General features: G+C 48.4%; 2 protein-coding genes and 2 pseudogenes across 2 annotated transcripts; 3 read left to right on the forward strand and 1 right to left on the reverse strand.

Annotated features, from left to right (window-relative positions):
• Window positions 1-1,749: 1,749 nt before the first annotated feature.
• Window positions 1,750-14,166, reverse strand: LOC136536805 (cell number regulator 4-like). Its single transcript, XM_066528977.1, has 6 exons — window positions 14,091-14,166; window positions 13,851-13,863; window positions 13,549-13,619; window positions 13,221-13,445; window positions 8,863-8,891; window positions 1,750-2,096 (listed from the first exon to the last, which is right to left on the reverse strand). Exons 1-6 carry the CDS (start codon window positions 14,164-14,166, stop codon window positions 2,061-2,063), a joined length of 450 nt encoding a protein of 149 aa, XP_066385074.1. The 3' UTR covers window positions 1,750-2,060.
• Window positions 5,650-6,405, forward strand: LOC136513466 (uncharacterized). The gene is made up of 3 exons (XM_066507473.1): window positions 5,650-5,807; window positions 5,899-6,100; window positions 6,196-6,405. The coding sequence occupies exons 1-3, from the start codon at window positions 5,797-5,799 to the stop codon at window positions 6,403-6,405; spliced, it is 423 nt and encodes a 140-aa protein (XP_066363570.1). The 5' UTR covers window positions 5,650-5,796.
• A 10,909-nt stretch (window positions 14,167-25,075) lies between the features above and the next one.
• Window positions 25,076-32,805, forward strand: LOC136539231 (uncharacterized; annotated as a pseudogene).
• Window positions 32,806-56,139: 23,334 nt separating this feature from the next.
• Window positions 56,140-57,551, forward strand: LOC136539232 (GDSL esterase/lipase At2g42990-like; annotated as a pseudogene).
• The last annotated feature ends 14,301 nt before the right edge of the window (window positions 57,552-71,852 follow it).

The following is a 71,852-nucleotide window of genomic DNA, read 5'->3' on the forward strand; positions in this document are numbered from 1 at the left end:
CCAATAGTGAACTTAGCTAGTATATGGGTTAATAAATGAAATGTCATATTAGTTTCATATCTTACTTGTATCTTATGGTCAATGATGTAACTTGTTAAATTCTTTAATGTATATGATGATTGTGTTATGTGAAATGCTTGATGATTGGTTCGTGAGATGTACTTCTGCTTAAAGATCCTAGAAGAGGAGGTGCGGATAACACTCTCCTAGGGATCTTCATTGTCAATTTAGGCTAAAGCGGGTCGGTCAAGCGGATGACACCTGGTTTAGTTGAATTGACGTGGCGAACCACCACATCAGCGTAGCAGATCAGGTGCTTCTAGGGGGAGGACCCCCTGCAATGGAGGTGCCGCTGGTCCGACTACCGCTAGGGAAGGATACAGGGTTCCCTCTAGTCAAGTGCCCATGGTGCAAAAGTGCAAGGAGATTCTATGAAAGTACGAATCAAATACAAACCCTAGCCAAAACACTAGCCAAGATCCACAGGCAAACCCACGCGGGAAATGAGGTTGTGAGATGAGGGCGCATTGGCATACCTTGTATCTGGCGCTGGACACGGGTTTAGCGATGGAGGAAGAAATCAATGACGGCAGCTAGCGGCTTGGGGCATGGGACAACGATGTGAAGGAGGCCTCCATGCTCCACCGAATGGATTGGGCACGAGAGAGAGAGAGACAAGGACCGTGCCGGTTTGTGTTGCTGAGGGTAGGGGCAGCCTCATCTTTGAGCAAGCCACCTCCATGCTGGCATCGTGACCTAGCACACCACACAAGCAAAAAAAGCCTGTTTTTGGCAAACTTGTAAGATTTCTTCTCTCCGGTGGTAAATTTGTAAGAAATTTTGGGAGGGTGCTATTTGAATGTGTGCCATCTGAGAGACTAGCAAAAAAATATAAAAGCCCATGGTGTGGCCCCCTAGCAGCGGTCCCTCATGGGCGCGGTTGTTGCCCCAGGGGGTGGCCCCCTCCTCGTCCCTTGCGGCGGCCCCTTGGGCATGGGCTGCGTGACACCGTACCTCGGAGGCGGCATGGGTGCGACCAATAGTTATGGTGGTGCCACATGGCTATCGTCCCACCACACTAGTGGAGCGCCCGCGTCCACGGCAGCTGGCTCTACTCCATGACAGTGAGCTCAGGGAGCACCAAGGGTGGTGGCAGATCTAGTCAGCAGCAGCAGCAGCAGCTTTCAAGGGCAGCATCGTGGTGTAGTGGGCGTAACAAGCAGCAGCATGAATGGCAGCACAATCAATAGGCGTGGCAGCATCACAAGCATATTTTTTAAAAATTTTAATCGATTATCACCACTGGTTTGCAGACCTGATTTTCATTGTCAGCAAGAATGGCACCAACATGATTTTCATTGTCCACTTTCACCGTCGCCCTGCAAAACCTGAAGGGGGTTTTAGCTTAGTGGTAATGGGATTTCTAGAATACTGAAAGGATCATCGGCGGTAACTCATTTACGTTTCTGTATATTATGCATTCCTTGGTGTGTGTGTGCGCGCGCGCTTTACGTTTTTAGTTCAGCTTGCTAGCTTAGTGGATATGGTTGGAATACAGGGTGCAAAACTCTTTTTGTGGTATGCGCTAGTTAGAACAACCTAGTGCATATCAAGATAGATCTTGTGTAGGTTTTATAAGTGGTTTTGGACCTTAGTAGGGGTTTTTTTTTTGGTAGGCGGGGCAGACCCGCGCATGCTACATAGCAACCACACGCCTATGACTTGGAGAAATTTACAAAAATATGCATGATCATAATTTATAATTTTACTACAAGCTAGTTTTACAGTTTTTATATACCTATATATATTTATTATTACAGACAATTCGTTATGGGATCCGAATTAAACATTCATGGACCCTATTATTTACATATTTTAGCAATACATATAAAACATTATTCACTTATTACTACGACGCGATCGAGCTATATATATAGTCAGGTGACATGGACAAGGCTACTTTGTACATAAAACACGTAGACGTAGTACTGGTTGCTGATATCAATCCGGCTGGCTTTCCACAGCGTGCGTGATTTATTAGGAGAAGAGTTGCTCTCTCGTCAGCGCGTCATATCTTTCATTGGTACAGGAGCCGTAGTCACTACTGGAAACGCGTACTTTGCTGAGGGCCTGAGGTTTTGCCGAGGGCCAAATATCGGGCACTCGGCAAAGAGACTCTTTGCCGAGGGCTAGACAAAGGAGCCCTCGGCAAATAACGGCCCTCGGCAAAGAGGCCTTTGCTGAGGGTACGACCCTCGGCAAAGACAGGCCCACGGCAAATCAAATCTTTGCCGAGGGCCTCGGCCCTCGGCAAAGATACCCTCGGCAAAGTAGGTCCGTTGGGTCACGGCGGCCATTTCCCGTCAAACTTTGCCGAGGGCCACCCGTTAGGCCATCGGCAAAGGTTCAGCAAATTTTTTTTAAGTCTTTGCCGAGGGCCCCAGACCAGGCCCTCGGCAAAGATTTTTTAAAAACCAGTTTTCGGCCAAATTTTTTTTTATAAATCGGCTTTGCCGAGGGCCCGAGGCTAGGCCCTCGGCAAAGAGGACCTTTGCCGAGGGCCAGGATAGGCCCTCGGCAAAGATTTTTTATTTTTAATTTTAAAATTCTTTGCCGAGGGCCACAGGTTAGGCCCTCGGCAAAGAGCCCTCGGCAATTTTTTTTTTTGGTTTTTTTAGCCCAGTTTTTTTGTGGTGCTACAATACATTGTTTTGAACTCAATTTTAAAATTCAGGCCAATTTTGATTTTGTTTTGTATATTTCCTTAATTTATTTCGATTCTTCGATTTTTTTTTAATATGTCAAATTTGAACTGCAGGTGCATGGAATATTGCAATGTAGTGTTTCGAAAAATGTTATTCATGTTAATTGGTGCATGTTGAGTCCCTATCCACGAGCTCGCATCAAATTTTCACGCATCTTGTTCGCGTAACATGGCGACCGACTTGCCGGGAAAGTGTTTTAAAATTATATAAAATCCATACGAAGTCCGAAAATCACGAAACTTGGCGAGATGTCATGTTATCGCATGTGTAGGCTGTGGTAAAAAATTGAGAATGGTTCGAGCGAGTTGCGACGTCGGATGCCTGAAACCTGGGTTTCAGGCATCCGACGTCGCAACTCGCTCGAACCATTCTCAATTTTTTACCACAGCCTACACATGCGATAACATGACATCTCGCCAAGTTTCGTGATTTTCGGACTTCGTATGGATTTTATATAATTTTAAAACACTTTCCCGGCAAGTCGGTCGCCATGTTACGCGAACAAGATGCGTGAAAATTTGATGCGAGCTCGTGGATAGGGACTCAACATGCACCAATTAACATGAATAACATTTTTCGAAACACTACATTGCAATATTCCATGCACCTGCAGTTCAAATTTGACATATTCAAAAAAAATCGAAGAATCGAAATAAATTAAGGAAATATACAAAACAAAATCAAAATTGGCCTGAATTTTAAAATTGAGTTCAAAACAATGTATTGTAGCACCACAAAAAAACTGGGCTAAAAAAACCAAAAAAAAAATTGCCGAGGGCTCTTTGCCGAGGGCCTAACCTGTGGCCCTCGGCAAAGAATTTTAAAATTAAAAATAAAAAATCTTTGCCGAGGGCCGTGGATCTGGGCCCTCGGCAAAGGACCGAACACAAAAAATTGCTGAGGGCTCTTTGCCGAGGGCCTTCCCCGTGGCCCTCGGCAAAGAATTTTAAAAATAAAAATAAAAAATCTTTGCCGAGGGCCGTGCATCTGGGCCCTCGGCAAAGGACCGAACCCTAAATCGGGACGCAGCCCAAATTCCCGATCGAAATTTTTTAAAAAAAAACGTCGACCGTCGTCGCCCTCCCCACGCGCCCGCCCGCTAGAGCCCGGCCCCGCGCGTCCACCGCCGCCGCGTCCGCACCCCCCCCGCCGCCGCGCGCCCCCTGCTGGCGTCGCCGCCCCGCCCTCCCTGGGCCCCCACCCTCACCCTCCCCCTCCTCCAGAACCCGCGCCGAGCCCCCGCCGCGCCAGTGAGCCCCTCGCGCCCGCCGACGCAGGGCGCGGCTGCCCCCCGAGAACGGCAGCCCGTGGCGACCCACGCCGCGCGTGCACGCGGGTCGCCCGCGCCGACACCACCCCCCGCAGCGCCCGCTGCACGCCCTCGCGCGCGCGCCCGACGCGCCCGCGCGCCCGGCCCCGCGCGCCGCTGCCGCCCGCGCCCCCGCCAGCCCTCGCTCGCCGCCTAGCGCGCCCCGGCGACCCACCAGCGCCCCCGCGCTCCTCCACCACCGCCCGCCCCGCCGCCCCGCCCTCGGACGCCACCGCGCCCCGCCGCCCACACCACGCCGCAGCCGGCCGGTCGCACCCTGCCTCCGTTTCTCGTATCCGTCGAGCAAGGGGAGGTCGACCGCCCCGGCCGGCCCTCCGGTGGCTCCCCCTCACCGGCCTTCCCGCCCCGACCCCAGCCCCCAGGCCGCCTCTGTCGCGGGCTGCTGTTGGAGGGGAGGAGGCAGAGGGTGAAGTTGGAGGAAGAAGAGAAGGAGAAGAGGAGAAGGAGGAAGGGGAAGAAAAGGAGAAGAAGAGGAGAAGGAGGAAGGGGAAGAGAAGGAGAAGAAGGGGAAAAGGAGAGAAGAAAGGGAAGAGGGGGAGAGGAGTACTCTGACGCCGCTCGACCTCGCCGGAGAAGAAAGTGACCTCCGCACCGCGACGCCCGACTCCACCGCAACCCTAGGTAAAACTCTCGTTGTCGGCCTTCGTGTCGTATGTGGTTGTGTGGGCCTTCGTGCCGTAAGTTGTTATGAGGGCCTTCGTGCCGTTGTGGTTGTCGGCCTTCGTGCCGTTTTGGTTGTGTGGGCCTTTGTGCCGTAAGTTGATATGAGGGCCTTCGTGCCGTTGTGAATGTCGGCCATCGTGTCGTTTTTTTGCAGGTTTTGGAAATCTCCCCGTGCAGGGGAGGTGCTGCCGAAATTTTGAACAAAAAATAACCTATTGTCTTTTTATGCAGGAGAAGAGTACGTCGGAGGGGACCCGGAGGACCCCGATCGTCTTCGTCGACGTCGCGGTTCTGCCGTCACTACGTCGATTCGCCACTGCCCCGCTAGCCTTACTTCACCGACACCCTAGGTATAAATAACCTCTTTTTGCGCATGTCTGTCGTAGCCCGCGCGTAACCCGGTTAGGCGTCTCCCGTCCGAAAGAGATACGGTCGTAGGTATGCGGATCTTTGCGTATCTACGACCGTATCTGTTTCGGATTGTCCACGTTTTTTGGACAGCCCGTGGATGCGTTGATGGGTTAGTTTCCATGGTCCACTCCGGTCTGGGAAGGAGTTTCGGCAACACCTCCCTGTTGTTCTCCGGATACACACTCTCCCTTGCAGGACGTGTATCGGGAGAACAGCGGGGAGGTGCTGCCAAAATTCTGTGACACGCCCACGGTTTACGGGAGAGACCGCCCTCTCCTTCGAGGTGAGGGGTCGTCGTCCGGGGTAGCGTCCGCAGGAGGTGACGAGAGGAGGACCAGGGGCAGCCGCCGCAGGAGGCAGCGGTCTCCTCCCACGACACGTGACGAGGTGCTAGAGGAGGAGCACGTGACGGCCACGGCCTCGTCCTCGTCGGAGGACGAGAGGGGTCAGCAGACGGGCAAGGGAGACGAGGCGCTCGAGGGCGAGGGAGGCGAGGCGCTCGAGGGCGAGGGAGGCGAGGCGCTCGAGGGCGAGGGAGAGGGTACCGCTACCCGGACTCTCTACGAGCGAGGTCCCGCGAGCCTCCCTCCGGTTCCGCTTCCTCACAACCGCTCAGTGATACGGCCTATGGCAAAGAGGTAAGTAACTATGGATGTTATCACAACTACTTCATAAGATATGTTGGAAATCTTAAGAGAAACTGATAAATTTTCTTAATCACTTGTGCAGGGCGTGGTTGGTTTTGTCGGGTACTCCAGCACGCACCCCCGCAAGCATCCTTGGTGTTTTGTGCAGGAAATGGTACCCCGGCATTGTGCAACTGTCCGAAGAGCCGGTGGTGCGGGAGCCGGCCTCCAACTGGGACAGGTACGCGCTGGTCACGGATGACACTTACCGCAACAAGCAGGAGCGAGTATTGGCGGAGTTTTGGGTAAGTCTCTCTCGCACAATATTGCTTAATACATCGCATTTATTGGTTAAATCTTTTATTGAAATAATGAATGGATACATTGGTTTTGTATGCAGAAATATTTCAAGGCCGAAGAAGGACTTGAGGCCCAGGCGGATCGGGCGGCTGCCGCAGCTTGTAGGAAGTATGTCACCGAGATGCACCACCATGGGCGCGTCCAGGCCCACATAGACTACTACAGGTCAGTACTTAGGCAGTTCCTCCCCAAGCCTCAAGCAAGACGGATTACGCTGACCCGGGACCAGTACCTTGAGGTAGGCGAATAATATTCATAATGATTCGTTCTGATATTAAGTAGGTTCAATTTCTTCTTATATGTCAAATACTCGATGACTTGTAGGTGATTCCCTGGTGGTGCCGATCGTATCCTGAGTGCTGGGCCATGATCGTGGACAAGTGGTTATCACAGGACTTTATTGACACGCACGAGAGGCAGCGGGAACAGCGTCTGATGAGGCAAGGTCCAACTCACCATCAAGGCAGTCGTAGCCTCCCCGGATACAAACAAGCATACGTAAGTGATTTCTTTCATTTATTTTGACGCTCAATTCTATTTGATTTCTCACCATCTTCCCGTCTTTCTCGCAGGAGGCTGCGCACCTGGGCGAGGAGATCTCGGAGTTCTCTGCGTGGGCTATGTCTCACATGGGCAGGGCGTCGTCCTCTGTCTCCTTCGACCCGGCTGCCCCGCCCCAGATGTACTCCGACCCGAACGCGTACACTAAAGTCCAAGAGTACACGTCAACGGTAAGGAGGATCTATGGGGAAGATTATAATGTGCGCACTGAGCCCATTGATGCAGAGGCGATCATGAGGCTCGGAGGAGGCAAGAAGCACGGGCGGCTGTGGATTGCAGACGGCGCCATCGACTCCACCACTGTTCCCTCCCTCGACGCTATCCGAGCACGGAGCACGAGCTCCAGCCAGCCCATACGTCCACGGCCGTCTCCAGCACTGCAGCAGGTCCAAGCACTCCAGGTAATTCATGTTTTACTCATCGTACGTACATATTTAAACACCTAAATTAGATTTGCATTACTGATACATTGGAGTGAAATATTGCAGGCCGAGCTGCAAGAAACAAAAAGGCAAAGTCAAGAGCAGAACGCGGAGCTGACCGCACAGCTGCAGGCCCAGAAGGTCGCGTTCGAGGCCGCGCAGAAGCAGATGGCGGAGATGATGGTGATCATGCAAAGTCTTGGGCAAGCATCGGGTGTACCTGTGCAGTTTTCAGCTCCTCCACCTCCTACTCCTGCAGCTACTCCTGTAAGTATGAAAGTTCACTTTTCGCTTGTGCTTTGCATGTATGTCGGCCTTCGTGCCGTTGTGGATGTCGGCGTTCGTGCCGTTATGGATGTCGGCGTTCGTGCCGTCGTTTCTTGCAGGTTTTGGAAACCTCCCCGTGCAGGGGAGGTGCTGCCGAAATTTTCAATTTAGTCTAATCTTTTTGTATTCCTACAATACTAGATGCAATCTCTAAGTTTCAAAACTGTTTTCCCGGATTACTCACACATGCAATCTCTGCTCCTTTGTGCAGCTTCAGTCCGCGGGTTCCAATCAACCCGCTAGTGCGTCACCGGGTGATCCTGCTTTTCCTTCACCATCGTCTCATAGGCTAGCTTGATGAGGACTCGTGCTAGGTGATGTGGTTGGACTTTAGCGTGATTTGTGATTTATGGTTGTGACTTGTGCTTGGATTTTATTAACTTGTCGTAATAAACATGTGAATGATGATGAACATGTGACTTGTCGTTGTAATATATTGTGATTTGTGGTTCACAATTATGGTTGTCATATATTGTGAGAAAATGGGTTCTGTGTGATATATATATGTATATATATGAAATGCTTGTGTCGATGGAATGCAAAAAACAAAAAAAAATTTAAATTTCTGCCTCTTTGCCGAGGGCAATGACCAAGGCCCTCGGCAAAGAAGTGCCCTTTGCCGAGGGCCCAAGCAATAGCCCTCGGCAAAGATTTTCTGGAAAAAAATCCTGTCAATTTCTTTGCCGAGGGCCAGGGAGTAGGCCCTCGGCAAAGGGTTAAAAAAATTCAAAAAACCATTTCTTTGCTGAGGGCCGGCCCTCGGCAAAGAATTTTTAAAAAATCCTGCCAATTTCTTTGCCGAGGGCCAGGGAGTAGGCCCTCGGCAAAGGGTTAAAAAATTCAAAAAACCATTTCTTTGCCGAGGGCCGGCCCTCGGCAAAGAATTTTTAAAAAATCCTGAAAATTTCTTTGCCGAGGGCCAGGGAGTAGGCCCTCGGCAAAGGGTTAAAAATTCAAAAAAACCATTTCTTTGCCGAGGGCCGGCCCTCGGCAAAGAATTTTAAAAAATCCTGAATATTTCTTTGCCGAGGGCCATAGAGGAGGCCCTTGGCAAAGATTTAAAAAATAAATAAAAACTTTTATTTGCCGAGGGTCGGCCCTCGGGAAACAAATTCAAAAAAAAAACCATTTCTTTGCCGAGGGTCGGCCCTCGGCAAAGAAACCGCCTACGGTGCCGGCATCTGACGGCGTCTTTTCTTTGCCGAGGGTGATCCTGGCCCTCGGCAAAGGCTTTGCCGAGTGCCCGATAAAGGGCCCTCGGCAAAGACCCCTTCGCCGTCTAAAAATTCCCCGAGGGGTCTTTGCCGAGGGCAGCCCTCGGCAAAGCCTTTGCCGAGGGTTTCTAGTCCTTTGCCGAGGGCTAGAGGCCCTCGGCAAAGCATGCGCCTCCAGTAGTGAGTCATCTTCTGCGAGAGCGCTTCCCATCCTTGAAAACATGAAAACAAAATCATTCAGAAGAAGTAGAAAAAACATAATAATTTGGAAGGAAGAAGTTACAAAGTTGCCAGGGCTTGTCTATTAGCTAGTCTCCTCCGTCCCGGTGTACATCTCCTCCATCTCGACATCCCTCTCGGCTTGTCTATTAGCTAGTCTCCTCGCCCCAAACCTTGTCAGGGCGGTGCATATAAGCCAGCGTTGGTCTGCCGGCCAGCGGGGAGTATTCGATCATCTGCTTCCGCATATATGCAGGCGTTCTCTTCTACTAGCTAGTTTCCAGTGCATAGGATAGGATCCACTGGCATGGACGGTGCCAGAGTGCTGTACGTGGAAGGCAAACCCACCACCACGAGGCGTTCTAGCTAGTTTCTGTAGGCATAACCTTCGATCGGGACCATATGCATGCATGATGAGTGCGCGGCGCCTTTTATATTAGGACCAAACTAGAGTCAGAAACAATGGATCCACCACCAGCTGCTGATTGGCTGCGTCTACAGCAAACAAGTCTGGTGGTTGGTGCACCGAGCCACCGATCGATCCGGTCTCTGGGATGGGAAACGATCTCACACAAGTATCCATGTTGGGCTTGTCGATGGCATGCAAGGGTTTCAGAAAATGTTTCGATCGATTCCTTGGTCCCGTCCTTCTCGTCTCTTGGCTTTTTGGAAAGAAAGAAACAACCACAAACCCTGTCCGTGTCTTCCAAAGGAATTCCACTACTGTGCCACCAGCTCTATGGGAGTCATCCTCCAAGAGGCTTACGGATTACTGGATTGCAGCGGGTTACATTACGGTTTTCTACGAACCTAGTGAAATTAATAAAGTTTGACCAGCACGAATCTTGCATTGATAATTTTTTAGTGACAAAGAGAGCAATAATCTTTGGTGAATATCTGAGTCAAAGTTAAGTATATTTGACTCGTCCGTATCAAAGAAACTAACCGAGAGAGTACTGCGTCTCCATGTCAAAAGCATGGTCGCTAATTTTTTTTTATGGAACAACTTATTATTGTATAATTATGGACAAGGAGGCCTAGCTAGGACCAGGTAGGAGTTGACAAGTTTGTCGAGAGAATATATCTGAGTGGGAATAGAGACAGGTACGATGGTCAGGCCCGCGATGGAACTAAAGCAGCAACAGGAGAGGGAACATACATATATAGTGCGCTCTTTGCCCCGGCCATCGGCATCGGCCGCGCGCCCTTATTCCCAGTCCCATCTCCACCAAAACAATCCACCGATCACTGCCTCCTAGCTAGTGCTCCTTGTCCCCTCTCTGATCTGGAGTGACGGCAGGATATACACCTCAACTTTTTATATTTGTTGCTCCTAGCCTCGTACATACATGTAACTAGCAATCATGCATGTGTAAGACTACGTGTAAGTGTAATCATGCATGTATGATGTATCTAAAGGTCAGTTAACATTATATTATGTTATTACCCCGTTTGCTGTAAATTAATTTGTTTGACCAAATTTATATAAAACTATATTAAAATATATTTAATATCAAATCAAATTAACATATATCATATTGTATATTTCTACTGAATTTGGTTTGATGTTGTAGGTGTTTATGTATTTTTCTATAAACTTGATCAAAACTAGAGAAGTCTAACTTAGATCGAAGTTTACAACAAGCTAATTAAGATATACTCTCTCAAATACAGTGCATTGTGTCTTTTAAAATTTGTACTGAAATATAACGCATTATATATAGTGTTCATGCTCGGGGGAAAAGGTACAAATACAGATATTTTTCATAACATACACGTTGCGTGCAGTTACAGTTATAATCATAAGCAATTAATGAGCACATATTTGTGTGCTCTTATAAACTAATCTCCACTATAAGTCTATATCGACAAGCAAGCCATCCATATCAAACTCACTAACTATCCACATCACCTCCCATTAATAGGCATATCATCACACTAACTTTGTACCTCTTAATTGCAAGCTATCTACATCATCTCCTATAAATTTTAATCATAATTCTTCACAATACCACAGCAACAGACGGGGTATCTTCTACTATCCTATATGTACAACTACCTTCAAAACGCAGTGCAGACAAATTAATTGAGGAATATGACTTGCTATCCACATGCAGAGGAACATGGCCTACCGTTAAAAAACAGCACCATTTCATCATCTAAACTCGACCTGCGGGGGGTAAGCCACCTCGGGCACTGTTGTTTCATCATCTAATTAAGGAATTCCAGAAAAATAAAAGCATATGTGCCCAATCTTGTACTTAACCCTCGGCACATGTTCCAGCGAACAAGGAACTTAACCATTAGTGGATCCATGTTTTGTTTAGGTGTACAGTCAGGGGTGGACTCACCGTCCGGACACCCTGGCCAGCCGCTCGGGCTCCTTGATGAATTCGTAATGAAGTTGTCATGTTATTTGAAGGATTGAAATTTTTCTATGGCAAATACTCATCATACTAAGATTTAACCGAGCTCTAAAGCTTTCCTAGGTCCGCTACTGCATAGAGTATATGTATATTATGGTGCATAAGAAGCCAACAATTATATAGTTTGAGGAACAATAATGTCACAGATACGTCTTATTACAAAGCCCTAACCTCATGTTTTATTTGTGACATGGCACTAGACTCATGTTATCATTTTTTTTAAATGAAACATTTCTTTCCTTCACAAGGATATGAAGCCATAGAACAATGACAATATATCGTAATCCCTCTATTCTAAATTATAAGTTATTTTATTTTTTAAAGGTGCATAGTTTTTTAATGTGTATGTAGACATAACATATATATAGATACATAACAAAAATTATGTACCTAAAAAACAAAATAACTTACAATCATGGTATAGGTTGCCTCACAGCCTCCAAAGAACTTTGGTATTTATATTTTGTGATTTTAGTAAAGAAAAAAAGAAAACATATCTATCCAAAGCATGTTTTAATACAATGATGTGCGTGTCATTTATTTTATCTTAAGCTAGTCTTGGTGGTAGTTTCATCCGCATTTAATAATGTGTCACATGTATAGGTATTCTTTATGACAACACTGTTTGTTTCGTTGAAATTTGGTTTATGCTGATGCTTATGCTAATTTGTTATCAGAGGATAACCATGTTCGTTCGCTGAAAAGTACTGCTGAAGTAGTGTTGCAGAACAGGGCGAATATTTTTTTAGAAGAGAGAGAAAATGAGTTTCATGTAGACGGAACTCATTTGGCTTGGTTTCTATGAGTCATGGAATTGAATGTTATGAAGAGGCTATCAAAAAAATTATACATTAAGAGTAGTTGTTTTTCAAATTTACTGCATTAATTCTAGCTGATGTGGTAATTTGAAACAGCGCCATAAAATGTTTCACGAGGGGTAGCTGATGTGACCAATGCACCTCGTAAGGGCACTCTCAATATACAGACCATCATAGTTTCTATAGATATTAATTGTACTGTCATCTAAGCATTTTGCTGATGTGGCAAGATAGTTATTGAAGAGAGAGCAAAAATCATAGAAGCCGGGTCTAAGTTAGAAACCATGTCTACACGTGAACCAAGACATGAAGGGATGTGATTGGTAGAGAATGGAGAGAGAATGTATGTGATTGGATAAAACATTATTCTGTAGAAACCGTCTATTAAGACCATTGTTTCTACATGTAGTGTCTATGAAAATTAATAAGTATAGAAACTACGCGTAGTTTCTAGCATTAGGACCGCCCTAATGCCATCTTGTAGTCATAAACTCACAATCTAGATGAATTGATTTCGAAAGTACTCTCTCTATCCCTAAATAACTGTTGTTTTTTTCGTACCGTAAATTTGACTGGATTTATAGAAAATGTATGCAACATTTGTATCTCTAAATAAATTTATTATAAAAATAGAAAAATAGTTTTTATATATATTTAGTCAAAGTTATTTCTCGAGAAACGAAAACCACAGTTATTTAGGAACAGAAGGAGTACCGGGTACAAGTACGTACTACTCCCTCGAGCCTCCATAAAAAAGACGCAAAAGTCAAACTAGTTTAACTTTAATTAATTTGTACTCCCTCTGTCCCTAAATGTCTGTCGTTTTCGCTTCTCGAGAAACAACTTTGACTAAATATATATTAAAAAATATTAATATTTATGATACATAATTAGTATCATTGGAATGATATTTAAATCTAGTTTTTAATAAATTTATTTAGAGATAAAAATTGTTGCACGTATTTTCTATAAATCAAATCAAAATTATCGACACGTAAATCGTGACGACTAACATTTATGGATTGGGGGAGTAGTGAATAAATGAATATAACTGATGAGACAAGGCGTCCTTGCTTACCATCAGCCGGGTCGGCGCCCCGGTTCTTGAGCTCTCGGTACATCTGGGAGAGCGCGCATGGGCCGCACCAGAAGTGGACGCAGCAGTCGCCGCACGGCTCCGGCGGCAGGCCGTACGCCGCCCGGAGCTTGCGACGGTAGGTGCAGGTGTAGAGGCAGTGGCACGGGAGCAGCAGCACCCCGGCATGCAGCAGCAAGCAGTAGATCAGGCCGGCCAGACCACAGGCTGATGATGCACACAACGTACGACGACGTACACATGTTAATCATCAAGTTGTTCTTCGTTCCACTTCAGTTCAATTTGAACAGAAACAGAGATCGTATCTTACATGTGACGCCCTTGTCTAAGACCTCTGCCACCTGTCCCAAAGGGATACACGGGCAGAAGAACGACAGCAACCTGCGGCACCACCGTCCGTCCGTTAGTACCTAGCAGTAGCTGATGGCTAGCTAGCTGCTGGTGAAGTCGTCGTGTTTAAGAATTTACATATGTATACGTTTAATCATCAATATTATGATGTATTATTGGAGAGTATATTCAGTAGCCAGCTACAAAATAAGTTATTCTGTAGCCACCTTCATTTACGATAATTTTATATACTAATTTACGATAATAGCAATACATATTTACGATAGCTGGGCTACTATAACATATGAGGATATTTACCATAACGTTATAGTAAAATACTTAATAATAAGTTACTATAATCTCATAAATTAACATAGTAGTTATCGTAACTCAAAGTGGCTATAGAATAAGTTATTTTGTAGCCAGCTACAGGGTAGTAGTTCTATATATATATATATATATAATCGATTCGTGTTAAATAAGGCTTTTAGTTGTTTCTCCAGAAGAAGAATGGCGACTCACAGCTCTTGCAGTCGCTGAAGCAGCCAAAGAGGCCGGTGGTCCATGCCCCCGCCGGCGGTGGATACTCGCCGCTCATCTTCTAGCGGATCGATCGGAGGTTATAATAATCGAGATATAATAAGGTAGTGCGAGTGCATCAGCTTGGCAAGTAACCATATTTATAGATGCGGTCTAGAAAGGCGAGGGACTGTAGGCTGTCTGTTCTACCAATCAGATTAAAGAATGGATTTCGTTATGCAAAAAATAAACAGGCATCTTATTTGTTATTATATATTATTATATATGCTGGTAGACGGAGACTCCATCGAATTTAATTTGCTATCTATAGGATTTATTTAATTTCATCTCCCTTTGTTCCAAAAGGAAAGTTGTTTTAACTTTGTCATAAATCAAACTTTATGATCTGGTTTTGATCAAGTTTATAGAAAATGCACAAACATCTACAATGTCGAAACTAGATTTATTATATAGACTATTAAATATACTTTTTTGATACTGTACCTATTAATATATTTTTCTATGAACTTGTCAAAGTTACACTACATTGACTTATGCCATTGGCATTCTCACCGCTGGTTTTATTCAAACTTATAAGAAATACGGATCCTATCAAGGTTTTAGTGATTTTGGTTGTTGACTGGCAGCATAACCATTTGGACTAACAATGATTGCCAGTATAGAAGGTACAATAGTCCATAGAATGCAAAGATGGACTTGGTGAAGATAAAATCGACACTTTTGATGGCCATTACATGATAAATCCAACCATCAACAAATCAGTAAAGTGAAAGATCATATCAACATGGCACAAGCCACACAAAACACACACAAATGGTGCTGTCGGGGACCAATACTAGGGTACCCGAAGAAGAGGAGCTAATAACCATCAACGTTAATTTATCCGAGCGGTCAAGAGCGCGACTGCGGCTTTTGACGACCCCCAGGTATGCAAGCTCTGCCTCGCCCGACCTCTGAGGGCCGGCTCCGCCTTGCCCGACCCTCGGGTCCAAGCGCCGCCTCGCCTGACCCTTGAGTCCGCTCTCCGCCACGCCCGACCCTTAGGGTCCGCGCTCTGCCTCGCTCGACCCTTGGGTCCGCACTCCGCCTCGCCCGACCCTTGGGTCCATGCTCCGCCTCGCCCGACCCTTAGGGTCCGCGCTCCGCCTCACCCTATCCTTGGGTCCACGCTCCGCCTCGCCCGACCTCTGGGGGCGGGCTCCGTCTCACCCGATAGCAAGGTCGCAGGCTCCACCTTGCCTGGCCCTTGGGTTTGCGCTCCACCTCGCCTGGCCTCTGGGAAGGAACTCCGTCTCGCCCGACCTCGAGGTTGGAGGCTCCTTCTTGCCCGACGAAGACCCATACCGCCACCAACCACTCCAGGTCCAAGCGTATGGGCCTAGGTCAAAGCTCTAATGCCAGGGAAGTGACTGGCACGCCTCAATGTAGCCTATGACCCATGATGGGCCATACCTGGGGGTTCAGGTCAGGAACATCATCGGGCGTACCGATGATGTTCTGCCTAACCCCCGTACAAACATTGACCGGCACGTCCGTTCACCACGACGTCCGCCAGGACGGAGTGGGGCTCCATGACCGGTAGACGACGCCTGCACGTGGCGCCAGTGATGGACAGGGCCATGACGAGAAGTTGTCCCTGTTGACATCTATAGGGTCGGCTGGACCCACATAAAGGAGGAGAAGGACCCGGCGATCCTGAAGGACTTCTTCCTCTCGTTCTCTTCTCTTTCTTCACTGTAACCCGTGCTTTCCCTTGGCCTATAAAAGGGAAACCAGGGCTTCCCATAAGGGGCATCGTAACACATCACATCCGGACTCGTCTCGAGACCAAACTCGACTCGAATCCGATCAACTCATCGAACCCTGAACACACAATGGAGCAGCGACCAAGCCCTCGGCGCCCGATCGCTCCTATCACCAGAGACTTGGGACATGTCCCTCTCTCGACTGTTTGTAACCCCTACTACGAACTTTCAGTGCTAGTAACATGAGCAGCAGCAATGAACTGGATGTAGGGACATTCTGCCCAAACTAGTATAATCCTTGTGTCCTCTTAGTACACCATCTAGGCTAGACGCATAATATTAGAAATTTACTTGTTGGTGGCAACTCGAAACAACGACAGTTGGCGCGCTAGGTAGGGGACTTTTGCGTGTCTCGACATCCACACCAGGACTCGGATGGCTAGTCACAACCTCAGCTGGGTCCTGGGTGCGCATATGCGCTTCAGGGACCTGGACTTCATTGTCAGGACGGAGGGAGAGTTGGCAATGGCTCCCGCCGCCGTCTGACCTCTCCACTCCGCTGGCCTCTATAACAGAACCGTCCAATTTATAAGAGCACAAGTACAATAGCAATCACCGAAGCGATCAAACCATCATATTTGAACCCATATAAACCCGGTAGTCCGATGAAATCATGAGGGATCTCAAACAAACCAACATACAAACCAAGATCGTACATGAGTCAACACAACCAGTCACATGTTACAACATGTTCATAAATAGTTCTCATACATCGGAGTTTCAACAGTGTTATTACAACTCAATTTAGAAGTAGCGGAAGCAACATAGTTTTGAAACAACATCACAATAGTTCAAATACATAGCCAGTTTTGGATCATCTCCAACAAAAGCACATAGAAGAGATGATATAGAATGACCATGCCATTGGTCTTACTCTCCATCAATAGTAGGAGTTATGCAGTGCTTGCAATAACCATGGTACATCACGTCATGCTGATCCTCCAGAAGAAGAATGGCGACTCACAGCTCTTGCAGTCGCTAAAGCAGACACAGGCCGGTGGTCCATGCCCTCGCCGGCGGTGGATACTCGCCGCTCATCTTCTAGCGGATCGATCGGAGGTTAGAGCGTCCTCAATGTATAGGCGCAGGGTTGGGTCGTTCGGTGGGTCCCACGGTGATGTGATGGCTACTAGTATTCAACCTCCAATGTGTAGAACCGGGTGTCAATTTATAGCTGGCCCCAGCATTTATTACCACATGCTGATCCTCTCTCTATCCTCAGTCTCATTTCTAACACGCTGGGGAGAGAGAAGAGAATAGAACCGGGTTCGCTGCATAGGAGTGATGTCTTTATCGAATCAAGCACGCAGTGTATAGGACTCGGTGTTATGGTGGCATTTATGAGATCGAACCGGCTAAAACACCCACACTGCGGACGCTCTTATAATAATCGAGATACAATAAGGTAGTCCGAGTGCATCAGCTTGGCAAGTAACCATATTTATAGATGCAGTCTAGAAAGGCGAGGGGCTGTAGGCTGTCTCACCATCACTGTCGGTCTCATCATAGTCGGACTTTAAAAAACCGACAGTGATAGCTCATCACTGTCGGTTTTTTGCTAAAACCGACAGTAATAGAACCAACTGACACTGATATTCGGGTATTCACTGTCGGTTCATATCACTATCGGTTTTAGCCAAGAACCGACAGTGATATTGGGTCATCACTACCGATTTTAGCCAAAAACCGACACTGATACTATCACTATCGATTCGAGGCGAACCGACAGTGATATGCTACAAGAAAACATCATAAGTTTCTCATATGATGTCTGATGAAGACGAACTTTATATCAAAGTTGTAGCACTCGACGAGATCTACAACTTTGTAGTTCAAACTTTTTTAATTTAAGATCGTTTGGAGGTCTAAATATTTTTATTTAAAATAATCTATGTAACGAAAATTACGTTTGATTTCTAAACTTTAAAATTTGAATTTTTCAAACGGCCTTGGATGAAGAAACACCCCAACCAAAAGTTGTAGATCTCAAAAAGTTATGCAACTTTGTAGTTGAAAATTTTTTCATTTGAAATCATTTACTACTTAAAAATATTGTTTGAAATTAAATTTTGAAATTATTGAATAACTCTGGTTTCTCTTTTTAATCTCTGGCTAAAACTTGTAACTAGTCTTTCTTTCTCATACTAGCTTCAAATTTGATGTTTTTTTCCTCAAAATTTCTAAAATCATGCTCTATCAATTTATTATGTTCTTACCGCTATTATTTTATGCATCTTTTCATGTGACTGTGTTTATCTATTTGAATTTTGAATTTAAAAAATGACAACTTCAAATGTCATTTTGGAACACTAAATGATTTCAGCTGAAAAAGTCATGAACATAAAAGTGGTAGAACTTATCAAGATCTACAATTTTTATTTTAGTCATTTATTCATCCGATAAAGTGGTAGTAATATTGTTCATGAAATTTACATATCTCTCTTATAGTTTCATAATCAATAAGAGGGATATTTAACATTTATGAATAATGTTACTACCACTATGTCAGATAAATAAATGATCAAATGACCAAAATAAAAGTTGTAGATCTCAAAAAGTTATGAAACTACGTAGTTGACAACTTTTTTTATTTGAAATCATGTTGTTAAGAAAATTACTTTTAAATTTCTAAAATTTGAAATTTAAATTTTATAAACGACCTCGGTTGGAAAAACTGCCAAAATAAAAGTTGTAGATCCCAAAAAATTATGAAACTTTGTAGTTGACAACTTTTTGATTTGAAATCATCTTCTCAAGGAAAACTACGTTCGAATTTCAAAAAAAATTGAAATTTGAATTTTTTAAATTACTTTGGATGGACAAACAGCGAAAACGAAAGTTGTAGACTTCAAAAAGTTATGAAACTTTGTAGTTGATAACTTTTTTATTTGAAATCATCTTTTCATGGAAAACTACGTTTGAATTTCTCAAATTTGAAATTCAAATTTTATAAACGACCTCGGATGGAGAAACTACCAAAATTAAAGTTGTAGATCTCAAAAAGTTATAAAAGTTTGTAGTTGACAACTTTTTCATTTAAATTCGTTTAGGGTCCAAAATACTCATTTCTAAATAAGATGAACATAAAATGGCTAGGACGAAAACCTCATTTGGACACAAACAGCTTGCAGGTGGAGTGGTTATGGGCCGAAGACGCGAAGCACGAGATCAGGCATTCGAGCACCGGTGTCCGCGAAGCACGCGAAAAATCGCGTGACTTGTGACTTGCGACGCGCGACCGTGTGTGGATGTCTGGGGCCTCTCCCGGTATTAAAAAAATCCCTATTTTTTCAATGAATTTTTTGGCTTTCCTAGAAACCACATCACTGTCGGTTCACATCAGTGTCGGTTTATCAGAATCGGCAGTGATGTCAAACCCCCATCACTGTCGGTTTAAAATCCGGCAGTGAAGGGGTTTTTTGAACCGACAGTGATATCAAGATCTGGGGTAATGTTTGTTCTACCAATCAGATTAAAGAATGGATTTCGTTATGCAAAAAATAAACGGGCATCTTATTTGTTATTATATATTATTATATATGCTGGTAGAAGGAGACTCCATCAAATTTAATTTGCTATCTATAGGATTTATTTAATTTCATCTCCCTTTGTTCCAAAAGGAAAGTTGTTTTAGCTTTGTCATAAATCAAACTTAATTATCTGGTTTTGATCAAGTTTATAGAAAATGCACAAACATCTACAACGTCGAAACTAGATTTATTATATACACTATTAAATATACTTTTTTGATACTGTACCTATTAATATATTTTTCTATAAACTTGTCAAAGTTACACTACATTGACTTATGCCATTGTCAAAATGGTTTTCACCAATGGCATTCTCACCGCTAGTTTTATTCGAACTTGTAAGAAATACGGATCCTATCAAGGTTTTAGTGATTTTGGTTGTTGACGGGCAGCATAACCATTTGGACTAACAATGATTGCTAGTATAGATGGTACAATAGTCCATAGAATGCAAAGATGGACTTGGTGAAGATAAAATCGACACTTTTGATGGTCATTACATGATGAATCCAACCATCAACAAATCGGTAAAGTGAAAGACACACAAATGGTGCAATCTCATGTGTTAATCCAATAACGGTTTGATCCGTAGGGCTATCATGAAGCATCCCATGAAATAAAGGGCCCACCATCCATGCAATAAATCACAAATTATCTGAGAAACTACCTTAGATACATGTCAACCGCTTTGGAAGAAGCACTGAGACACGTAGGATATGAGGCGGTGTATCCCATGGTCGGACAACCCCTTTAGGGGGGTCACTCAACCCCACCTGGTAGGCAAACCGCCTCTCCTTTAGCTAAAAATAGAGGTGTTGGCACCACTCTCCAAACATCGCTCTAGTTACTCTCTTTTTAGTTTAGGTTGGCTTAGTTGGGAGTTAGAGTTGAGTCAAGCCTTGCTTGGGTTTCGGGAGCAGTGTTCAGGAGTCTAGTATAGCTCTTATATCTTTCCCTTTGTAAGTCATTTCAAGTCAGTATATTATATTTCTACTTACTCTAGTACATCATCTGAGAGTGCAACTTACTTCTTGCAGTTGCCTTGATCTCTAGTTAAACCATAGTGCTATAATCTTAGTCTTGTTTAGTATAATAGGATCCTTCATAGCATGGGTTTCCTTGCTCCTTAGTGGATGCTCTAATCTGATTTTTTCGCATGGAATTAGAGTAGTATCATACAGTGTAAACGTGAGTTTCATAGTTTTTCTAAAATCATGCTCATCGTATGGTGCCTAAATTGGAACTATTTGAGTCTTCCATGGACTTGTTTTGGTTTTTTTAATTGCTAGTGGATGCAATTGTATCTATTATAATTACCTTAGTATAAAACAAGTGTCGCCTGATCATGTTAGTGTTACTTGACTCTATGTATGGCCATGTATAGGAAGCATGCATTGTTTGTCATCAAAGTATGGATGACATGACTTATAGATACCACTCTAGAAAACTAGCAATACAAAACAAATTTTAGGAAAAAGCCTAAAATATAATAGATAACGAGAGTATCTAATAGCGAGAATAGTCTGTGTCACTTAGTGTCGATGTTTTACCACCGGCAACCCGTCACGGGGTACCCGGGACGGTGATTTGTTCGGAGGGGTATCGGCGTTTTGCAGGAACTCGATGGTAAACGCAGGGAGACAACGATTTATACTGGTTCGGCACGCCGGAAAGTCATGGCGCCCTACGTCCAGTCTGGTGTGGATAGTATATTGCGCCCTGCGCTATTTGTTGTGTTGCGAGGTATGTTGTGGTTGTGAGTTCTGTCGGTTATGTGTGTCTCATGTGTGTGTTAGGTGCCGATCTAGGGACTCCTGCCCTCCTTTATATAGTCCAAGAGAGGCGGGAGTACTAGTCGGTTATAAAGTAGAGATCCTAGTAGGATTACGTGTAACTAGTCCTAGTAGGATTACATGTAGGGAATCCTAGTTGGACTAGGTCTTCTTCTCTCTTCTCCGTGGGGAACCTTATGGGTCCCGCATCGACAAGCCCCCGAGCATTTCATGATCGAGCTTCAAGGGTCGGGTTGTTGTAGACTTGTTCCGGGTTCTTTCTTGAAGCGAGATCTTGAGATGGTCTTCTTTGTCTTTTCTTCGGCTGATGTGCACTTTTGGACAAAAGTGCACTCAGTGAGTGTAGCCCCCGAGCCTCTTGCTTGTTGGGACAAGAAGCCAGAGGGTCCCTTTAGTCTTCTTGGTTGCTCCGAGTTCTTTTTTCGGTGGGTGCAATTTTTCGTAAAAATTGCACTCACTGAGTGTAGCCCCCGAGCCTCTTGCTTTTGCTTTGCGAAAGTTGGAGGGTCCGGATTCTTGTCTTCAAAAATTTCTAGGGTTATGTATCCCGTAGCCCCCGAGCCTTCTCCGAGTACTTTTCTTTAGAATAGGTCTTGATGTGTTGTCGTTGTTGTAGTCTTGAGTACTTGTATTCTTGGTCTTTCATCCTTGAATTCGAGCCCCCAGGCGTAGTTGAAGCGAATGCCGAGCCCTCGAGCTTAGTTTTTTATTTATCCAGGTCATTTCTAGACTTCTCTGGTTCTTGATGTACCTCTTCTAGGTTGTTTGCACTTCGTCCAGGTTCTTTTTGAACTTGTATGTACCTCATCCGAGTTGTTTTCTGATAAATCCAAGTTCTTTTTTGTCTTGATTTCTGTTCCCAACTTATCTGGGTTGTTTTTCTTCAATCCGGGTTCTTTCTGATCTTGTCTTGGTTCTTGCCGCACCTTGTCGGGGTTCTTTTTTGATCAATCCGGGTTCTTTCTGATCTTGTCTTGGTTCTTGCCACATCTTGTCGGGGTTCTTTTTTGATCAATCCGGATTCTTTCTGATCTTGTCTTGGTTCTTGCCGCACCTTGTCGGGGTTCTTTTTTGATCAATCCGGGTTCTTTCTGATCTTGTCTTGGTTCTTGCCGCACCTTGTCGGGGTTCTTTTTTTTATCAATCCGGGTTCTTTCTGATTTTGTCTCGGTTCTTGCCGCACCTTGTCGGGGTTCTTTTTTGATCAATCCGGGTTCTTTCTGATCTTGACTTGATCTTTGCAGCACCTCTTCGGGGTTGTTTGCGCTTCGTCCAGGTTCTTTCTGAACGCTTGTCTTGGTTCTTGCTGCACCTTGTCGGGGTTCTTTTTTGATCAATCCGGGTTGTTTCTGGACTAGCTCTCAGGAGCGTGTTTTCCTGATCTCATGGTACCGATGTAGCTCCCCTGCATGTTAAACATAAAAATATGTTGTAAATGACATTCTGGATATAAAGTGGGGAGCATGTCCCATATTTGAATAATCAATCAGGGGCGGGCCCTGGCATTATGAAATGCATATAAACTTTTTGCGTCTTGCTCTTGCTAGGCCATGCAAATTCCTCAGGTAGTGTCCTGTTACGTTTAAGCACTTGAATCTCTGGCGTATGGTTCAGAGGTTCATGACGTGACCATGTGAGCCTGGCACTCGGTTCGTGACCGTCCATGTGAGTAGACAAGCTTCACGGATTAAGGCGTGTTCTACCTGAGGAATTCGGCGACCGTTAAGAGAAGACCTAGAGCACTACGTTTGCTCGCATGATGATTTTTTTGTATCTTGAGCACTATGTTTGCTCGCATGATGATTTGACTTTAGAGCACTATGTTTGCTCGCATGATGATTTTTGTGTCTTCCCAGAGACATATATGAATAATATCTAAAATATATAAAAAATGAGACGTAACTTAGCTTGGTTCGTGGCCGCGTCGTTTGTTGATGGGGTAAACCAGTTGAGTGGCCGGTATGTCGAGTACTCGGAACAACTCGGAACCTGTCGTCGTGTTCTCTGAAGCCTTTGTCGTGGTCGTTGCCGACAGTGTGCGTACGGTGCATCCATCCAGCTTGACATGTGTGATGGAGTTGTCGCGGGTGCCGGATGAAAGTTGATCTTTGTCTGTGTATGTGTACTAGTTCACATATCCATCTTGTAGTCTTGTATGTGTCCAGTAATCAATTTGGATGGCTTCTGGTCTTGCTTGTACGTATATATACACATACGCCTTCCTTGTATTTGTTTGTTGTTGTGGCGCTGTGGGATGTCTTGATGTAGTCAGATGTCTCCGGATATATAGAGTTGATTTCGGATGTCGCGTTCTTGGAGTTGAACTCGGATGTTCTCGGATAAATCCCAGTTGTCCTCCGATCCAGCTCCGTATCCGAGTTGATAACGCTGGGACGTACTCCTTGCCGAAGTTGATGCTAGCTGATCCAACATGTGGTGATGTCGGACTCTTCGTCGTGGCCGAGTAGTTGACTGACTCCTGACTGGTGCCTTGAGTCTTCTGCAAATTTGAACGTGCGGCTTCACTTGCTTGCTTGTTGAATCAGGACACCTTGGCCGTGCGCAGAGATCCGTAGCGAGTTGTTGATCGTGGTTGACGGGAATTGCAGCGTCTTGTTGACAAGGGCCGACGAGAACCGCGGCGAATTTTGATCTGAGGTCCACCGAGCTCTCGAACGCAAAGCGTCGAGAACCCCTACCTGGCGCGCCAGCTGTCGATGTTTTACCACCGGCAACCCGTCACGGGGTATCCGGGACGGTGATTTGTTCGGAGGGGTATCGGCGTTTTGCAGGAACTCGATGGTAAACGCAGGGAGACAACGATTTATACTGGTTCGGCACGCCGGAAAGTCACGGCGCCCTACGTCCAGTCTGGTGTGGATAGTATATTGCGCCCTGCGCTATTTGTTGTGTTGCGAGGTATGTTGTGGTTGTGAGTTCTGTCGGTTATGTGTGTCTCATGTGTGTGTTAGGTGCCGATCTAGGGACTCCTGCCCTCCTTTATATAGTCCAGGAGAGGCGGGAGTCCTAGTCAGTTACAAAGTAGAGATCATAGTAGGATTACGTGTAACCAGTCCTAGTAGGATTACATGTAGGGAATCCTAGTTGGACTAGGTCTTCTTCTCTCTTCTCCGTGGGGAACCTTATGGGTCCCGCATCGACACTTAGCTTTCTACGAGTTTGGCTGGTTAGCATCAACTAATTGTTATAAATAACGAGAGTATCTGCTAGCAAATAAACATTAAAAGGAATTCATAAAATATTTAAAAAACTCAAACTAGCCACCATAAGATATTTATTAGCACCACTATCAACAATATCAACAGTCAGTACAGATATGTAACGACTGACCGTAACTCGTTGAAACAGCCTATATACCAACATATAAGGAGAAGTTAAAGATGAGTTGTGGTACAGTGATATATATGATTTTTGAAAAAAAAATGAAAGTACTTTGATAATTTCTAAGCTAAAACAATTTTTCTATGATTTTTCTTATATTAAACTAGATTTGGGATTTTAAATCGTAAAAATATTTTCAAGAAAAAATCATGTAATATATTTTTTAAAAAGATTGTAGTCCGAATTACCCCTGAACCACGAAGTCCGATCTACCGTACACTCTTGTAGTTGGCGTGACACAGCTGACGTGATGGTTTTTTACAGTTTAGAAAAAACCACAGAGTATACAAACAAATGATTTTATATAAAAATTTAAAACTAAAAGGGGTTAAAAATGCGGTTTTCTAAAGGGGAAATCGGACTATCATAAAAGTTAATTATATAACGGAGTCAAAAAGATAAACCACTCCCAGCCCATCCCATCCAAGGGTCCAATCAGGCAACACATCTGCTGTCCCTTCCGCTGTCCCCCACCAGCGGCAGCGGCGGGAAATCATTGCCGAAACGGCGGGAAAACAAGGACCCTTCCCTCCGACCCCGGCCACCCTCCCTCCCACACCGCTGCCACGCGCCACCAGCTCCGCATTTCACGTCCCCAAGGCCATTCTTCAGTCCTTATCCTCTCGACCCCTTCATCTGCAGGCCTGGTTTCTCCGCTGCGGTGAAGCTGGAAATGGGCGCGGCCGCTTCTTCTGCCAGGTCCTCTTTGCTCGCTCTTTACATGGATTACTTAAAAGGTGCCGTTTGGATACTGGGAAATGTGGGGTGGGACAGGGAAATGAGGGGAGGAAAATATCCTATCCATTGTTTGGATTTTTGGAATGGGGATGCACGTCGCTTTGCCGCGCAGGCCGCCGGAGCCCGCGTCGCTTCGCCGCGTAGGCCGCTGGAGCCGGCGTCGTCTCGTACTGGCGACCGAGCTAGGCTGCGCGTTTCTTCGACGCGCACGCGTTGGGCGTTCTCCGCTACAGCTAGCCCGGCGGGACCTTGCTGCTCACTTGCGTGGCCTGCCGTGTGAGATCGGAGTTGGCTGAGGCTAGCAGAGGGAAGAATGCAGACGAAAGGACGAGAAGGTGCTGATGGAAGGAAGGCTTGTGGAGTAGGTCCCACCACATATCTCTAACCCAAACCAAAGAGAAACAAACACATGGGTATGGCTACAGGTGCTAGTATCCCTATCCGTTTCCTTCTCTTCTCAACCCAGCGTATTTCCTATTCCCTAACCCAGGCTCCATCCAAACGCCACCGAAGAGATTTTACCTTTTCCCCATTTCTCCTGTGCGAAATAATTTCAGTTTCGGGTGCGGATTTGGGTGGGTTAATTTGTCCGCACTGCTTGTTAGTTTAGTTTGTCCTATGGACTGCAGCGGACGGCCCAGCTGTCCAGGAATTTTAGGATTTTTATGCATCCGAGGGTTCCAGTGACACCGTTGCCGCTTGGAGTATTCAGAGTTATGCTATGTGATCGAGGCAGGGCGGGTCATGGAGGAGGGTTGTGTGTGTGTGCGCGCTGATGATATGCAGTGACGGCGGGATATCGAGCCGTTTCTATAAATTAATTTCTAGAAATCACTAAATAAATTACTAAAAAAGAAGCCAATTTTTTTTAATCCAGGGAGACCTCTACTGGTCAGCCACACAACCGCTCCCTAGGCGTGGCATTTTTTGCGCGATTTTTGAAGACTTCACGTCAGCCGGCATTCAAACCCACGACCTCCCCCTCGCACGTACCCTTCTCTACCACCGCATCTTATACTCACTTATATCTATAATCCATTTTAGTTCTCCATATGTTATCCTAAACCGACTATAAATTGATTGTTTGAGGTCCTAAACGAATTCAATTGAAAAAATTGTCAACTATAAAGTTTTATAACTTTTCGAGATCTACAACTTTAATTTTGGTAGTTTCTCCATCCGAGGTCGTTTACAATATTTGAATTTTAAATTTAAAAAATTCAAACGTAGTTTTCCTTGACAAGATGATTTTAAATCAAAAAGTTGTCAACTACAAGGTTTCATAACTTTTCGAGATCTACCACTTTCGTTTTTGCTGTTTGTCCATCCGAGGTCGTTTAAAAAATTCAAATTTTAAATTTTTTGGAAATTCAAACATAGCTTTTCTTTACGAGAACTACAAAGTTTCATAACTTTTTGAGATCTACAACTTTCATTTTGGTAATTTCTCCATCCGAGGTCGTTTGAAAATTTTGAAATTCAAAATTAAGAAATTCAAACGTAGTTGTCCTTGACAAAATGAATTCAAATAAAAAAGTTGACAACTACAAAGTTCTAAAACTTTTCGAGATCTATAACTTTTATTTTGATCATTTGATCATCTGACATAGTGGTAGTAACATTATTCATAAATTTTACATATCAAGATAGATATGTAAATTTTGTGAACAATGTTACTATCACTTTGTCGGATTAAGAAACAATCAAAATAAAAGTTATAGATCTTGATGAGTTTTATAACTTTTATGTACATGACTTTTTCAGCTAAAATCATTTAATGTTTCAAAATGACGTTTAAAGTTGTTATTTTTTGAAATTCAAATAGATAAAACACAGTCACATGAAAAGATGGACAAAATAATATGAGAGAATTATTTATTTGGCACTGAAACAAATCAGTGTTTTGTATTTGGCACTCAAAAAATTGAACTTTCTTATCTGGCATCAAGTTGAAATTTCGTTTCGTAAATAGCACTGCCGTCCATTTAGGACAGTAACGGTGTCAAGTAACTGGTAAAAAGACATGAATACCCTTGTTTGCAGCAGAAATCCATGGTGCCAAATAGGGAAGTTCAAGTATTTTCGTATGGACGATATTGCCGGAGCTCTTGCGCAGCCCCGTGCCATCGCCCTGGCGACCCGCCGCATAGACCCCGTACCAACGTCCCTGCATCTCCGGGAGCCGCGTGTACACAAACACAAACGCAGCCGCCACCACGCCGGCATACAGCAAGAAGCACCCAGGCATGGTGATGGCACCGGCGAGCGAAATGAACGTCATGCTCACCGCCGCGCACACCAGCCGCCCGACCGCCGTGCCCACGCTCGTGCCCTGCGCGCGCAGCCACCGCGGCAGGACCTCTGCGCCGTACGCAGGAACCAGCGGCCCGAACCCGACAGAGAACGCCACGACGAAGGCCAGCATGGACGCGAGGCACGCCGATGTCGCGCCGAGACGGAGCGACGCGGCCAGGGACGCCATCGCCACGGCCACACCGCCGGTGCTGGCAAGCAGTAGCGGGCGCCAGCCGAGGCGGTCGGAGAGGGACGTGGCCACGAGGATGGAGAGCGTCTTGACCGCTCCGACGGCGACCGTGGCGCCCAGGACGGCCCGGTCCGACGAAGACATGCATGACGACGCGCTTGAACACCAGCGGGCTGTACAGCACGACACCTCGATGCCCGACGCTTCTTGGAAGAACTGCAGCCCGACGACGCAGATGAGGATTCGTCGCACGAATGCCGGTGGTCGGATGAGCAGCTCCGTCCATGTGCCACTGTCGTCTCTGGATCGTGGCACGACGGTGACTCTGACGGCACGCTTGATCTCCTCCAGGCGGAGGTCAGCCTCGGCCGGGGTGTCCGAGGTGCGCGACAGCCACCGTGGCAGGCTGGCATCGCGAGCCACCGTGGTGACTCTGGCATGGCCAGCACCCCCGCGGCGAGGAGCACCGGTGGCAGGCTGGCAGCACTCCCGCGGCGTACATGACGCGCTAGCCGAGGTGCACCGGCAGGTCAGCGAACGCGTAGTTCAACACGTAGCCGAGAAGGATGCCGACGTTGATAAAGATCTGCACGCCACGAGCAGAGCACATCCATCAATGCAAACTAATAATAAAGCTTCAAAATCATGGGCAGAACTAGAAGCTGTGCGTCCATGCACAGAATAGAGAATACTGACATCAAGCAAAGAGGACAGGACGCCGCGCGTCGACGCCGGCGAGATCTCGGCGTTGTACACCGACACGACGACGAGGGACACCGGCACGACGACGTCGACGCCGCGTGTTTGGTGCTGCCCTGCGCGCGTCGCAGCTCGCCGCTTGTCGCGGCGTCCGTCAGCAAGTCCGGCGCCGCGGGCTCCGTCTCGGGCGGCGGCGGCAGCAAGCGCCTGAGGTGTCTCGCCGCGCTGTCCTGCGTTTGCCCGGTGGTGTCCTGGATGCGGTCCAAGGCCGACGGTGGCAAGTCGTCCGCCCCCGTGCTGGATGATTCCATCATGTCGTGGTACCTGTCCATGGACAACGGCAAGTTCTGGTTCCCGGCTCAGGTCTACAACCGCGAGGTACCATCTCATGTCTTGTCATTTACTAGCTAGCAGTTCAATCATTGCAAAGCTTGTTAATTAGCACTCTTTGTTCAACACTGCCGGAGGGCGTGGCTGCCCCGACGCCACCGCGCCGCGTCAGACCTCCAGTGGGCAACCGGCGGCCACGACCGCCCCGCGTCCTCCGCGTGAGGGCACGCGTGAGGCCGTGGGGGTGTGCGCGGCCGATCCCTCCTCCGCCTCTGCCTGCGTGACATGGCGCGTGCGAGTAACCGAGGGGCAGGGGTATTTTGGTCTCCCTCGAAACGAACTGACAAGTTGAACACGGTCAACTAACAGATGTCTGGTCGAAATGAACGGCAGTGCTATCTAGGGAAGGAAATTTTAACTTGGTGCCAAATAAGAAAGTTCAAATTTTTTAGTGCCAAATGCGAAAGACTGATTTGTTTCAGTGCCAAATACATAATTCTCTCAAATAATATCTCTAAGAACACAATAAATGAATAGAGCATGATTTTAGAAAATGTTAGGAAAAAAATCATCAAATTTGAAGTTAGTATGAGGGAGAAAAACTAGTTACAAGTTTTGGCCGGAGATTAAAAAGAGAAGTAAGTGTTCTTTCAAAATTAAATTTCAAACAACATTTTGAAGCAGTAAATGATTTCAAATGAAAAAAGTTGTAAACAACAAAGTTTCATAACTTTTCGAGATATACAACTTTTATTTTAGTCATTTCTCTATCCGAGGTTGTTTGAAAAAATTGAATTTTAGTGCTTAATTTTTACTATTCGGCGTCTATTTGTAGGGACGACTGGATATTGAGCCGTCTCTACAAATCAAGCCATTTGTAGGGGCGGCTGGTAACACCAGCAGCCTCTACAAATGGATTTGTAGGGGCGGCTCGTTTGGGCACCATTTGTAGGAGTGGCTTAATATAGAGCCGCCTCTAAAAAAAAGAGGGGTGTTGCTACAAATCCTTTTTGTAGTCGTGATAGTCTCTAAAATTTTAAAGTACCACCGAATGATGCAAAACTATTATTTGGTTAGTGTTGTTCTTAGTACCTTGCCAATATCCATGTGTTGATGTCAATACGTCCTTAGTATCTTCGTGATTTTGCTGACCAAGCTTCAACATATGGCCAACTTTAGGCTATCTGACAATGGTTTGAGGCCAGTTATGAAGAACTAAACAAAAGTACCCAAAAGTAGTTGCATTTATTATGACAATTCTGAGTCTAGACTCTAGAATGGTCAGTGTTAAACTTGATTCTTGGTGCATCCTTTTTGCTATTTTGCTCAATTTATTTACACCAAACAGAGAAAATCAGAAGTAAAGTAAGATGCAGTGTTGCTTGCATAATGACAACCACAAAATCTGTGGAGAAGCCAACAAGTTTTGTCCTCTTTATTACAACCAAACATGGCAGAGCCAGTTTTTTTTTTTTTTTTTGGTGACTACATGGCAGAACCAGTTGTATAGAGACTTATAGCCTTATAGGCATCTTTTGTGGAGCTAAATATGTTGACTGAAAATCTCATTGTGCTAGCCATTATTGATGTACTACAGTGAAATAACCTATGATTGACAAGAGTGTATGACGCAGACTGGGTGACAACGACCATGGAAATACATCACAAGATAATCATTTGGGATCCAACGATCGAGATAGTGAAGGGCCAATTGATACTCTTTCCATGCCAAATACAGAACAAACAATAGAGAAAGGAGAAAATGCACAAGCTATCCGTGATTCAGAACAGATGGAAAAGAAGAGAAGGGCTATTGAGCGTATAGTTGCATGGTTCAGTGAAGCTGGGATTCCTTTTAATACTGTTCGTATAGAGAGTTTTGACTTAGTGTTAGAAGCAACTGCACAATGTGGCCCTGGTTTACAGGTACGCTCTCTGGATGAGCTTGATGGCCCGCTTCAGAGGCAACTTTTAGCAATCAATGGTTCAATTGAAGCACTGAAAAAATACTGGATGTCCGAAGGATGCTCTATTCTGGCTTATATAGATCTTGATGATGATGGAAGATGGATGTTAAACTTGGCAGTTGATTGTTCTCATGGTGTGTCATTCCTTCGTTCCATCGAACTACCTTCAGGCAGCTACGACCAAGCATTTGTTTGCCGACTAATTGATTCTTGTATTGAAGAAATTGGAGAGAAAAATGTGGTGCAAGTCATTGGGGACGTTGGTATAGAGAAGACTGGAGCATATCTGCCTCGAAAGAGACCGAACATATTTTGGACTCAGTGTGCTGCAAGTTCCATTGATATGATGCTTGAAGACATAGGGCATATCATGTTGGGATAACCTATTACACCACTTGCTACTTGAACTTGAGGAGCCTTAATGATAAAAGGATTGAGTTGAAGACTATGCTTATTTCTAAAGAATGGGAGGACAGCAAGTGATCAAAGGGAGCAGTGGGCAAGAAATTCTATAATTTAGTAGTGGGCAATGAGTTTTGGCATAATGTGCTATATGCTATAAATAGTTTTGAACCACTGGTGGAGGTTCTGAGGAGGATGGGGAGTGGCAGACCCTCTATGGGATACATATATGGTGAACTTTTGAACGCTAAAAAGGAAATTGCCTTCCGCTTTGAAAACAAGGAAGAGCACTATTTGCCAGTGTGGCACCATATAGATTTTAGAATAAAGTTGTACATGATGGAACCATTGCACTTATCTGCTTATTATTTGAATCCTTCGTGCTACTATCAAAACAGACATGAAATTGAAAATACAGAAATATTCAGAGATGCACTTTTTGAGTGTGCGTGTAAGATGTACCAAGATGAGTCTACACGAGAAAATTGTGCATCAATTGAAGCTTTACAGCACTGATTCACAGAGTTTTGGAATGGTTCATGCCATTAGTACACGGATGGATGTTGACCCAGGTAACTTTCTTGCAGGACAGAACATCTAGGCATTTTTTTAATTTGTTTGTCAAGGTTCATAGTGTAGTCTTCTTTAGTATGATATACAAGCTAACTCTTGTCGTATATGTAGTTTCCTGGTGGCAATTACATGATGGTACAGCAAAGGAGTTGAGTGCTATGGCACTGAGGATACTGAGGTTAACCTGTGGCTCATTGGCCTATGAGCCAAGTTGGATTGAAACGGTAACATAGTGATAAGCTAGTTTCATACATTCATCCATCAGTTCTTCAACTTACCATCATTTCATTTGTGTAACTCACACATTTTTTAAAAGGCTAATAAGAAATTATGTTACACTATTCTCTATTCCTTTTCAGATCCATAAAGAAAAGCCATCTTGGATTAAAAATAAGCAATTTCAGGATTCAATGTTTGTGACCGTCAACAGAAGGATACAAGGGAAAGCTCAAATGAGAGATAGAGATCCTGTACTTGCATGCCTTCGAACCATTTGAATGGCTGGTGGGCATGCTTCCCAATGATGCCCAACGACAGTATAACAGGGATTTGCTGATGGCACGAGCAAGAAGCGGAGATGGAGTAGGTCTAGCGAAGCTGGCAAATAAGTTATTTATCGAGGCAGAGTATGTGACATCCGATGAAGAAAGTGATGAAGAAGCGCCAAGGCACTCTATCAAAAGGAAGACATCGTCTGGTGCTTCATGCTCAAAACGAGAGAAGAGGACACAGCTGATCAGAGGTAATCTGAAAGATGATGAGTCCGAGGGAAGTGATGGAAACATCAGCTACTAATCTCTGGCTATATTCATGGCCTTGTATGTTTCAGCTTAAAAGGATGATACATGATTTGGTATGTTTTTGTGGTCCGTGAACTCTAAGGCGTTGCTGGCTTTAGGAGTTTGGAACTGTGTTACTTTCGTTGGGCTATTAACTTACCGATGTTTGTCTGAAATCCGAATGCTTGCAGTCAGATTGGTTATTGCATTCATGATTATTATGCTTTCATTAGAACTAGAAATAGTAGCTCCAAACTTCTGAAACGTGAGAATGTGTTTATATATTACAGTAGTGAAAATGAAACCACCAGCTTCCAAATTAGAGAAAAGAAGCTTTGGACATGGTTTCATTTGCTAAAAAAGCAAAGTGGGATAACCAAATTAGTCACGGAAGTTTGGTGGGAGGGATGCCTAATTTGGCCCCTGATGTTGCGCTTTGACCAACCCAGTCCTTGAACTATCTATCATCTTAGATGAAAGAAAAAGAGAATAGTCCATATGCTGGCAGCTGGCGTTGACTCCTTTCTTGCTCCTGTGGAGTAAATTTAGAGCCAGGAAAAATTAAACCTTATGCTTGAAAGCATTTATGCCCGAGCCAAATGAGCGCTATCAACGAGGAAACTGAAATTTTCTTTCAAACTTGGTTCAGGGACACCACTTGCCGCTTGAACCTGAAGAGCCTTGAGGAGGAGGTGTCACACCCGATTTTAAGGATAAAATGAGATGCAAAATCTGATATGCGTCCAGAGATCAGTCACACACATAAGCCGATAAATTATAAATAGTATCATCACAAGTGTTTATTACATCACGAATAATAAAACATAGTCTTCACATAAATGTAGCGGAAGTATAAGAAAAAATCTCTCGCGAAAGCTCCATATCATAGGGACATCAACTGGTTGACCACAAGTCTAATAATTCTTAGAAAAGTCATTGTAACCCTAGCCATCTGTTAGCCATCCGGGATTTTTATCTAAATAATAAAAATAAACAAGCGTAAGTACATGTCATACTCAACAAGTGTAACATGAGGTTCATGAGGCTCAAAAGGCTTGACACAAGTTTAACAACGTTCAGCTTTTAGTTGTCATCATTTTAGCATAAGAGTAGCAACAAGTTGTTTCAATCCCACAGTAAAACACATGATCAATGTAAACATGAATAATGAATAGCATAAACGGATAATTCTTAGTGATCATCTATTCCATAAGGGTTTCAAGGCCGCTCGTGACTGTGAGCACGGCTGATATACTAGTTTTACACTCTGCAGAGTTTGTACACTTTCACTGTGAGTCGTGATACCCATATGTCCGGGTTTATAACTCCCAAAACAATTCCAAGGTGAGCAGGCAGGGTTCACTATGAAGTCTTTCAAAGGTTCGTCTAACAAGTTAGGGCCGCTAGCGAAACATCCTCAATTTTTCCACGAAGAGAAAATCCACAGAATGAATTATAATATGATAAACCAAGAACTGATTCCATCATATTATCATATTTTAGTCGATGTCACAGTCATACATCGTAAGATTATAAGAATGCAAGATATTACATCACTGGGGAACACACCTATTACAGAGTTAATCTAGCGGAAGACTATCGAGTGAAGGCTCCTCCTTCACGGGCATCATCAGAGTTGGCATAGTGCAGCGTAGATTCCATCTCCGAACCAAACTTGAGCGTAGGCACGGGACCTCATAATCCTTCTAAAGTCAGCATCTCTGAGAAGTAGGAAAATCTGCACACCGCCAGATGTGTGCAGGCCATGGTCAGCACCGATGAGCTTTAGTGGAAAAGATAAAACAAGAGGATCTGGCGATCCTAACTTTTGGCTGTGGTTTGCATCCTTAGCGCATGAGAAGTAAGTAACAGTAGTAATGTAATAATAATATCCAGTTTTTAACACATTCCCAGCCACACACATCCACATCCATCCATATCCATCCACCAACCCATCCCAACCACAACCCCACCACCATCACCACATCTCATCTCACACACTCAGGTCGATAGGCCGACTCCCTCTCGGCACTTGTCTCAACGGCCCGCAGCCCCTAGCTCACGGCCGGAAAATACCCCAAACCTAGAGGGAGGAAAGAAGGACTCATCTCCTATCTAGTTTAAGCGAAACCCATGAAAGGTCCATAGCTGACAAGTCGGTATATGTATCGATCGATCAACCATACACTCTGCAGAGGTTTTACATACCCACAAGATAGCCATCCTCGACGGTGCCCTAGTATAGGCAGATTCCGGCCGCTTGCTAGCCTAGAACTGATGCCACCCTACCTCTCAGCCCTGGAACATCCCAAGTCTAGTACTGGGATGGCTGATACTATGAGTCGTAGACTAGAGCCGGGGCCCTCCGGATGTCAAGAGCTAGGTCCACAAGGCCTCCTAAAGTCTCGGAAGGGTGTGGGGGAAACCACGTGCCCCGTACCTCCTTGCACACATTCGCCTAGCAGTAGTGGCATTGTTCTACCAAGTAGTCCGACCATCCCGCACCATATAGGGCGAGTGGGATGTAGAGGATTCCCGGATGAGTCTGAGTACTAGTAAGTCCTTAGAGATTGACCAAGCCAGAATGTCTTCATCAGGGTTTCCATTTTACAGTGCCACCACAGCACCTCTACCTCGGGCTCCACCTCTCTGAGGTTCACACCCCAGGCCACCTCCAATTACCATTTACCCGCCACAGGTATTCCATATCCAAGTGCCCAGGTAGCACCACATGGCAAGACTTCGCCCTAGGCTTGTCGTTATTCCTAGCTCGGTCGACACAACCCTCACTCTCCACGCACCCAAGACACACGTAGCACGCTCACACACCTACCAAGTCTGGCACCCATAGCCTAACCCTTCCCAGTGGGTTCACCACCAGCATCACATCCCCGATGTAATGCGAAGTGGAGTTAATAATAAATATAGTGGTGTAATATGCAAGCGAGTAAGCAAGTAAGCATATCTAAGCGAGCGAATGCGCAAAGCAGGGTGACGTGGTAGAGTGGGTTGCATCAGGGTAATAATGGCTTCAGGTAGTAGCATGCATCAAAGTACTAGCAAAGGAATAATTATAAAGCGCTAGCAGTTCTAGATATTATGCAATGTCTAATAGGATTCTCTAAAAGAGGGTACTGCCATGACACCTGCGATGTAGAGGTAGTACTGGTACAATTCTCCATTTGTTGGGGTTCCATTAGCGAGGTCATCTCCTCCTGAGTCGACTCCAGTCCACAATCCTTGTCGTCGTTCCCGTTCTCTTGATCTGATCGCTATCTACTCCGCGAAGCGACACGCAAAGCTAGAGAACACACAACGCACGAAAAGACGACAAGACGCAGGAAGATCCAATAACGCCAACGGCACACTAAAAGATTCATAGCTTAGCCCTCTCGGTGGTTGTCTGATTTCCTTGGGCCAAGAAACACAAGTGATGGTTTGCTTATGCACAAGCTTATGCCATGGCCAAGCCAGTATGGCCTTACGATAAACGATGTAAGCTAGAGCTCATTCATAGCAAACATCACGGCTCGCTGTCTTTCCTTCCGGGCATCATGGAGATGACGAGAATCGGAAGACAGGCCCAACGAAGGAAGAACGACGGGGTTCAGCTCTTATAGCCCTATCCCGCAAGTCACAAATAACACTATTGTGACTTGGCTCCAATGTACTTTGGCTCACCCACTATGGTAGGAAGCGGTACCACAAAGAGGTTGGACAACGACGGGTCCTCTCGATCTATACGACTCATCAACGTCGGGAGCCAAGGAGACGTTCAACATGGCAAAAGCAGCGGGGTTAGCTAGGCACGTCCATGTTATGTTCCTAGACACATCTTCAGGGAAGATGGTTTTAGACGGTCGATCGGGTCAACATGCATGGGTCCGAGGTACGACATAGACCATAGCTTCGCTAACAAAAGGGAATAGTCTGGTCTTTGATCCAATCGTCATGGGCAAGACGGAATCGATCAGAGAGTTTTACACTCTGCAGAGTTTGTACACTTTCACTGTGAGTCGTGATACCCATATGTCTGGGTTTATAACTCCCAAAACAATTCCAAGGTGAGCAGGCAGGGTTCACTATGAAGTCTTTCAAAGGTTCGTCTAACAAGTTAGGGCCGCTAGCGAAACATCCTCAATTTTTCCACGAAGGGAAAATCCACAGAATGAATTATAATATGATAAACCAAGAACTGATTCCATCATATTATCATATTTCAGTCGATGTCACAGTCATACATCGTAAGATTACAAGAATACAAGATATTACATCACTGGGGAACACACCTATTACAGAGTTAATCTAGCGGAAGACTATCGAGTGAAGGCTCCTCCTTCACGAGCATCATCAGAGTTGGCGTAGTGCAGCGTAGATTCCATCTCTGAACCAAACTTGAGCGTAGACACGGGACCTCATAATCCTTCTAAAGTCAGCATCTTTGAGAAGCAGGAAAATCTGCACACCGCCAGATGTGTGCAGGCCATGGTCAGCACCGATGAGCTTTAGTGGAAAAGATAAAACAAGAGGATCTGGCGATCCTAACTTTTGGCTGTGGTTTACATTCTTAGCGCATGAGAAGTAAGTAACAGTAGTAATGTAATAATAATATCCAGTTTTTAACACATTCCCAGCCACACACATCCACATCCATCCATATCCATCCACCAACCCATCCCAACCACAACCCCACCACCATCACCACATCTCATCTCACACACTCAGGTTGACAGGCCGACTCCCTCTTGGCACTTGTCTCAACGGCCCGCAGCCCCTGGCTCACGGCCGAAAATACCCCAAACCTGGAGGGAGGAAAGAAGGACTCATCCCCTATCTAGTTTAAGCGAAACCCATGAAAGGTCCATAGCCGACAAGTCGGTATATGTATCGATTGATCAACCATACACTCTGCAGAGGTTTTACATACCCACAAGATAGCCATCCTCGACGGTGCCCTATCTAGGCAGATTCCAGCCGCTTGCTAGCCTAGAATGATGCCACCCTACCTCTCAGCCCTGGAACATCCCAAGTCTAGTCTGGGATGGCTGATACTATGAGTCGTAGACAGAGCCGGGGCCCTCCGGATGTCAAGAGCTAGGTCCACAAGGCCTCCTAAAGTCTCGGAAGGGTGTGGGGGAAACCACGTGCCCCGTACCTCCTTGCACACATTCGCCTAGCAGTAGTGGCATTGTTCTACCAAGTAGTCCGACCATCCCGCACCATATAGGGCGAGTGGGATGTAGAGGATTCCCGATGAGTCTGAGTACTAGTAAGTCCTTAGGGATTGACCAAGCCAGAATGTCTTCATCAGGGTTTCCATTTTACATGCCACCACAGCACCTCTACCTCGGGCTCCACCTCTCTGAGGTTCACACCCCAGGCCACCTCCAATTACCATTTACCCGCCACAGGTATTCCATATCCAAGTGCCCAGGTAGCACCACATGGCAAGACTCGCCCCAGGCTTGTCGTTATTCTAGCTCGGTCAACACAACCCTCACTCTCCACGCACCCAAGACACACGTAGCACGCTCACACACTACCAAGTCTGGCACCCATAGCCTAACCCTTCCCAGTGGGTTCACCACCAGCATCACATCCCTGATGTAATGCGAAGTGGAGTTAATAATAAATATAGTGGTGTAATATGCAAGCGAGTAAGCAAGTAAGCATATCTAAGCGAGCGAATGCGCAAAGCAGGGTGACGTGGTAGAGTGGGTTGCATCAGGGTAATAATGGCTTCAGGTAGTAGCATGCATCAAAGTACTAGCAAAGGAATAATTATAAAGCGCTAGCAGTTCTAGATATTATGCAATGTCTAATAGGATTCTCTAAAAGAGGGTACTGCCATGACACCTGCGATGTAGAGGTAGTAGTGGTACAATTCTCCATTTGTTGGGGTTCCATTAGCGGGGTCATCTCCTCCTGAGTCGACTCCAGTCCACAGTCCTTGTCGTCGTTCCCGTTCTCTTGATCCGATCGCTATCTACTCCGCGAAGCGACACGCAAAGCTAGAGAACACACAACGCACGAAAAGACGACAAGACGCAGGAAGATCCAATAACGCCAACGGCACACTAAAAGATTCATAGCTTAGCCCTCTCGGTGGTTGTCTGATTTCCTTGGGCCAAGAAACACAAGTGATGGTTTGCTTATGCACAAGCTTATGCCATGGCCAAGCCAGTATGGCCTTACGATAAACGATGTAAGCTAGAGCTCATTCATAGCAAACATCACGGCTCGCTGTCTTTCCTTCCGGGCATCATGGAGATGACGAGAATCGGAAGACAGGCCCAACGAAGGAAGAACGACGGGGTTCAGCTCTTATAGCCCTATCCCGCAAGTCACAAATAACACTATTGTGACTTGGCTCCAATGTACTTTGGCTCACCCACTATGGTAGGAAGCGGTACCACAAAGAGGTTGGACAACGACGGGTCCTCTCGATCTATACGACTCATCAACGTCGGGAGCCAAGGAGACGTTCAACATGGCAAAAGCAGCGGGGTTAGCTAGGCACGTCCATGTTATGTTCCTAGACACATCTTCAGGGAAGATGGTTTTAGACGGTCGATCGGGTCAACATGCATGGGTCCGAGGTACGACATAGACCATAGCTTCGCTAACAAAAGGGAATAGTCTGGTCTTTGATCCAATCGTCATGGGCAAGACGGAATCGATCAGAGCATCTATCATTCCATGATTGTTATCTCCCAGGTCATCTCCCACATGACTTGGTCATGGAGGGCTCAAGGTGTGCGGGTGATATCCGCATCGATGTTAGTATCGACATCGAATCCATCACGACCATGTTCTAGGGCCGAAGACAGGAGCTAACACTCTGATACAATGAAGTCAACTAAAAAGCGAGGGGTCGAGTTACACTCAGCATCACGGTCATGGCGAGACAGATCTCGCGATCATAACGTCCGAACGTGGTATGATCCCTCAGCCGGCTCAAAGGCTCGGCACACAGGCAACAACACCAACAACCAGTGATAAGAACCAAACACGACCGAAAGACGCAACAACTCGACACGACTGTGGAGTAGCACATTCCATAGCGATGGGGATGGGTAGACCTGCACAAGGGCACGGTGTAGACAGATATAGATAGATCAAGATCACATATTGTAAGTGTACGAACGAGTATAAGAATGGGCAGGAAGGGGCTTTCGTTGGTGGGGAATGGCGTTTGACTAGAATTTGACTTCACGGCAAAGATGTGGAGGGCCATAGGCTATTGTAACTTGTCTCGGAGGGTTGTGGCTTCTTCTGGCCAGCTGAGGCTAGCTACGGCCTGTTGTGGCTTGCTGTAGCTTGCTGTGGCTGGCTACAATTGGCTATGGTTGGCCAAAGGTAGGCTATGGCTAGCCGGGCATGGCAGCGACTGGCTAAGATGTGCCTACTGTTGATAAACACCACAAGGGTTAGTGAAGAAAGTGTTCGGCAAGACGGTGGGGTCTTCCTGCTGGTCTGGGAGAGGCAGGTTGGAGTGGTCGCTGAGGTGGTCGGAGTGATCGCTGAGGTGGTCGGAGTGGTCAGGGTGGTCGCCGAGGTGGTTGGAGTGGTCATCGAGGTGGTCAGAGTGATCGGGGTGGTCGCCGAGGTGGTCGGAGTGGTCAGGGTGGTCGCCGAGGTGGTCGGAGTGGTCGCCGAGGTGGTCGGAGTGATCAGGGTGGTCGCCGAGGTGGTCAGAGTGATCGGGGTGGTCGCCGAGGTCCCGGGCGCTGGCGTGGTCTCATTTTCGGCATGATGTTAGCATGGCGTTATTAGAGCTAAACCGTGGCTAATAGGTGGGACCGGAGCTCTTGGGTCACTGTCATGAGGGTTTGGTTAATGGTCAATGCTGACCGGTCAATGGTCATCCGGTTTGGGTTCCGACTGCACTTTGGCGGGCCTGGATAGGGATGGATTTGGGCCGGGCCGACCCGAACACGTGTCGGGCAGGTAGGCTATCCACGTGGTGCTGTTGGCTCTTGATGGGCCAGGTCTAGACTGTGCACATGAGAGCGGCTCACGGTGAACCGGCAGGCGCTGGTCCATGGACCGCGTACTGGGTCCGTGGTGGACCGTGTCCAGTCTCCTTTTTTTCCCTCACTGGTGCATGTGGATCAGGCCCACGTTGCTACTTCACTTTGGGGCTTTGGTCTATGGCGAGCACAGCGACGGAAGATGAATGGGGGCTAAACAGCTGCCTCGACCGCGACACGCGTCTCACGGGCGAGTGACTTCGGCTTCTAGGCTTCGATGGTGCGGCAACTCAGCAAGGCAGGGTCTAGGGCTAGGGCTGCTCGCGACGTGCGCGTCCACGGCCAAGCGGAGGTGCGCGGCAACAGGACAACGTGCTCATGCCGGTGGTCGGGCGGTTCGGCAGGGGCGTCGACGTGCGCTTGCGGTCACTGCGACGCGGGGCAGCAGGCCAGTGTCACACGGCGGTGCTACAGCGCTTCTGGTGCTTGGCTCATCGTGGGTGGCGCTCTAGCATGGTGGTCGCAAGCTACATGACAAGGAAGGGCCCCTGGACGGCGAAGGCTTGGTGACGCAGCGGTGTGCACCGGCGTTCACCGTCCGCGTGGTCGAGCAGTGCGGCTTGGTGCTCGTCGCGACATGGGGCGAGGCGCTGTGGAGTCTAGGCACGTGCAAGGCTATGCCTTGGCCGCGAGGGTGGCGAGGCAAGCATGGTGTGGCGGCGCTGAGGTCGTGCGGCGGCCGTGGGTGGCTACCGGCGTGGATGTGCTATGCGTGTATGGCCCCAATGGTGCGTGGCTATGCCTGTGCAGGTGCGATAGTCCGCGGCCAGGGCGATCTCGCCCCCACGCCGTGGCTCGATCGGCACATGGGGCGCAGGGGCATCGCGGATACATGGTGACCGGCTGTTGCGACACGATCAGAGCAGCGCGATGGCTAGACAAAGGAGAATGGCACAAAGGACGGGCAGGTAGGCGGTGAAACAGGAGATGCTCACCGGGGGCTTATCGGCAGAAGGTCGCGTGGTGCAGGTCGGGCCTGATGCAGGCAGCGCCGAGGTCGCGTCGATGCCGTACACGCGTGCTCCCGGTTCAGCGCAGGGCTCCAGCTGGTGACGAGGGGCTCCGAGACGGCTTTGTGTCGTGGCCACGGCGACTACACGACCATGGTGGGGAGGTAGTGGCGCGCAACGCGCATGACGCCGTGGTAGAGGCTGGGTCCATGGTGGTGGACACGCTTGACGTCAGAGTGGAGTGGCTCGGCGAGGCGCGCTGGTGGCGTTGCCGTGTACGCAGGCTCGGGCGACGTCGCGGACGGTGTCGAGGTCGGCGTTCGAGTGGCCATGGCGCTCGGCTGGGAGCGGCCACGCGGCGAGGTAGTGGAGGGCCACGGCCAATGATGGCTGACCGGCGTGGCTATGTAGCAGGGCAGGGTAGAGCAAGGAGGGAGAGGGATGGAGTGGCGACGGCTGGAAGGAGCTCCAGAGCGAGGCGGCATCGGGGGTCTTTATAGCACGCTAGCTAGGGCTTCTAGGAGGTGTCGTCCATCCTCGATGTCCGTGCTAGGGAGAGGGACACGCTGCGTGAATCACGGGCACCTGAGCTAAGGGCGTGGTCGGGACACAGGTGTAGGGGTGCTGGCATGCGAGCGGCGGCGATGTCTAGAGGCCAGGGCGCTGCCTAGGGTTAAGGAGGCTAGGACTTCGGCTGTTGGCCAGGCTGGGCTGTGCCGTGGCAGCGGCCTGGTTGGGCCAAGGCGCTGGCGGGGCGGGCCAAAGGGAGGAGTGGCGAGCTGGGCCGAGGGTGAGTGGGCTGGCGGGGCAGGCTAGGCCACGACTTCGAGTGGGAGAGGCTAGCTGGGCCTGCTGGCGCCGGTTGGGCCAAGAGAAGGGGTGAGCGGGTTGGGCCTCCAGCGCAAGTGGAAGAGGCCGGCTGAGGTGGTCACGGGCCGAGGAGGCGAGCTGGGCCGATTCTGTTGCTTGGGCTGGTTTGGCCATTTCCTTTTTCTCCTCCCTGTTCTATCCCTTTCTATTCCTATTTTCTACCTTCTAAATAAACCAAGGGCTTCTATTTGGGGTCCAATCAAGGGTTGGTAATTCACGGGCATTGAGTTGATAAGGATAGTTGGTTGATTATAGAATTTGGTCAAGGGGTTCATGAGAGATTCCAAAATGAGTCACAAGGATTCGCTACGGACTTATGCTCTCCAACACAAAACCCTAAACCAAATAAGGAACACTGGCAAGCTCCTACAAGCAACACTATATGTATGCAACAATTTATTTATAAATTGTTCTTTGTTTGATCTAGCATCTACATGCTTCACGCATTGTCGGAAAAATTTTAAAAAGTTTGTATTTTTGGCTTCTCCAAAAACCCGGGTTGTTACAGCTAGGTTTTTGTGCCCTGCGAATGTAGGGCTCCCCTTCTGACAGGCACAATGACGCGTAGCCTATACACTGACGGGCTAGAGGCCACACTATATCAAACCCGAAACACATTGTCGATGTTTCACCACCGATAGCCTGCCACAGGGGGTCCCCGGGGTAGTTTGTTCGAGCTTCAGCGTATGCAGAACTCGACGGTGAACGTAAGAGACAGTCGATTTATCCTGGTTCGGGCCCTCGACCGTGATCGAGTAATAGCCCTACGTCCAGTCGGCGTTAGCCTTTGCGTTGGATTGATTGTAAAGTGTTGTCTCTAACCCCCTTCTCCAAGGAACTCCACCCTCCTTTATATAGTCAGGAGGCCAGAGTCCTAGTCGGTTTACAATGTAGAGTCCTAGTAGGATTATAGGGTAGTATTACTACTAGGATTACATGGGAGGAATCCTAATCAAACTAGATCTCCTCTCTTCCTTGCGGTGTATCCCGTGGGTCCCGCATCGACAAGCCCCCGAGCACTTCATGGTTGAACTCGGAAGCCTTGTCTTGTTCCTCCAGGTCTTGCCGAGCAGGAACAAGCATCGCCCGAGTGCTTTCTTGAGTGAAACCATGTAGCGCTTCTTGGGATCTTCGAGTGGTGTGTGCTTTTTTTAAGAAAAAGTAGTCCCATTTTGGTGTAGCCCCCGAGCCTCTTGCTATTTGGAACAAGGAGCTAGAGGGTCTTATCTTGAAATTGCTCTGATTCTTCATCGAAGGGCTCCCGAGCATATACTTAGGTTCTTTTTCAAAAAGAACTCAGATATAGCTCGGTCCGGGTTCTTTTTGTCTTGAGGCCTTGAAGTGGCCTGTCTTGAAGAAGTCTTCTTGGTGACGTGTACTTTTTTGAAGAAAAAAGTGCACTCGTCTTGTCTTGAAATTGCTCTGATTCTTTGTTGAAGGGCTCTCGAGCATATACCTGGGTTCTTTATCAAAAAGAACTCAGAAAAAAGTGCACTCACTGAGTGTAGCCCCCGAGCCTCTTGCTATTTGGAACAAAAAGTTGGAGGGTCTTGAATCTTATGTTTGTATAAAACTCCTATCTTGAAGAATTCTTCTGAGTGATGTGCGCTTTTTTGAAGAAAAAGTGCACTCACTGAGTGTAGCCCCCTGAGCCTCTTGCTATTTGGAACAAAGAATTGGAGGGTCTTGAATCTGAGTTGTTCAAAGAACTGAAAACCTCTTCTGAGGATATGTAGGATCTTGTAGACATTCTCAAGGGTGTATCCAAGTAACCCTGTGAACTGCAGTAGGCTATCCATATACCATTGCAAGTCAACACTAGTTGAGCCACCGAGTACTTTCCATAATTAGCTTGCGTGCTTGATGTCTTCTTGCATGCTGCTGTATGTCATGCCTCTTCCTTTGTTTCGCTTGAGTAATGAAAGTACATAATAATATGCACGTGCATCCTCATATTCGTGCTCATCTTGCTGACGCAAAATCTTCTCGTTCGACCATGATCCGATTCGAGGAAGGCAACCTAGATAATCCATCAAAAGGCTTTGGGTGGGCAGTCCCCTCACCGGAGACCCCATATCACCCCACCTTAGAATTTCCAAATCACCGCAACATGGTCGACCTTAGCTGTCAAGTAGTTGATCACCCCAACCGAGTAGTCGATCACTGCGGCCTGAGTAGTCGGACGTCCTGGTGACTTGTAGAGCAGCAACCGAGTAAGATAGCATGGGGCGTGTGTCTCACCCAACGAAGTAGTGGCCAAGTACGGCAGCCAGCGGTGGGAGAGCTCCTTATTTGATGACGTGGTCCAGAAAATGGTTCCCAAAAATGTTCCTTGCCCTAGGTCCGGGTTCTTGCTCCAGGAGGTGCCTTTGTCCAAGATTGCAGAGGAAGCCGAGAGTCAAGAATATCTGGATGCCATTGAAAAGGTGGAGCCTGAGGTCGAAAGATTTAGCCAGGAGGATTGTGGATAATCTTAATATTGATATTTCTTCTCCTGATGACGATGCTTGATGTAATTGACCTTTGTACTCCTAGCCTCTGTAATAGGATATTATACTTCTTTTTGAATGAAGATTCTTTATTTTCTGTTGATGTCTTCTTTGCCTAGATGTCTTCGCCTTGTTTATTCTTTAAATGAGTTGTCCAAGTGATCGGAATTTTTTCCGAGTAGTCATTTGTTGGTTGTGGTGCGCATCCACAGTTTATGGTGGTCATGTTGTTTCATCCGTTGTAGGATCGCTCCTTGATAGGTTAAGCGTTTGTATGGCTTTTATCTGCGCCGTGTAATCAACTCGGTATATGCAGATCGTTGTTTTGTCAAATCTTCTTGATTTTGTCAAGTGCTTGTCAGGCTTTCGTCTACACCGTGTAAACAACTCGGTATATGTAGATCGTTGTCTTGATAAACTTTCTTGATTTGTCGAGTGCTTGTCTAGCTGCCGTGTAAACAACTCGGGTTAAGTAGATTTTTGTCCTGACAACCTTTTTGTTCTTGTTAGTACTAAAGAGACTTAGGACCAGCGATCTCAAGTATCTTCAACTTCTTCTTTTTAGCTTTTTTGCTTAACTCGAGATGTGGCCAGCATTTGGCTCTTTCCCTAGTTTTAAAAACATCTTAGGATCGATTCAGGTGTTGGCTTATCAGCTACCCTCATCGGCAGGCTCAAGCATCTTTTTGGCTTTTTTGTTCACGGCCGGTATGCTTAGGCATAATTTTAGCCATTTTGCTTTTTGGTTTATTAGCTACCCTCATCGGTGGGCTCAAGCATCTTTTTAGTTTTTTTGCTCTCGGCCGATATGCTCAGGTATAATTTCAGCAATTTTGCTTTTTGGTTCGGGTGTTAGCTTATTAGCTACCCTCATCGGTGGGCTCAAGCATCTTTTCAGCTCTTTTGCTCTCGGACGGTATGCTTAGGCATAATTTCAGCCATTTTGCTTTTTGGTTTGGGTGTTAACTTATTAGCTACCCTCATCGGCGGGCTCAAGCATCTTTTCAGCTCTTTTGCTCTCGGCCGGTATGCTCAGGCATAATTTCAGCCATTTTGCTTTTTTGGTTTGGGTGTTAGCTTATTAGCTACCCTCATCGGTGGGCTCAAGCGTCTTTTCAGCTCTTTTGCTCTCAGCCAGTATGCTCAGGCATAATTTTAGCCATTTTGCTTTTTTGGTTCGGGTGTTAGCTTTATTAGCTACCCTCATCGGCGGGCTCAAGCATCTTTTCAGCTCTTTTGCTCTCAGCCAGTATGCTCAGGCATAATTTCAGCCATTTTGCTTTTTGGATCGGGTGTTAGCTTATTAGCTACCCTCATCGGCGGGCTCAAGCATCTTTTCAGCTCTTTTGCTCTCGGCCGGTATGCTCAGGCATAATTTCAACCATTTTACTTTTTGGTTACTCTGAGTATGGTTTTTTTTGCTTCCTCGGTCGTGGCTTCCATTTGGCCCCAGTCTTTCAAAAGCAGATCTCCTTTGACTTTGTACTTCTTGCCTAGCTGAAATGGCGGATATTCTAGAGTAGGTCGTTCAGTCATGTGCTTTTAAGGATGTTGTTCGTAAAAGTTCTCGGAGTCGCTCTTGTTCTTCATTGGGATGTGAAATGGCTTCAAGTTCTTCTAACACTTCTCGGATCTTATCATATGGAGCATTGCGTGCCCTGGCTGCTCATCTTTCTCTGGCTTCTTGATCGTATTTCTTCTTGCCGTACTTGGCTAATTCTATCTCATACTTGATCCAGGCTTCTTTGCGCTGTCAAGCGCAGCATCTGCGGCCTTCTTTTAGTTTATTTCTTCTTTCTCTAGCTTGTTTCTGGCCCTCAGACTCGCCATCGTATTCCAGGGCGTTGGGAGATATGTTGGGTTCTGACTCATCTAAGGATCTAACATCTGGTGCTTGTAGCGGTATCAGCGGTGATTGTCGAACCATAAAAACCTCTTGGGCATGTACTGCTTCTATGTCTACCTTGCATGAGTTTGTTGATGTCTTCTGTGGAGGCATCGGTGTCGTAGAGCATACTACCTTTTTGGTAGGGTAGAACGGCTGTCTCATCAACTAATCGGGCATTGCTGCTTCTGGGGATAGGACCCAGCCAGTGGACAAGGCAATCTTGAGATGTCATGGTTAGTATGAGGCCTTCTTGTGCTTCGGTAAGCCGTAGCCTTCGCACTGGACCGGCTACTTCTTGGAGTGGGTCTTGGTAAGATCTTGCCATGTTGTTGAGTCCAATTGGGAGAGGACCTAACTTCATGGGAGGGTTCTGAAGTAAGCCTGAACTGATCTTTTGATGGATTGAAGCTGTATTCCGGAGTCCCGTCGAAAAAGAACCCGGATTGCTGTGAAAAGATCTCGGATTGGCTTCCAAGGCGGGTTCTGTCCTAGAGTCTGAAATTGAATTCGATTGTCGGCGAGACCAGGGGTTGATTCAGACATCATGAGAAGTGAGAGCCTTCCGGACGAGTTCTTTTGTTGATCTCGTCGAAAGAGCGAGGTCTTCCTGGTCCTCTCGATCTTCGAGGAGACGTCCTTGGAGTTTGCCTTCGTCGTCCACCTCGTAGATCGCTGTGGTAGAATCAGCGCATGATCCTGACATTTTGTGCTCAGGAGACCCCAGTGGTTGTAGCCCCCGAGCATCAGCTTGCGAGTACTTGGACATGAGCTGTCGAGTAGTTGGTCATCGCAGCCAAAGTAGTCGGAAACTATGACTAGTAGTCAGACAACTGGCTTGCTTCTGGCTCAAGATGTAGTCGGACAACTGGCTTGCTTGGCTAGTCAGCTTAAGCAGTTAGATAGGTGCCTTGGTCTCATGTAGGAGTCGGTTAGATTCCTTGCTTATTTGCTTGTCGTTGATTGGAGAAAACATCCAGCAGCGAGCATATCCACTTTGGCGTACGAACCAGCTGGGATTCCCTTCCCACACGTGGTGCTAATGTCGTCGTAGTGGCGTCGTTGGCGAATTTGGATTCCTTCCTCGTTTTGAGGACACGGAGGCAGCGTGTAGGGCTCCATGCAAGTTTGATTCCATCTCGTAGCATCTTTGATGGATCTCGATACGGTAGCAGTGGCGGCAATACCTAAAGCCAAGCTTGCTAGATCAGAGTAGATTCCCATGCGGGCGCCGTGCTGGGTGCTGCATCAGGCTTTGACTCCATGCCCAAAAGATGCCGACTCTCACGACGAGTTGTGTCGGGACTCTTTTGGCGCATTACGGCCCAACAGCAATGCCGTGTGTGCGTCGTAGCCTGCGAGTACTCGAACTCGCTAGGAATGTCGATCCTTGAGAGTTTTTTTCACCGTAGTAGATGGATTCTACCATCAGCGACTTTCTCGAGATGACGGTATGATGTATGCGTCGATCTGCAAGGGAGGTCGCCGAGTTGTCGCCGTAGTAGATTGATTCCATCATCGATAGAAATCATGGTGGAATTGAGGTTTGTCGAGCCCTCGATATGAAGGTTGATCCCGTCGAGAAGATCATGTTGTCGAGGTCCGTCGAGCTCTCGGATGCAAATTTGCTGAAATCCCCTACCTGGCGCACCAGCTGTCGATGTTTCACCACCGATAGCCTGCCACGAGGGTCCACGGGGTAGTTTGTTCAGGCTTCAGCGTATGCAGAACTCGACAGTGAACGTAAGAGACAGTCAATTTATCCTGGTTCGGGCCCTCAACCGTGATCGAGTAATAGCCCTACGTCCAGTCGGCGTTAGCCTTTACATTGGATTGATTGTAAAGTGTTGTCTCTAACCCCCTTCTCTAGGAACTCCACCCTCCTTTATATAGTTAGGAGGCCAGAGTCCTAGTCGGTTTACAATGTAGAGTCCTAGTAGAATTACAGGGTAGTATTACTACTAGGATTACATGGGAGGAATCCTAATCAAACTAGATTTTTTCTCTTCCTTGAGGTGTATCCCAGTGGGTCCCACATCGACACACACCCCTCTTATGCCATAAAGGTAACCTCTAACAAGGTAGAAAAGGTCCTTGTACTGAGCTAAAGCCAGAGGCATGTAGCCCTCACAACTGTACTGTAAGTCTCGGATGATCACTTACAGATAAGTCCTTAGGGAGAGGAATTTAAAGCATTTAGAAAGTAGCCTAAATACTCCAACCCTCTATTTCCAAGTTGCTAAAAAGTCATATTTTAATGTTTATTGCATACACCATTAGTTAAGTTACAAGATCATGGTTTAATTGAGCACTAGCAAAGCTACCCAATGCATATCGCATAAGAGACAAGGTATAAGTTCAATTCTAGGGAATCCCTATCAAGGTGACACATGCAACATGAATTAAATATATTAAAGTTGTTAGAAAACAAGGATAATCCCATGCTACACTTGCCTTGAACAAAGTGCTCCTGCTGATCCTGCTCGTCAAAGTAGTACTCTTGATCAACAACGAATTGCTCAATGTCTATACTCGATAATCATAGCAACATACAAGCATCCAGAAGCAATCATGCATAGCAAACAAAAGCTATAGATTAGAATAGTACACCAATCAGCACAAAATCAAGTTGAAAAGTTTGTAAAACGAATCTACGTCTCGCTAAGATCACACAGACGCGAAGATCATAAAAATCAGAGCTAAAACGAAATAAATTAAACAAGATTTCCTTTAACAAAATAATAGATTAAATCTAACCTTAAATTTTAAAAGTTGAAAACATACTTAACAGTAGTATGAACATGTAGATTACGCAATTGCGAACCTAACGTAACTTGAATGGGTCAAATCAGAGCTAAAACGTGAAAGTTATGGTCTATAGAAACCTAGTGGCAAAACTGTAAATAGATGAAAAACATATTTTCAATCTAATATGAAGAAAACTACGCCTTCAAAAGAAGAAAACGCATTCTGAGAATACACTTTGGACCGTGGGTTCTAATACACAAAAGTCTAGGGTGTCTTTAGCAAATAAGCCAGGCGAAGGGGTATCTTGAATCTGGGCCGTCAGATCGGGATTAGACGGCACGGATTGGATCGGAAGGGGGAGAGAGAGAGTGCTGTCGTCGGAGAAGAAATCGAACACGGCGGCGGCCATGACCGGAGGCGAGACGCTCACCGGCGTTCGTGGTTTAGGGCCTACGGAGCACCAGAAAACAAACCGAAGGCACTAGGAGGTGGCGGGGAAGACGGCGAACTCAGTTAGGGGGTTTTCGTCGGCGAGCAGCGGTCCGATGACGACGTGCGGCGCGGAATGGCGGAGGACGTCGGCAGCGGCGCGAGCTGCTAGGGTTCCGCGGTGCTACGAGCTTAAGCGAGGGCGGCGGCTTGCTCTAGGATTAGGTGGAGGTGGCGTGGCTCGGGGGGCTATTTTAGGGCGGGGCGTGCATGGACAGCACGCCAAGCGGCGTAGACGGTGCGGACACGGGCTCTTAGTGTCCGGCTCGGACACGAGCGGAGGAAGGAGACACATCTGACGAGCGGGCCCTGGCTGTTAGCGGGATAGGAGGCGCGGGCCACGATGTCAGCGAGAGAGAGGGAGAGTGGAGGCAGCTGCACAAGCAGTTCGGCTAGGCCGGGAAGACGGACCTGCAGTGGCTTGCTTGCTGGGCCAGCGGGGCGCATGGAGAACTGGGCCTACGGGGTGGGCCGAAGCGGGAGAGAGGGCAGGTCGCGCGGGAAAAGCGGGCCACGCAGGAAGCCAGGCCGAGCAGGAGCTAGGGCCAACAGGCCGAAAGCAAGGGAGGGGGAAAAGAAAAATAAAACTCATTTTCTATTTTCTTATCACAATTTCAAATCTAGTTTAAACTCAAATTCAAATTCTTTTGCAAATTCCAATCAACCCAAAGCATCACAAAATAAATAGGCAGTAGCATGGATACACACACATGTACTGAGACCTATATTCGATTATATTCTTGTATAAAGTTATTATTTTCCTAAATTTAAATGCTCACAAAATACATAATTAATTCACTTTCTCCTATTTTAAAATCATGCAAATTTTTAGGAGGACATTAGGTGGTCAAAGGAAACTATGGACAAGAAATTCTATAATCTAGTACTATTGAGCAACAAGTTCTAGGATAAGGTTTTGGAGCAACCATAATGTGCTCAGAAAGCATTTTATGGACTTAAAATATTTCATACAGACTAGCTGAAACATTGCGGAACTAGTCCATAGAAAAAGACACTCAAAAGGCTATGGACTTCACATAAGAAACAAAAAAATGTTAGTGGTGAGAAGAGGGATTGGTAGGTGAACTGTTGTGCTTTTGGATTAGTTATTTATGTGTTAGTGGATCCATTCCCATTCTTTAGTCCATTTAGATTACAACATTGTTAGGGAGTATCCGGACATGAGGAGGGAGATCGAGATCTGAGAGGGACGAGGAGGAGAGCGACGAGCGACAACGATGCGAATGAGTGGAGGGTCAAGGGGAGGACGGTGGGCGTCATGCGCTCGTGCTAACGTTCGGCAGCTGCAGAAGGAGCAAAAGAGGAGGAGGGAGATCGATATCCGAGAGGACAAGGAAGGGAGCGATGGGCGAAGGCGACGACGATGCGAGCAAGAGGAGTGGAAGTCCGAGGGGACGGGGCTAGGGTTTCGCCCTCCCCCAGTGCCTCCGCTTTTATACAAAGAGTGGGCGACGTGGCTAGCCAAGAAGCTACAATGTTTAGGGAGTGGAGAGGCCTGCTAGGTGCCTAGGCCTTGTGACCGTTGGGGCGGGCCTTAGCCGGCTAACCCCCTTGACGGGATGTGCTCGTGCCAGCCTAGCCTGTCGTGGGTGTGGTTAGGCACTAGGTCGTAGGCCGAGCTGTTATGGGCACGAGCCTCTTCGAGCTGTGTCATGCTCGGGCCAGACCTTAACAGGCCGTGACTCGTACCCCCGTTGCCCGGCCCTATATTGGACATGTTATAAAGTACACCCACTGTAGCCTGCCAGCAGGTCCGTCTAGAAGACTATTTGTAAGCGATGGGTTGCACCAAGAATTCGGATCAAATAAATGCACAGAGAAGTCAGCAGCAGAGAGCGTGCATGCAGCAGCCGCCCGCGCCACAGCCTGTGACCTTTGAGTCTGAGATGGATGAACAAGAAGCACAGCTACCGTCCCATCATTTGCCGTGCCGGCGTAAGCTGTTCCAACCAAAATCGAAGCACCGGGCCGACGAACTTGTGCACCTATAATTGTCCTCGGTTCCTTGCACTGCGAGGACAAAGCTATAAATCCACCACAAATGGGTAACAACCATCCGCAAAGGACTTAATTCATGTTGGAGCAAAGGTAGCATAGCACCCACGATGTCGTCCCATCTCCTGGGCATGATGAAGGTGTTCCTGGACATGTTCCTCGTGCTGCAGCTGCTAGTACAACTCCTCCGTGGCTGACTTAGGGGGTTTTCGTCAGGCGAGGAGCAGTCCGACGACGACGTGCGGCGCGGAATGGCGGACGACGTCGGCGGCGGCGCGAGCTGCTAGGGTTCCACGGCGCTTCGAGCTTATGCGAGGGCGGCGGCTTGCTCTAGGATTAGGTGGAGGCGGCGTGGCTCGGAGGGCTATTTAAGGGTGGGGCGTGCGTGGACTGCACGCCAAGCGGTGTAGACGGCGCGGACACGAGCTCTTAGTGTCCGGCTCGCACACGAGCGGACGAAGGAGATGCGTCTGATGAGCGGGCCCGGCTGTCAGCGGGATAGGAGGCGCAGGGCCTCGATGTCAGCGAGAGAGGGAGTGTGGAGGCAGCTGCGCAGGCCTTCGACTGGGCCGGGAAGACGGCCTGCGCGGCTTGCTTGCTGGGCCGCGGGGCGCGGGAGAACTGGGCCTGTGGGGCGGGCCGAAGCGGGAGAGAGGGCAGGCCGCGCGGGGAAAGCGGGCCGCGCAGGAAGCCAGGTCGAGCGGGAGCTGGGCCAATAGGCCGAAAGCAAGGGAGGGAGAAAAGAAAAATAAAACTCATTTTCTATTTTCTTATCACAATTTCAAATCCAATTTAAACTCAAATTCAAATTCTTTTGCAAATTCTAATCAAACCAAAGCATCACAAAATAAATATGCAACAGCATGGATTCACACACATGTATGTAGACCTATATTTGATTTTATTTTTGTATAAAGTTATTATTTTCCTAAATTTAAATGCTCACAAAATGCATAATTAATTTATTTTCTCCTATTTTAAAATCATACAAATTTTTAGGACTTTAAGTGGTCAAACGAAACTATGGACAAGAAATTCTATAATCTAGTACTATTGAGCAACAAGTTCTAGGATAAGGTTTTGGAGCAACCACAATGTGCTCAGAAAGCAATTTATGGACTTAAAATATTTCATACAGACTAGCCGAAACATTGTGAAAGATCCTAATGGCTAGAGGGGGGTGAATAGCCTAAGAAAAATTTCTACAACAACACTTAACCAAATGGTTAGACAATTATGAGGCGAAGCAAGTATTGCGCTAGCCTACTTAAAATGCAAGCCACCTACCACAATTCTAGTTTAGATAGTGTCAATTCACACAAGAGCTATGACACTACCCTATGTTAGTGTGCTCTCAAAGGCTAACTAAAGAGCCACACCAACCAACCATGCAAGCTCTCACAACTAGCTACACTAAAGAGCTTGTCAACTAGTTTGCGGTAAAGTAAAGAGAGTGATCAAGAAGGTTATACCGCCGTGTAGATGAAAGAACCAATCAATCACAAAGATGAATAACAATGAAGACCAATCACCTCGGAATCAATGATGAACACAATGATTTTTACCGAGGTTCACTTGCTTGCCGGCAAGCTAGTCCTCGTTGTGGCGATACACTCACTTGGAGGTTCACGCGCTAATTGGCTTCACACGCCAAACCCTCAATAGGGTGCCGCACAACCAACACAAGATGAGGATCACACAAGCCACGAGCAATCCACTAGAGTACCTTTTGGCGCTCCGCCGGGGAAAGGTCAAGAACCCCTCACAATCACCACGATCGGAGCCGGAGACAATCACCACCCTCCGCTCAACGATCCTCGCTGCTCCAAGCCGTCTAGGTGGCGGCAACCACCAAGAGTAACAAGCGAAATCTGCAGCGAAACACTGAACACCAAGTGCCTCTAGATGCAATCACTCAAGCAATGCACTTGGATCACTCCCAATCTCACTATGATAATGAATCAATGATGGAGATGAGTGGGAAGGACTTTGGCTTAGCTCACAAGGTTGCTATGTCAATGAAAATGGCCAAAGATATGAGCCATAGCCGGCCATGGGGCTTAAATAGAAGCCCCTACGAAATAGAGCCGTTGTACCCCTTTGCTGGGCACACTGCGCTCTGACCGGATGCTCTGGTCATACTGACCGGACCCTGGACTCAGCGTCCGGTCCACTGATGGACGCCACGCATCACTAGCTTCAAACGTTGTTCGTTAGATTTCAACGGCTACGAAGTTGACCGGACGCTCCGGCAAAACTGGCCGGACGCTAGAGCCCCAGCGTCCGGTCGAGTACAGTAAAGGTCCAAAACCGGTTTTCCTCGACCGGACGCGTCCGGTCCACCTTGACCGGACACAGCCCAGCGTCCGAGTGGAGTACCCTAGCCACTGTACCGCCAGGTCAGCGCGACTGGACGCAGGCAGTCAGCGTCCGGTGCTTTTAGATCCAGCGTCCGGTCACTTGACCGACGCTGGCATCTCCTCCGTTCTCTTCACCCTTGCTCAAGTGTGCTAACAACCAAGTATATCACCTTGTGCACATGTGTTAGCATATTTTCACAAACATTTTCAAGGGTGTTAGCACTCCACTAGATCCTAAATGCATATGCAACAAGTTAGAGCATCTAGTGGCACTTTGATAACCGTATTCCGATACGAGTTTCACCCCTCTTAATAGTAAGGCTATCAAACCTAAATGTGATCACACTCTCTAAGTGTCTTGATCACCAAAACAAATAGCTCCTATGGTTTATACCTTTGTCCTTTAAGCTTTTTGTTTTTCTCTTTCTTCTTTTCAAGTTTAAGCCCTTGATCATCACCATGGCATCACCATTGTCATGTTATGATCTTCATTGGCTTCTCCACTTGAAGTGTGCTACCTATCTCATGATCACTTGATAAACTAGGTTAGCACTTAGGGTTTCATCAATTCGCCAAAACCAAACTAGAGCTTTCACATTGCCGAACTAGTCCATAGAAAAAGACACTCATAAGGCTATGGACTACAATGTTAGTGGTGAGAAGAGGGATTGGTAGGTGAACTGTTGTGCTTTTGGAATAGTTATTTATGTGTTAGTGGATCCATTCTCATTCTTTAGTCCATTTAGATTACAACATTGTTAGGGAGTATCCAGGACATGAGGAGGGAGATCGAGATCCGAGAGGGCGAGGAGGAGAGCGACGAGCGACAACTGATGCGAATGAGTGGAGGGTTAAGGGGAGGACGGTGGGCGTCATGCGCTCATGCTAACGTTCGGCAGCTGCAGAAGGTGCAAAAGAGGAGGAGGGAGATCGAGATCCAAGAGGACGAGGAAGGGAGCGACGGGCGAAGGCGACGATGATTCGAGCAAGAGGAGTGGAAGTCCGAGGGGACGGGGCTAGGGTTTCGCCCTCCCCTAGTGCCTCCGCTTTTATACTAAGAGCGGGCGACGCGGCTAGCCAAGAAGCCACAATGTTTAGGGAGCGAGGAGGCCTGCCTAGGTGCCTAGGCCTTGTGACCAGTTGGAGCGGGCCTTAGCCAGCCAAACCCCTTGTCGGGATGTGCTCGTGCCAGCCTAGCCTCTCGTGGGTGTGGCTAGGCACTAGGTCGTCGGCCGAGCCGGCATGGGCACGAGCCTCTTCGAGCTGTGTCATTAACAGGCCGGACCTTAACAGGCCGTGACTCGTACCCCCGTTGCCCGGCCCTATATTGGACATGCATAAAGTACACCCACTGTAGCAGCCAGCAGGTCCGTCTTGAAGACTATTTGTAAGCGATGGGTTGCACCAAGAATTCGGATCAAATAAATGCACAGAGAAGTCAGCAGCAGAGAGCGTGCATGCAGCAGCCGCCCGCGCCACAGCCTGTGACCTGTGAGTGTGAGATGGATGAACAAGAAGCACGGCCACCGTCCCATCATTTGCCGTGCCGGCCTAAGCTGTTCCAACCAAAATCGAAGCACCGGGCCGACGAACTTGTGCACCTATAATTGTCCTCGGTTCCTTGCACTGCGAGGACAAAGCTATAAATCCACCACAAATGGGTAACAACCATCCGCAAAGGACTTAATTCATGTTGGAGCATAGGTAGCATAGCACGCACGATGTCGTCCCTTCTCCTGGGCATGACGAAGGTGTTCCTGGACATGTTCCTCGTGCTGCAGCTACTATTACAACTCCTGCGCGGCGCCGCAGCAGACAGGGTCCCGGCGGTGATCGTGTTCGGCGACTCGACCGCGGACACCGGCAACAACAACTTCATCCAGACACTCCTCCGGGGCAACTACACGCCTTACGGCCGGGACTTCGCCGGCGGGGTTGCCACCGGCCGCTTCTCCAACGGCCGCCTCTCCGCTGACTTCGTCTCCCAGGGGCTCGGCCTGCCTCCCGCTGTGCCGGCGTACCTCGACCCTGGCCACGGCATCCACCAGCTCGCGTCGGGTGTCAGCTTCGCCTCGGCTGGGAGTGGGTTCGACGATATAACTGCGCAAATCTTTGTGAGTTTCCAATCCAATTTTTAACAATACAATTCAAATTAGTTGTTTTTTCCATTACTATATAGTATTATAAAAAAATCACGTAACTTTAATTAATTTCCTGCATGCAGTCGGCAGTGACCCTGACTCAGCAGATAGAGCACTTCAAGGAGTACAAAGAGAAGCTCCGGCGCGAGCTGGGCGGCGCCGCCGCAGACCACATCGTCGCTCGTTCACTCTACCTCCTCAGCGTCGGCGCCAGCGACTTCCTGGGCAACTACCTCCTCTTCCCCGTCAGGCGCGGCCGCTTCACCCTACTGGAGTACGAGGCGTACCTGGTCGGCGCGGCCGAGGCGGCGGTGCGCGCCGTGTACGCGCTCGGCGCTCGGCGGGTCCGCCTCCCTGGGGCTGCCGCCGCTGGGGTGCCTGCCGCTGCAGCGGACCGTCAACCTCGCGCGGCCCGGGGACTGCAACAGGTGGCACAACATGGTGGCGCGCAGATTCAACCGCGGGCTCCGAGCCATGGCGAGCAGGCTCAGCCGGGACCTGCCGGGGGCGCAGGTCGTGTACGTCGACGTTTACCGTCTCTTGGCGGACATGATCACCAGGCCATGGGCGTATGGTTTTGAGAATGCAGTGCGAGGATGCTGCGGCACGGGATACTTCGAGACAGGAGTGCTGTGCAGCTTGGACAATGCGCTCACATGCGAGGATGCGGATAAATACGTCTTCTTTGATGCGGTCCATCCATCACAGAGAGCCTACAAGATCATAGCCGATGCAATTGTACATGCCGCGTCACACAGACCCGTGTAGCTAGTAGTGGCATTATTATCTCGTTTCGGTGAATTTGAATTCTATACATATATACGGCTTGTACTCGCTTCTAATACTAGTTGTTAGGTGGTAACTAGCATTCTAAGCTACGAAAATGCAGAAAGTAAGCATACGCACTATGACGTATTTTGTAGTGTTGTGCTGACTAGTATATATATCATCCACTTATGTGTAAAATACTACGTCTACGAAATATCAATTCACTTTAATGGTGTAAGTTTATTTTACACTGAGCCTGCTTGCATTGAAATAGAGGAATGTGAGAAAACAAAGGAAAGAAATAGGGGAAAGGCTAGAGCCTCGACGTTCCCAGACGGGGGCCAGTGTCTGGACATCCGTGCCGCACGTCTGCTTCACATGAGGTCCCACGTTGCTCCGTGTCCCATGTCCGCTCTGTGCCCTGCGCTGCTCCAAGTCCCACGCCCGCTTCAGTCTCGATCTGTGCCCGCACAGATTCCCACGCCTGCTGCTCGCGCCCCGTCCACACCCACACCCATGCAGGTGGGCCAAGCAGCTGCTGCAGGCGCCTGCTACAGATGGGGTCCATTACAGCATGTGCAACACCAGATCGACTTCTGCAACAGCCAGAGGAAACATTTGTGTGAAAAATATGCAGCACCTAGATAAAACACATGCAACATCCGTCTGAAATAGCTAAAACATTTGGAACGAACGCTGCAACATACGTGTACAACATTGCAACATACGTGTATAGCATTGCAATATATGTAACATCTCAATGTACTTTTGCAACATCCACATGTAGCACTTGCAACATGCATATGAAACATCTGAAATACTTGAAAGATACGCTTGCAACACGCACTTTCACCGCTGAGGGACCAAAGCCAGCCGTGATGAGGGGTTTGGAACCGACGGAGAGGGGAGCGCGGGGCTGGGTGGGTGGGGCCTCGCCTCGTCAGGCGGTTGCGTGGCCTTGAGGGGCGAGGGGCCGCAGGAAGGGTGCATGGGGCCAGGAGGGCGCGTGCCTCGCTAGGGAGGGGCGCGCGATGGGCGGAGAAGGGGCACGCGGGGCCGGTCTGGCGCAACCTCACTGGGGAGGGGCTCCAACTCTACTAATTTGAGTTTGTTGGAGCACCTCTTAAGGAAGTCCACTAAAATGGTGAATCTGGCCCCTAAATCCACTGTTTTGAATACGGATCTCGTGAAGTTAGACTGTTTGGGTAACTTTTCGTGGAGTCGAGCTGTTTGGTGGATCTAGAGCTGATGGAGCTGTCCCAAATAGGCCCTAAGAAGCTTTATAAATAAAGCAAAAGTGTAGTTAAAAATAAGATGGTCACCGGTGGCCAGCGCGGAGAAGATAGCCGATGTTTTTCCCTAGTCGGTCGAGTGGAGAAGAGGAGAATAGAAACCAAACGGTATGTAGGGTGTGTAACTGGTGACAGTGGTGGGTAATTTTCTCCAACTCTACTAATTTGAGTGAAGCACCTCTTAAGGAACTCCACCAAAATGGTGAATCTGGCCCCCTAAATCTACTGTTTTGAATATGGATTTCGTGGAGTTAGACTTTTTGGGTAACTTTTCATGGAGTCGAGCTGCTTTGGTGGATCTGGAGCTGTCCCAAATAGACCCTAAGAAGCTTTATAAATAAAGCAAAAGCGTGGTTAAAAATAAGATGGTTTGATCCAGCTTCTATGTTTTAGTATAAATGGGTGTTGTAGGGAAAAGTGTGACCACTAAAGGATGTAAAAAAGTGTATCATTTGACTTTTAGGCCCCGTTTGGCACAACTGAGCTTCACTAGTGGTGCATTTTTTTTTTGCTTTAGCTCTGCCAACAGTTGTTTTGATGAACCATTAGTTTTTTTATGAACCATTTGATAAAACAACTCTATATGTAAAACTTCTTAAAACATGCTCTTAGCCCCACTAGAGCGAGTTGGAGCCGTTTTCGGCTTCATCCCACACCAATCTATTGTGAGAGAATGTTTTAAGAAGCTCTACATGTTAAGCTGTTTGAAAAATGCACATTTAGCATAAAACAAGGTAGAATAGCCAGTTTGGTCTCTCAACGATTACTTGATGCTCAGTTTCATCCTCGAACTTTCAAAATGACTGGTTTAGTCCCTAAATTCTACTTTTAGGCTCGATTTCATCCAGAACTATGATGATAAACATTTCAGTCCTCAAACTTGGCTTTTTAGGCTCAATTTCATCTATAAGTTATCAGAGTGCATTTCGATCTTTAGACTTTTATTATTTTCAACTCAGCTTTATCTATCTGTTGGGTTCATAAACCCGGGGTCCCTCGGGACCGGCTTCCACGCCGGGGCTCGGCCCAAACAGGCAGCACACAAACTCATGGGCTGGCCCAAGAGTCTAAAACAGCAGGCCAGAAGGGTGGTCCAGTCACCGACCAGAAGGTCCGGACGAAGAAGAACGGCACCCGCTCGTCAACTACTTCGGCCCACCTCTCTGACCGGAGCACTCGCTTCAGACTCCAGCCGCCTCCGGATGGCCTCTCCGATCGGAAGGCCTGGCCCAAAGCGCTACTTCCGACTCCAACCCCGCGTCGACCGACCGGGGGCACAGAAATCCTGCTCACCGCTCTTCTCCGACTAGTGCGGCCAGAACCGACTGGGGCCATCCGACCGGAGACGCCCGCTCGGAAGGAGCCAGGGGCGAACAGAGAAAGCAAGCAAGGGCACGTAAGTCAAACCACAATACCAGGGACCATACCCTGTACACCTGCGGGAACAGTACTCTGTAACCACCCTGACACAAGCAGTATTATAGGCGCCGTTAAAACTCCCGTACGGTAAGGCCCCCCATGTGCCTCCGGGTACCGATAGTGTTGTGGGCGCTGGGATTTACCGTATGGGGTGAATATGGTGACACTCCTCACATGCCTCTAGGCATCAAACAGTATCTACAGGTACCGACATCTACCATTCCTGAAGAAGGCAAACACAACCTCCCACAAGCATCTGACATTCTACAGTAACATCAACAGTGTTGTAAGCGCCTACCATTATCTTGTACCCGCCGGCATGGGCAACAACGCTCAGTAGCATATGTACCCTCACTTGTAAAGCCATCCCCTTTATCTATAAAATGGGATGCGCTCCCTCCAACAAAGGAGAGCCTTTTTTCTCTCTGAGGCCCCCTTCGAAGAGCCTTTCTTAGATTCATTAGGTCAACCAAGTTCTCTAGTCCACAACCATAGAACCACCAGGTTCAGACCTCAAGCACATGCTAGAACACTTAGCTCATAGCGTAGCTCCAGTCGCTCTCGGCCCTTCCGACCGGAGCTGACCGGACCTCTTGTACACCGCATCTTTCTCCTTCTCGTTTGTAACCCCACTGCGAACTTCGAGCACCTGGGCTCAGGAATAAAGTCACTGACCAACCCAAACTGGATATAGGGCATGTTGCCTGAACCAGTATAAACCCTATGTCATTGAGTGCTAGGCCACATCCGATCACAACGTACGGTAAAACTACAAATATTTACTAGTTGGTCACATTCTGCACCGATAGTTGGCGCCATCCGTGGGGAGGACGTTGTACGTTCAACACTTTTTGGTCATCGGATGGCCCACTTTTCCACCACCCTCGCCGTGGTAGGCTCGGGCGATACTATTCGCTTCGACTCGCTGGAGTTTCCTGCACTCTCACCAGCTGGGATGCGGGTCCCGACCGTCTTCGAGCCATCCTAGGCCTTCCTCTTTGGAAGCCTGGACTTCATCGCCGACTGGCTCGATGAACTGCACCTCCACAAGGAGGCTCACGTCCCGGCACCCATCGGAGGGGCGCCCTCCATCGACTCTGGGATGCACAACTTCGATGACGCAGCATCTGCGCTTCTTTTCGAGCAAACTCTCTGCTCAAACCCCGCTGTGAGTAATGTGCACGCTGTTATTTACTTACTATTCTCTATCTTCCGCCAATTACCCGGTGGAACCCTATTGTCCCCGACGCAACCACCGTACGACCGGTTCTCCTACGGCCTCGCGTCTTCCGTGGACGCATACACCCGGGGGCTCCAAAGGATGCCAGCACCGCCCCTCTCACATCCAAATTTGTGGGAATGGCAAGCTATGCTCCCACCTGTTTCCTCAACCTCATGGATAACGATGGCGAGAGTGACGGCTCCAGCATCGGCGACATGGTGCCTAGCCACCATCCGTCCTAGGAGTATGCCATGGCGGATGCTCCAGGACACCCACCGGCAGAAGCGGAGTCCTCATGGACTCACATCTCTCTAGGCCCTCATGCAGAGACCCCAAGCTCACACTTGAGCACAGGGAGGAACTATGACAACGGTGGCTGCATCAGCCACCGACTACGCCACCACGCTTGGCGCACCTCGTTGTGCCCCATGCGCGTAGACCGGCAAGCGGCGCTCGGGGTCACGCCCATCGGGTCTAGCACAACACCATGGACAGGGAGAACGATCCCCCGCACTTCGCTTGGGCAAACCAGAACATCGCCGCCGCGACAATGCTTCTGTGCGGCCTGTCCGAGTCAAACGACCCTCATGAACAGGCGATCCACCGGAACCTCCGGGCACTAGTGGAGACCGCCACCGTTCAACAAGCCGAGTGTTCCATATCACGACGCCGACTCATGGCCTTGCTCCCCGTCAGGGGAACGGGGACACAGTAGATGGGTGGCTCCACCCGATCGCCGCTACAATCGTTGAGCGTGGCATAGGAGGTCGTATTGGCACCTTGTCTTGACCTAAAGACCACTCCGCACCGAGCGCCTATGTATGCATGGCTTGGACCGAGCCGAGGCACATGCAGTAGCGACCTGGAGTCCTAGCCCTGATGGCCCTAGGACCGTGGACCTCTGTCCAAAACCCCCAACAAACGCCGCCCCCACAGCGCTACTGACGAAGGCTAGGGTAAGGGCAAAGCCAAGCGCCAGGATCAGACAAGGGCCCCTCCACACAGATGGGGAAAAAGAATAGAAAGAGTCACCTGCCGACTGGCCAACTCCGCATTGGTTCGACACGGCTGATCACGCAGGCACATAGCCCCAATAGGACCGTCTAGGCCACTTCCACGAGTTCATGGAGAGCCCGTGCACCAACCACAATTACCCCATAAAACACCTCTACAAGGACTGCCAGCTCCTCAAGCACCTTCTACGACAGACCGATAGGCCAAAGAAAGAAAAAGGCCGAAGAAGCAACAACCGTGAAAGGAGGCATGGCGGGCAAGGATTCGGATGACTGAAGAATGAAGTGATCCGACCAGGACTGCCTACCTGATCGAAGGACAACAATGACGCCCCTCTCTCTGAATGCTTGGAATAGCTATGTCGCTTTTCCCCCTAAGTTTCAGTCTTACCATTGTTTACTTAGCGTACGCTCCTATAAGAGCACCCTGACCCGAACACTCTTTTGGCCCGAGGCGCCTTGGGGGCTCCACTAGGGTACACTACTACCTCTCTGTTTTTGTTTACTATCATACGGTGAAATTCCTTCCTACCCAACCAAAAGGATAGCTTGTTCCTTCAATTTGCCTTACATAGCTTTGCTTTAAAAATATTCCGACCAATCGCACCCCGCCTTTCCCTACGGCTATGAATAGCCGAGCCTCGCGGGCCACGCCCCGGGCTCCCAAGGTCGTAGCCTGCGGGACAAACAGATAGGTACGAGAAAGAAAGAATAAAGAAACAAAATTACGCTAAGGAAAAAACTAAGGAACAAAAGGGGAACATGCTTCCCCGAACGGAGTGACTCCATTATAGAAAACAAAACAGACTGTAGTCATTAAAACACATAGGAACGTTTACACAGGGGCTCCCTCGTGAATTTAAACTTTCTAACACTCACTAAACTACTTATATTTTACAAGTTATTGGACCGGCCCAATGGCATCTACTATCGGTGCGACCGATGAGGGCGTGGGCTGCTCACTCCCCGGCGACGCGACATTTGGCTCGGTCGAGGCCGGGGTGACATTCACCTTTGACCCAAGATCCGCGCCGTCTGCAAGCTAGGTAGCATCCTCTCCATGCAGGCTTCTGGCCATATCTTCATGACAGACGTCCATCACCCACTAGGTAGAGACCTGATCTGCCACCAACCTTGAGTGCAGCAGCTAGCCCTCCTCAATCGACTGGATGTCCTCCATGCTCAAGCCTTCAGCATACCTGCTGCAGATGGCAGTGAAGTCTAGGTTTGGGTGGTGCATCACCACCAAAGTCAGCACCCTCGATGCCTCATAGAATAGCCTGCTCTTGATAAGGTCCCGAACCACATCTGGGACCTCCGCCAGCTGGACGGCGGGCGCGCTAGTGCTTGGCGTCGACCCGAAGATGTCCAAGACGACAAGCTAGGCAACATTGCAGATCTGGTCAAGATCCCCCTCGAGAGCACATCGCTCTTCACGAGACTTGGCCAGTTCCTTTGCATTCTGGCTGAAGGTCGCTAAAAGCTCTAGTTTGGTTTTGGTGAATTGATGAACCCCTAAGTGCTAACCTAGTTTATCAAGTGGTCATGAGATAGGTAGCACACTCCAAGTGGTGAAGCAAATGAAGATCATGACATGATGATGGTGATGCCATGGTGATGATCAAGTGCTTGGACTTGATAAGAAGAAAGAGAAAAACAAAAGGCTCAAGGCAAAGGTATAAATGGTAGGAGCCATTTTGTTTTGGTGATCAAGACACTTAGTGAGTGTGATCACATTTAGGATTGATAGCCATACTATTAAGAGGGGTGAAACTCATATTGAAATGTGGTTATCAAAGTGCCACTAGATGCTCTAACTCATTGCATATGCATTTAGAATCTAGTGGAGTGCTAACACCCTTGAAAATGTTTGTGAAAATATGCTAACACATGTGCACAAGGTGATACACTTGGTGGTTGGGACATTTGAGCAAGGGTTAGGAACTTCATCGGTGGAGTGTCCCCCCGTACAGTGCGAATAGTCCAATGGTGCCACCAGCGCCCTAGACAGAAAAGATGGAGGTCACTGTAAGTGACTGGACGCTGGTCTCGGTAGGACCGGTGCGTCCGGTCAGTGAAAGCTGCGAAGTTGCTGGTGTCGGTCTCTGACCAAACGCTAGGACACTGAGTGACCGGACACTAAAGGGGTGCGTCCGGTCCTGCTGAAGTGGTAGCACATAGGGGAGTCACCATATGACCGGACGCTGGGTGAGTCTGGTCGAGCATGACCAGACGCGTCTGGTCGTGAAAAGTCGTCTCTAGATGCTTACTGGAAATGACCGAACACTAGGAGTTCAGCATCCGGTCAATGTTAGCTGCTGCGTCTGGTCGTCTTCTGACCGTTGAGATCGGGCGCACAGCATTTGAAGAGAGGGACACATGGCGTGCATCACGTGACCGGACACTGAGGTCCAGCGTCCGGTCGATATGACCGGAGCGTCCGGTCACCCCGTATTGTGACCAGTGAAGGGGTACAACGGCTCTATTTCGTGGGAGCTTCTATTTAATCCCCATGGCCGGCTCAAGCTCACTCTCTTGGCCATTTGCATTGACATAGCAACCTTGTGAGCTTAGCCAAAGCCCTCCCACTCATCTCCATCATAGATTCAACATCTTTATGAGATTGGAAGAGAATCCAAGTGCATTGCTTGAGTGTTTGCATCTAGAGGCACTTGGTGTTCATGTTTCGCTGTGGGATTCGCTTGTTACTCTTGGTGGTTGCCGCCACCAAGATGGCTTGGAGTAGCAAGGATCATCGAGCGGAGGTTGGTGATTGTCTCTGGCTCCGATCGTGGTGATTGTGAGGGGTTCTTGACCTTTCCCCAGCGGAGAGCCAAAAGGTACTCTAGTGGATTGCTCGTGACTTGTGTGATCCTCATCTTGTGTTGGTTGTGTGGCACCCTATTGAGGGTTTGGCGTGTGATGCCAATTAGCACGTGAACCTCCAAGTGAGTGAATCGCCACAACGAGGAGTAGCTTTCTAGCAAGCAAGTGAACCTCGGTAAAAATCGTTGTGTTCATCATTTGATTATGAGGTGATTAGTCTTCATTGATATTCATTCTTGTGATTGATTAGCTCCTTCCTTGACACAGTGATATAACCTTCTTGCTCACTCTCTTTACATTACCGCAAACTAGTTGTCAAGCTCATTAGTGTAGCTAGTTGTGAGAGCTTGTTAGTTTGGTTAGTGTGGCTCTTTAGTTAGCCTTTGAGAGCACACTAACTTAGTGTAGTGTACATAGCTATTGTGTGGATAGAAACTATATCAACTAGAATTATGGTAGGTGGCTTGCATTTTTAGTAGGCTAGCGCAATACTTGCTTCACCTCATAATTATCTAACCAGTTTGCTAAGTGTTGTTGTAGAAATTTTTATTAGGCTATTCACCCCCCCTCTAGCCATTAGGACCTTTCAGTCGCCTTGATCATCTCCAGGTCCCAGCTCTAGCGTCTTCACCTTTCCACCCAGCTTTGAGAGAAGAGCGACAAGCTTAGAAATAGGCTGAAGGAAAAAACCAACAACAAAAAATAGAAAAGTTACGTACCGACATGGAAGTTCTCAAGGGTGAAGAGATCCTCTGCCTACTGGGCCGCCTGCTAGCATAGCTGGGCACTCACATCCTCCGTCCCCATCACTCGGCCTCAGAGCGTGAGCACCTCCTGGTCTGCCTCTGACTGGGCCTTCCACTCAGCCTCCAGGGCCTTCCAGCGCCGACTCCTAGGGCGTTCTGCTGCCGACACCAAAGCGGCCCGCTCTAGCTCAAGGGCTGCCAAGGACTCTCGCAACTGCCACCTTAGTGTTCGCTAGGGATGTCCGCAACCCCTACCTCGGTCTCCGCCTGACGGGCCTTCGCCGCCTTAAGCCCTTGCTCAGCGGCAGTCACCCACTCGGCTGCACGCTGCCCCTCCGCCCGCACCGCGGTTGCCTCAGTCGCCCGGTCCTAGGACTCACGATGGGTGGATGCTAGCTAACGCTTGAGCTCAACCATCTAGGCATGCTCCATTCGGAGAAAACAGGACTTGCGGGATGATGTCCCCTTCAGTCTCTATGAAAACAAACATGCTAAGGCAACCAACAAAAGATTCAAAGGTCAAGGACAAGTACGCGAAACTCACCTCCACAACAAGCTGCAAGTTGACCTCAACCAATTGCTGAGTGGACTTAACCTGCTCCTGGGTGTCTCCAAGCTTCGTGGATAGATTGGCAAGTTTAGACACCATGGCGTGCCCTTGCTCCCTGAGGATGTCCTAGAGCTAACACTCCTGGGAATCTCAGAGGATGAACCGCACCTTCGTCGGGTCCTCAGGGTAGGGCCACTCCAGGTCACCCTCTGGCAGCCCACTGGAGGGCCCAGCCTCTGACTGGACCACCGCCAGCTCCCACGATGACACCGGTGGCTCCGTCATATCATCCACCTCATCATCAGACAGGATATCCACCACCTCGGTTGTGTGGACCGCGGCTGGACATTTTGACTCCATCCTAGCCACGCTCTCCCCCGATGCCTTCGGCTCTGACCATGCGGGTGAGCCGTGCAACCCTCTGCCCAGCGAGGCAGGGAGCTCGGTCTCCCTCTCCTCTTCCACCATGACCGGTGGAGGAGGGGCTGCAAGGGTTACTTCCAACACAGCCCCTGCCATCAGCACCGGAATCACCGCTAACACCGACACCGCCGCTATCACTGTGGCAGCAACCGCCCCCGAGAGGGAAGGGCTCGCCACCACCATCCTACTCCCCCCACCGCTCATCACGACACACTGTAGGGTGGGCCTCTATGCCTCCCGTATGGGAGTTGGGGCGATGCTCAACCCTGTCATCTCCCGGCCACTGACAGAGGGCGCAGGTAAGTCGCACTCCAAAGAAAAACTCGACAACAAAAAATTGGAAAGAAACAAAGTAAAAACACACTAGGAGGCGAATGGTATGACTCTAAAGGCAAGACCCAGCATCGACGGGCCTATAGGGCACGGGCCACTCTTGGGCTGCGACCCGTGCCCCCTCACTTCGGCGGGGGACGAAGTTGTCCCAACTGGCTTCTGCCCGACCTACGGGTCGCCGTGACTCTTGGCTTGGGACTCCCTGACCGAGGTGGTGGGTGGGACATCCTCCGGCTGCAAGTCGTGCGATGCACGGCTGCTAGTCTGCTCCTTAGACCACATGGCTTGCTTGACCACATCCATGATAGGCGGGGCCTCCCCCGGCTACGAGTCACGCGTTGGCACCGGTCTCAGCGACGCGCAAGTGCCAGTCCGCTCCTTGGACCGCCCAACTTGCTCGGCCACATCCCCCACAGGCGGCAATGGGACCGATGATGTAGCTAAAAGGCATGGTGACCGTGTCCTCTTTGCCGCCCGTTCACCAATGACATCCGTGTTTTCCACATGCTTCCTCGGTGTGGAAGCCACCGCACGCCGTGCGGCCTCCTGCTCATCACTAGCGTACGTTGCCGTAGGGTCGCGATGCTCCGCCGAGGTCACAATGACCTCCCGACTTCCCTCCTCCTCAGAGAAAACCAAGTCGTCCACATCCATGGGGTCCTCCAACTCAAGCTTGGCCTTGACGTCACTCTTCCTCTCCCTGGCCTTCACACCCCGGGCAACCTCCGTCTCCTTCTTGTGCTTCCGGTGGGCAACCTCGGCCTTCTTCTTCTTTCTGGCGTCTACCGCCTCCTTCTGAGTGGTCTGCTTGGCCACACCCTCCAGACCCTTGGGAAGGTGCGGCCGGGACTTGTAATTTCCAAGCCCCTATGGAACGTGTGACTCCCAATAAAAAAAATATACATATTGGAACAGTAGAGGAAGACATGCGGGCTAAAGAGAAGGGAGCATACCAGGGTGGACATGATTGAGGAGTTGAAAGGCACGGGCCTCCCTTTGACCCTCTCTCTAGGCTTCAGCTACAGCACCCGACCAAGGTGACTCCAGACCTCGTCGTCCAGCAGATCCTCCGGTGATGCATGGTCCGGGTCTGATGGGCCACTGTACAACCACATCGGCCACGTCCTCTCCACCAATAGTGTGACCCGGCAATGGTATAGGGTGTGGAACACCTGCACCCCATTAAGGGCATGCTTTACGAGCTTCTGGAGCTCCTCCTCGATGACCCCCACATTATGCTTCTCCTTTTTGGCACAACCCCATGACCAACTATCCTGCTTCTCTAGCCTCCCACTAGTGAACACTGAGAATGGCGCCGCTGCCGGATTCCTAATGTAGAACCACTCCCCATGCCACCCCCAGTTTGAGTCATAGGGGAGGTACGTGGGATATGAGTCTCCCACACCCGGTTTTCTCTGTAGGGCAAAACCCCCCACCGGTGCGACCTCGGTCGGGTCCCCCACCGTCAAGGCTCTCAGGGAGAAGAGCTACTAGAAGAAATCCACATGTGGCTCCATCTCGAGGAAAGCCTCGCAGACGGTGACGAAACCAGCGAATGTACAGCACCCCCATCGGATTAAGATGCTGCAGCTCCTAGACCCACTCATTAAGGAGGCCACATAGGAACCAGTGCACGGGGTATCCCAGCCCATGCTCATGGAAGGTGAGGAATGAAACCACCTCGTCTGGCCCGAGGTTGCAGGGGACTCCTCCCACCTAGGAACCCTCCTAGTGCGCCACCTCCTTTGGAGGCAGAAATCCCTTCGTGACGAAGGACTTCAACACCGACTCCCTCATAGTGGATGACTTCCAGTCCTAACATTATGCTTCAAGGATTGATGAGTTCTTCTCTTCTCGCTCTCTCCCCTTTCTCTCCTAGAAACCACTATGGCTCTCAGGAACGCATCATGACAAGAAGGAAGAGGAAAGGTGGTAGCAGATGAGGAACTAGCTAAAGAACAGGATGGAAACCCTCTCCCTTCTCCTACTTAAGGAAAATGGAACAACAGTTAGGAAAGGGCGCAGCCGATCGGGGAAGGCAAAACGGTGGAGCGAGAAAATCTCTCCCTCTCCCATTTAATGCAGATAAGATGCACCCTGACCGATGAGACGTGCCCTGCCCGATGGAACGGCTCCTGATCAGACAGGACGTGGCCTAGGGCAAGGCCCACCACTACCGCACAACCAACCACTACCACACACTGGGCATGAAAACTAAAGCGCCACTGCAGGTGGGCGGCACCCCGCTTCCCTAGGCCAGGCCTAGAGAAACCCAAATGAGATCTCCACCGGGGGAGATCATCAGGCCCCCTGAGTCAATCGAATCACTCAGTATAGACACCAAGAGATAGGTAAGGAAGTGAAGGGGCGCCCCATGTAGGCCATGCCGACTCCATCACAAACGACGAGCATGGGTCCCGGTCAGACATTTCCGACTAAAGCTCTCCGAACCCCGTCACTCAAGTCATCAAGGTAAAAACTACAAACCCTCTATTTCCTTATAATCATTTCATACATCCATACGCGCATTCATTCCATATGCCCGTGCCTCCTGGATGATTCGGGCCCTAGACCGCTTGAGGGCTTAGGAACTAAGCATCGCACATGCAGTGAAATGCATCACAACGCTCCGTGTTGTGTCACAAAGCGGTGGTTGCCTCATTCGACATGAGCAACCAACAGAGCCAGGGGAGAAAATCGTAGATGAGCCCTGTGCGGCCCTCACCCAGTCTAGCAGACTAGGTCATCTCAACTTTCTCATTCGATCCTAAACCTCTCGCTAAGCCTATAGAATCTCCATTGAGGGGAGGCCGTTAGGCCACCTAGGTTGGTCTCCGGAACGACCTAGGCATCTACCGGGTAGCAGGTAAAGGAGTAGTGGAATGTCACAAGAGGGCTATGTCGACCCCGTCATGAATGATGGACTCAGATTCCACTCGATCACACCCGTTAGCGAACTCACCGAGCACGTCACTCGAGCCCGAGCGATCGGGACAAGCGACAAAACTTAGCCCCTCTAATTGTGAGGAACTAAGGATGGGGTAACGCACATAACTCACACCGACCCCTACTAAAGCCCAACAAGGCTCAGGGGCTCAAGACACAAAAAGCCTAGGCCTGCGACCTTCGATCTCGCCCCATTCGGCTACGCTTCCGACTACGCTCCAAACACCTAGGTCTGTGACCCCGATCTCATCCCATCCGGCTACGCTTCCGACTGTGCTCCAAACACCTAGGTCTATGACCCTAATCTTGCCCCATCTAGCTACACTTTTGACTGCACTCCAAACACCTGGGTCTACGACCCTAATCTCGCCCCATCCGGCTATGCTTCTGACTATGCTCCAAAGACACCTGGGTCTATGACCCCATTCTCTCCCTATCTGGCTACGCTTCCGACTATGCTCCAAGCACCTAGGTCCACGACCTTGATCTTGCCCCATGACTCTGACTCACTCGATCCCACTGGTGCGCACCGACACCTAGGATCAATAAGCTATGTCTCATCCAAACTAACTACCTCACCCAATCCCACAGCGCGCACCGACGCCAGGATCCACGAGCTTCCTCTCACCCTAATCTCTCGAGCGAACTAAAAACACGCACACACGCCTACTAAGCCGAATCACCCCCTAGACAGTTCTACCCGAACCACCCGAGGGCTCAGGGGCTACACCCACGGGTGCGCTCACGCCGCACCCACCGACAAAACTGGAAACCTCCCCCACTAATAGCATAGGAAAACCCCCTAGACGGTTCTGCCCGAACTGCACGGGGGCTCGAGGGCTATACCCGCAGGTGCTGCTCATGCGCACTCTCTGGCAAAACAAAAATCTCACGGACGATTCTGCCCAAATCACCCAGAGGCTCGGGGGCTCCTGTCGAGTTCATAAACTCGGGGTCCCTCAGGACCGGCTTCCACTGTCGGGGCTCGGCCCAAACAGGCAGCACACAAACTCATGGGCTGGCCCAAGAGTCTAAAACAACAGGCCAGAAGGGTGGTCCAGTCACCGACCAGAAGGTTTGGATGAAGAACAATGGCGCCCGCTTGTCAACTACTTTGGCCCACCTCTCCGACCAGAGCGCTCGCTTCAGACTCCAGCCGCCTTCGGATGGCCTCTCCAATCGAAAGGCCTGGCCCAAAGCACTACTTTCAACTCCGACCCCACGTCGACCGACTAAGGGCACAGAAACCCTGCTCAATGCTCTTCTCCGACTAGCACGGCCAGAACCGACTAGGGCCATCCGACCGGGGACGCCCGCTCAGAAGGAGCCAGGGGCAATTAGAGAAAGCAAACGAGGGCACGTAAGTCAAACCACGATACCAGAGACCATACCCTGTACACCTGCAGGAATAGTACTCTGCAACCACCCTGACAAAAATAGTATTGTAGGCACTGACATTTTCCTCTACAGTATTGTAGGCGCCATTAAAACTCCCATACAGTAAGGCCCCCCACGTGCCTTCGGGTACCGATAGTGTTGTGGGCGCTGGGATTTACCGTATGGGGTGAACGTGGTGACACTCCTCACATGCCTCTAGGCATCAAATAGTATCTATAGGTACCGACATCTACCATTCCTGAAGAAGGCAAACACAACCTCCCACATGCATCTGGCATTCTACAATAACATCAACAGTATTGTAGGCGCCTACTATTATCTTGT

This window comes from Miscanthus floridulus, chromosome 2 (assembly GCF_019320115.1).
Source record: "Miscanthus floridulus cultivar M001 chromosome 2, ASM1932011v1, whole genome shotgun sequence".
In the NCBI taxonomy this organism is placed as follows: domain Eukaryota; kingdom Viridiplantae; phylum Streptophyta; class Magnoliopsida; order Poales; family Poaceae; genus Miscanthus; species Miscanthus floridulus.

What these genes read in the sequence shown, in the direction of transcription:
- LOC136513466 (XM_066507473.1), top strand. An exon ending in GAGTATTGGCGGAGTTTTGG is followed by an intron (nt 6,101 to 6,195) that starts GTAAGTCTCTCT and finishes TTTTGTATGCAG; the next exon opens with AAATATTTCAAGGCCGAAGA.
- LOC136536805 (XM_066528977.1), bottom strand. Translation starts at nt 14,166, where the DNA reads ATGAGCGGCGAGTATCCACCGCCGGCGGGGGCATGGACCACCGGCCTC. An exon ending in CTTAGACAAGGGCGTCACAT is followed by an intron (nt 13,446 to 13,548) that starts GTAAGATACGAT and finishes GTGCATCATCAG; the next exon opens with CCTGTGGTCTGGCCGGCCTG. An exon ending in CGCTCTCGCAGAAGATGACT is followed by an intron (nt 2,097 to 8,862) that starts CACTACTGGAGG and finishes CCAGTAGTGACT; the next exon opens with ACGGCTCCTGTACCAATGAA.